Genomic DNA, 69,718 nt, shown 5'->3' on the forward strand with positions numbered 1-69,718 from the left:
ATATTTTTTGGGGGTCAATAATTTTGATTCTGAGTGAAATATTTGCATATATTACAGTATTAGTTGAAAAAATTTCATTTATGTCCATTTTAAATTTTTTGTTGTATCGCATTATAATATTTTTTGCCGCGTAAAAGAAAAATAATTTTTGTAATATATCATCTTATAAAATGTTTTGTAAAAAAATAAATATTTTTATTATCTTATAAATCAGACTCGTTATTTCTCCTTGCTCGCGTCATTTTTGTTTTTAGATTACGTAATTAATAGTTCATTGGTGCATAATAACGTAGAAAATGTTTTGGGTTCATTTGACCTGATGAAAACTTTTCATATGGTAAAGTTACTGGACTGAACTTTGACTTTTGAAAATTTTTCACTCAGAATCATCACATTAAATGGGAGCTACTCTGTATCGTAAAATTAAAAACTCAAGCAATTTTTTTCCCCAAATTCATTTTTAACTTATCTTAAAACACGCTTCCATAAGTCTGACTAGCTCTGTAGGTTAATAATAAAATAGCTAAATATTTTTTGGGAGTCAATAATTTTGATTCTGAGTGAAATATTTGCATATATTACAGTATTAGTTTGGCTAATTAATTTGTTTTCATCTGCTACCTTACTCAATGGGTGAACATAGAATAACAAAGGTAATTTTCCACTATATTTAAAGCCAACTTCCCTTACATTTCACTATGAAAACACTGAAGCTTCTTTCAATGCGATAACTTTATTACATGCATTTTTTTGCCCAGGATTACAATTATTGAATCGAAAAAAAATATGGTGTTCAATTTAAAAAAATATTTTTTTTTGGATCCACCCTATCAGTTATATAAAACCTGAAATTATGTATTTTTTTTAATTCTAATTTAACCATCACGTTAAAAACGGTAACTTCCCTTAAATTTCAAACTGAAAACACTAAAGTTTCATCTTTGACTTTTGAAAATTTTTCACTCAGAACCATCACATTAAATGTGATCCACTCTGTATCGTAAATTTAAAAGCTCAAGCAATTTTTTTTTCCAAATTCATTTTTAACTTAGCTTAAAACAAGCTTCCCTAAGTCTGACTAGCTCTGTAGGTTAATAATAAAATAGCTAAATATTATTTGGATTCAATAATTTTGATTCTGAGTGAAATATTTGCATATATTACAGTATTAGTTTGGCTTATTTAATTTTTTTTCATCTGCTACCACACTCAATGGGTGAACATAGAATAACAAAGGTAATTTTCCACTATATTTAAAGCCAACTTCCCTTACATTTCACTATGAAAACACTGAAGCTTCTTTCAATGCGATAGCTTAATTACAGGCAATTTTTTCCCCAGAATTACAATAATTGAATCGAAAAATTATCCAACTCAGCTTATCAGACTTGGGCAAAGTGGTTTTTAAGTGAGGGTGTTAAATAATAAAATATACTTCAGCTTTTGAATTAAATTTACTGTTAATATAACGGTTAATCGACGAACAGGACTTTTAACTGTTGCGTACAGCAGCTATCTAGTAATTCTAACTGTAAAAGTTGGTACTGGAATTTACCTGTTAAAATTTAACAGGAATTTAACAGGAAGCTACAGTAATTTTTCACAGTGTAGCATATGAAAGTATTAATTTTCAAAAAGTGCATTTAAATTGAAGTGAGTCCTATTTTTGGATTCTCCTTGTTCCTCCTTCTTTCATCCCAGCATGTATCCCCTTTTATCATGGTTTCTCTCCAAAAATCTTAAATCAGTAGGTCTCGCTCCTATTTATCTTCCACCATCCCAAATTGTCAGCTTTATTATGTAATAACAAAGAACCAACTAACCTCATCGACAAGGCCCTCATTTATAAAATCTCCTGTGATTGTGGTGATTATTACATTGGGGGGGGGGCAATGCCGTAGCCCATTTCTTCAAGGGCGTAAAAGCCCCAAAAATATAAACAACCCGTACAATAATTCTCCCCTTAACGAACACCTTCGTGTTTTTGGTGCCATAATGCAAGATGGGACTCAATAGACATACTAGCTCAACCCAAAATTACATAAAACTCATTTCAATGTACGCGAATCCATCGAAATTTAAAAAAATAAATCTGCGCAATGTTTAAACCATGACGATGGTCCCTTTAACTTATACACGTTTTCTCCACTTTTTATGGTCCTCACCCTCTCACACACACACACACAACAAACCAATTCATCCCCTCGCAGAACCCACCCATTCAGACAATAGTAGCCTCGAGCGCGAACGAAGATATCGAGTCCGTTGCTCATATAACACTTCGACGGGGTCGACTCACCTTTGAGAAAAAACGCCTCGCAGCTAAAGAACAGTAGCCCCACTATATGTATGCATAAATATTTTTTCGTCCCAAAGTTTTACCATCGTACTGTCAGACTTGTAAAAATCCCATGAAGAAGGAGGAACAGTTCCTCCGAAACGTTCGATTTTTTAAATAAATATATTGTGAATTTTAAAAACGGTTAAAGTCTCTTTTCACTAAGTATTTTATATAGTTGAATATCGGAATTGTATTTCGTTGCGTTAAAAGTAGAGTTTAGATGTATAGTCTTTTTAAGTAATACTCGTGATATAGGGTCAAGTACCAAGCATATTTAAGTACTACAATGATATTAAATTAAAGTTTAAAAATATTTCCATTCTACGTTACTTTAACAACGAATATTCTATGACGTCAAAACACTCAAATCCATGTTTCAAATTCAAATTAACCGCGCAAAACACTTAAATCTATGTTTTCATTTGATTTTTAAATTAACCGCGACGCGCCCCCAGACCGCGTCCCCCCGAGAAATCCGCGCCCCAGACCGCGCCCCCCAGGGGAAATCAGCGCACGCGCGCCGCCCCTGGCTACGGCGAGGTGGGGAGGGCTTCGTATATCAACATATTGTGTTCAGGCCAACTTGTTCACTATGTTATATTGTTTTACTAATTTACGCGCACTGTGATTTTCGCAACTTACCATTAATATATTAGCATCTCTGTATAATGTATATAAACAAGGTATTTAACAATGCGTCGGTTAACGCCATGCAGTTACATTAACATCGCTGCAAAATATCGCGTTAATCATTCAATCAATCAGCTAAAGCACATATCGTGATGACTACATGTAAGTCGTTCCGGCTTCGTAGGTATGTCTCTTAAATAAATAAATAACTAAATAAATAAATAAATCTAACCGTCATAAGAACATTTGTACCTACACATATTGCACTTTCATTACTTGAAACTTCAGATTAGTTAGATTGTATCGCTAATTAATCCACTGAATATTTTAGTATCCCGTTTTTGTGAATAATTCCAAACCGAGTTAGTTTTGTTTGAAGTTACGAGCAGACCTGTTTCAATAAAGTTTTAAAACGGAATTTATTTTTCCTGAGTGGCAGAGAAAAGATTCGTTCATACCAAAAAAAAGGTAACGTCGTCCATCGTAAGTTAATGCGAACTTGTCGTATTGTCGAAAACGTATACCGTTAAATTGTTAAAGCTCTCGTGGAGGTTTACGATAATAATATGTAATGACTAACGTAGCTAAACGATAATAGTAAGTTATGACTAACGTAGTTTATTGATAATAGTAAGTAATGACTAAACGCAAAATTTAACCATGGTTAATTTAAACTAGTAAATAGTAAGTAATATACTATAGAGACAGATACTTCATGGTTTAAAATACACTTTTATTAAAAATAATATTGGGGAAGCTTTTTCGAGCCCACTCGTTCCTTTTCAACCCTGATAGAAATGGCTAAAAAATCCAAATACAAACAGATAGAGCGCGTAAAAAGTCATAACCTGAGCGGTGCGCGTAATCGGATAATACAGAAATATAAATTACTTGATCAAAAAATTTTACGAATAATTTTGAGAGCGTTATCTAGTGAATAAAAGTTAACCATCCCCGACCTCAAGGGTGGTATCGACTTAGATAGAAGACCCTATATGTTCGCGAATTCCGACAACGACCCTAATTTCAACCTATGTTTTTTATATTTTTTATTTCTTTCTTTTATTTTGTTTAATTATATGTATTTAAAAATGAAGCTGAAACAAATTTTAAAATGACTTTGGTTTCCCATAAGACATGCTGAACACATATCAGTCGACTATAGCTATCTCAACAAGCTATACAGATGTTTCAACTCACACAGTTAACGTAACTTCAAGGCGGTGCGCGTGCGCTGATTTCCCCTGGGGGGCGCGGTCTGGGGCGCGGATTTCTCGGGGGGACGCGGTCTGGGGGCGCGTCGCGGTTAATTTAAAAATCAAATGAAAACATAGATTTAAGTGTTTTGCGCGGTTAATTTGAATTTGAAACATGGATTTGAGTGTTTTGACGTCATAGAATATTCGTTGTTAAAGTAACGTAGAATGGAAATATTTTTAAACTTTAATTTAATATCATTGTAGTACTTAAATATGCTTGGTACTTGACCCTATATCACGAGTATTACTTAAAAAGACTATACATCTAAACTCTACTTTTAACGCAACGAAATACAATTCCGATATTCAACTATATAAAATACTTAGTGAAAAGAGACTTTAACCGTTTTTAAAATTCACAATATATTTATTTAAAAAATCGAACGTTTCGGAGGAACTGTTCCTCCTTCTTCATGGGATTTTTACAAGTCTGACAGTACGATGGTAAAACTTTGGGACGAAAAAATATTTATGCATACATATAGTGGGGCTACTGTTCTTTAGCTGCGAGGCGTTTTTTCTCAAAGGTGAGTCGACCCCGTCGAAGTGTTATATGAGCAACGGACTCGATATCTTCGTTCGCGCTCGAGGCTACTATTGTCTGAATGGGTGGGTTCTGCGAGGGGATGAATTGGTTTGTTGTGTGTGTGTGTGTGAGAGGGTGAGGACCATAAAAAGTGGAGAAAACGTGTATAAGTTAAAGGGACCATCGTCATGGTTTAAACATTGCGCAGATTTATTTTTTTAAATTTCGATGGATTCGCGTACATTGAAATGAGTTTTATGTAATTTTGGGTTGAGCTAGTATGTCTATTGAGTCCCATCTTGCATTATGGCACCAAAAACACGAAGGTGTTCGTTAAGGGGAGAATTATTGTACGGGTTGTTTATATTTTTGGGGCTTTTACGCCCTTGAAGAAATGGGCTACGGCATTGCCCCCCCCCCCCCAATGTAATAATCACCACAATCACAGGAGATTTTATAAATGAGGGCCTTGTCGATGAGGTTAGTTGGTTCTTTGTTATTACATAATAAAGCTGACAATTTGGGATGGTGGAAGATAAATAGGAGCGAGACCTACTGATTTAAGATTTTTGGAGAGAAACCATGATAAAAGGGGAAACATGCTGAGATGAAAGAAGGAGGAACAAGGAGAATCCCAAAATAGGACTCACTTCATTTTAAATGCACTTTTTGAAACTTAATACTTTCATATGCTACACTGCCGAAACGTTGGATTTTTTAAATATATATATTAAGATTTTTAAAACCGTTTAAAGTCTCTTTTCATTTGGTTTTTCACAATGTGTTTTCTCTTCACTTCTAAAAATACTTAATTCATTTAGTTTGTATGAAATACTTACTAATACCCGAACGATGGACTTTAGATTGGATAAGATTTGAAAATATAATTTCGAAACTAATAATTTTCACGCTTTATTTAAATCAAGCAATTACATTTTTAAAAATGAAAGAAGTTAAACAATACACATGTAGTCAGAAAGATATTATAAAAACACTAAAATTAAAATTAAACGAAAAACTCTTTATTCAACTTTAATACGTTACGCTATTTAAGAAACGTAATTTTAGAAAACACACATAACGTAAAACCAATGTGATGAAAAAGTATCAAAAATAATCTTAAAACGACTTATATTTTTTTACACACGATTTTTCGGTACCACACATCGATTTTGTGAGATTTCACAACGGCGCAATTATTAGGGTCACGGTGAAAATGACAATGTTTAGGAGCACTTATACAAAGAATGGTAGATAATTTAGGACAGTCTAAATCCTCGACGTTCTTGACGTTAACTCCTATGAAATCCGATAAAACTTTGGCCTTTACTAAACCTTTCCAAAAAAAAAACTTTATGGCTCCTAGGCTGTTGTAGTCTTCCTGTCCGTCGTCCCAACGGAGATCGCAAATGTTCCAATAGAAACATCTACAATGCCATTTATCTTCTTCCGTAAGACTGGAATATGGATATGGTGGTTTAAAGGTCCAGACGTTATGCTTCTCCGTTTCCGTATCGTAAATAGCTAACTCTTTAATTATCATTTCTCCATTCACACGGAAAAAGTTTGCCCCCCCGATAAAACATGTCCTTTTCATTTTTAGAAATAAACTTGTTTTTAAAAAAAACTTAGAATGTGCAATTAAGACTTCCATCAGTCCAGTAACTTTATCATATGAAAATTTTTCATCAAGTCAATGGAACCCCCAAAAACATTTTCTACGTTATTAGTACTTTGCACAGCTATTCTGACTTGAACCGGGTTTTTTAATGCTTGTTGAATTGAATGGATAAATTACTTCAGCTTTTATATAAAGGATATCGGTTGGATAGAAAAAAATCTTATTCAAAAGCTGAAGTATATTTTATTATTTAACACCATCAATTAAAAACCACTTTGCCCAAATCTGATAAGCTGAGTTTACTCGCTTCTTCAAATGTATTGAAATCCATATCGTTATAAATAATAAAACATAATTAATATAAAAAGTTCAGAAATGCTTATTTTATTTCGTTTAACAGCTTTCATTTTTAAAAATGTTATTGCTTGACTTAAATAAAGCGTGAAAAAACAATTGCTAAGACTAAATTTCTAACTCTAATAACTTGTAAATCAATTATACAATTATCTATTCATAAGTGTTAGAGACTTTATTACAGTGAAATAAAAACATGTAGAAATGTATATGAAATAAATTTAAGAAAACTCAAACATTTGACCGACATACCTTTTCTGGTTTAAATCAACAATTTTATTATTCTTTCTTTTCATTTTTTTATACAACCATTTGTTTTTATATAGATAACCTGAGGACGGCTATAATATAAAAAAATCGGGAATTAAACACAAACAACCTTAAGTTTACTATTTTTATATTCACACGTCCTCAATTATGCAAATTTTATATTAACATTTCTACTATACATATTTCATAAATTATATTTACATAAATAATTATTTTTTCTATAACATCGTACAATTCTATCAGAACTTAAACCGGAAGATTCAGGCATATAATTTCCAAATTCACAAACTACATTTGGAGTACTAATATTTATACTCACACAATTATATTTCGTACTAACAATTTCACCATCTTTTAAACTTTCAAATACTGCCAAGTGTTCGTCGCATATTTTTGTACTTCTCAAGGTGTTAAAGAAAAAGTGGTTCGCACCAGAGCAAACTTTTTTCAATTGAAAAAGCATTTTACACCCCGAAACTGTCACTTGTGTAAAATTGGGCTTACGGGATTTCAAGTAATTTAACATCCACGATTTTCCTTCCTTTCCATCTTTTCCTATTACAAATATTATTTTGCGGTCTGAGAGAATTAAATGTTCCAATAAACTTTTCTAACATGGTCTAAGTTCAGATCGAGCAACGGCTTCTGCGCGGACTCGTTGTTTATCAATTTCCGCTTTTACTTTGCCTAAGTTTACTTTGTGAGGGTCTAATATGTCGACTCAGTTGTGATTTAAACGATTTATTGCACGTTGTACATGATGTACGTTTACATTTATGGGTTCTTAATCTATAGCTACGTATTCGTTTCTCGCAACTTGGACACTGAATATATTTGTTTCGACCAATTTGGAATATATTCAAAGGAGACAAACACGTACTTTTTACTCGAACCAAGTCTATTCATAAACTGTTCTCGATTTTTGGGGGATCTCCGTATATAAAGTTTAAAATGTGTGTTCTGAGGGTAGAAATAATATCAGCCCTATTTTGATTTTCTTCCAAGTTAAGTGTTTCAGATAACGTTTACTTATTCCGCACCTTCCACCCATTTTTTCACATTAATTTGATATATCCTTGTATCTTCCTACAATTCAGTTTTATGCTATGTACAATTCCCTTATTCATTACATCATTCCAAATTTAGTCTAATTCATTCACGGGCGTTGATCTTCTGAAATGGATATTCCAATAAAACCTTTTTCTTATATCATCGCTTCTGATTAATCTGAATGTTGTCAATATAAAAAACATCATATGCTATATTTAAATATAAAGGATAAACACTGCTTAGGTTAAGGATAGATTGAAATGGAATATTTAAGTAAATAAGCATAAATTTCTGAGGGCCTTTTCCTCCAAAATATCTAAAAGGGCAAGTACATTCTCGATAATTATACAAGTTCTTTGGAATAAGAGACGTTTTTATCAAATATAAGCCAAGTTTTTACCTTATTGTCATTAGTTCCCATGACTACACTGACGGCATATCTTAAGTACCAGTGGAAAAAAATCCATTGCTCAAAGTTCAGTTATCTTATTAATCGGGTGCGCGCGCACAGAAAATGAAAGTCACGTGAGAATCGGTACGTCACTGAAAATAGGGGAAGTGTCATCACTAGAGTTCTTTTATCAATATATTTAATTAAGGATTATTTCAAAGTTTAGATGGCGCCATGGTACTAAATACAATAACCCCAAACTAAAATATGGTAATAGTATGCAATAAAGAACGCAAAACGTATTTAAAGACTTTATTATTTTCGATCGCGTTGGTTCTTTTTCCTCTGATCTCCTAGTTTCTGCCTCTGTCTTTAGTATTTATAAATATTTTCCTATCCATAAACCATTTCCTAACCGGTGGACTTTGATAACACTAAACTTTTACTTATAATAATACGCCGAAATACATTTTCCAATACGTAAAAAATTAAAGCTAGACCTAAAAACCCGTAAAGTGTAAATAGCTAAGACTAAATTTGTAAGCCTAACCCATGAAAGTACATTTTTCATAAATTATATCCAAGAAAAAACCTGAGGACGGCTATAATATGAACATATACCTAAAAAATCGAGAATTAAACAAAAACAACCTTAAGTTTACTATTTTTATATTCACACGTCCTCAATTATGCAAATTTTATATTAACATTTCTACTATACATATTTCATAATTAATATTTACATAAATAATTATTTTTTATATAAAATCGTACAATTCTATCAGAACTTAAACCGTAAGATTCAGGCATATAATTTCCAAAAACACAAACTACATTTGGAGTACTAATATTTATACTCACACAATTATATTTCGTACTAATAATTTCACCATCTTTTAAACTTTCAAATACTGCCAAGTGTTCGTCGCATATTTTTATACTTCTCAAGGTGTTAAAGAAAAAGTGGTTCACACCAGAGCAAATTTTTTTTCAATTGAAAAAGCATTTCACTCCCCGAAACTGTCACTTGCTGACAATGTACAAAGTCGGGCTTACGGGATTTCAAGTAAATTAAAATCCACGATTTTCCTTCGTTTCCATCTTTTCCTATTACAAATATTATTTTTCTGTCTGAGAGAATTAAATGTTCCAATAAACTTTTCTGCCATGGTCTCTATATCTTTGTTTTTTCGTTCAGGGGTTTTCATTTGTTCCACCCAAGCACTTGTCAAATTTCCAAAAAGATGCGATGGTAGTCCCGATCTAGCAACGGCTTCTGCGCGGGCTCGTTGTTTATCAATTTCCGCTTCTACTTTACCTAAGTTTACTTTGTGAGGGCTTAGACTGCACCGTCTAATATGCCGACTCAGTTGTGATTTAAACGATTTATTGCATGTTGTACACGATGTACGTTTACATTTATGGGTTCTTAATCTATAGCCACGTATTCGTTTCTCGCAACTTGGACACTGAATATATTTGTTTCGACCCATTTGGATTATATTCGAAGAAGACAAACACATACGTTTTACTCGAACCGAGTCTATTCATAAACTGTTTCGATTTTTGAGGGATCTCCGTATATAAAGTATAAAATGTGGGTTCTGAGGATAGAAATAATATCAGCCCTATTTTGATTTACTTCCAAGTTAAGTGTTTCAGATAACGTTTACTTATTCAGCACCTTCATTTGATATAACCCTGTATCTTCCAACAATTCAGTTTTATGTTATGTATAATTCCCTTATTCATTACATCATTCCAAATTTAGCCCAATTCATTCACTGAGGTTGGTCTTCTGAAATGGATATTCCAATAAAAACCTTTTCTTATATCTTCGCTTCTGTTTAATCTGAATGTTGTCAATATAAAAAACATCATATGCTTTATTTAAATATAAAGAATAAACACTGGTTGGGTTAAGGCTAGAGTGAAATGGAATAATTAAGTAAATAGACATACATTTTAGATCGCCTTTCCTCCAAAATATCTAATAGCGCTAGTACATTCTCGATAAAAATACAAGTTCTTGTGAATAAGAGACGTTTTTTATCAAATAATCATAGACCAAAAACTTTGCTCAACGAAAAACTAAATAACGATAAATAATGTACAATTAATTTATTAAATAACGAGAAAATGTCTTAAGGTAATAAAAAAATAAAACAAGCGATTAATTAATCATTAAAAATATAATATTATCAATTTGATGATTGTTTCAGGATATCGATTATGATCAATGTTTGTACTAGAGTGATCATACCCAAAATGAGGTTAAATGAAATAATTAAGTAAACAAGCATACATTTTAGATCGCCTTTCATCCAAAATATCTAATAGCTCTAGTACATTCTAGATAATTATACAAGTTCTTGGAAATAAGAGACTTTTTTTCAAAGATGAGCAAATTTTAAAGCTTATTGTCATTGGTTCCATAACAAAAACCGCATTGTAACGTAATAATGGTTACATCTATCTGTAAACTTATCAAGATAAGAAATGGTATATCACTATATAACGATCATTGATAATAAATTTCTAATCGTAAAACGCTAAACAAGGTTATTTTTTTTTTACTGTTTTGGTATTTATATTGTCAATACACACCCTCAAATTTGCTATATTATATTTATGGTATGTACTTGAGCCAATAATGGTATTTAAAATAGCTTAATATAGAAGTAAACACATTACGTAAAGCATATAAAGCATAATTATTTATATATCTTATTAATTAACTATTAGTAAGGTTATTTTTTTACTTTATAAAAATTAATTATGCAGAGAGTTCTTAGTTAAAGAAGATTCGAATGCGACTGTGGGGTGTGGTGGGGTGGGAAGTCGCTGTCCCTCGTATGTCAGACGATACTGCGGCTAGACACTACAAATACGTAAGTTAGAACTTTTAATTAAATTATTTATACAAGTTGCAGAAGGTAGTTCGTTTCAACCCTTTAAAATGTCGAATTAATTACAATTATATAGATAAATTACGATTTAAACGGATTATATATCATATCGGATTAGTCGTAATCATGTAAACAAAAGTTCTAAATTAAATTTAAATAACTTGTCCTTATTAATTATATTCTAGGGTTCGCCAGCGATAAATACATTATAGCAATAAATTTAAGGAGTTTCGGGATGGGTGGAACAAATTACGGCTCTTCGTTTTTCCAATTGCAATTCGGATGTACCCAAAAATGGACCCAAATGGACCAAATGTACCCTAAAAACGACCAAAGTCACCATTTTCGCCCCTATGTACCCCATTTCGGCCCAAATGTACCCCAAACTCGACCTTTTAGCTTTATTGTAATGTTAAACGCCCATAGAGATCCCCCTAAAAAGATTAATAAACTGGCGGTCCAATTTTGGGTACATTAATTATTTTGGAGAGATAAAACTAATTCTGGCAAACTGCTGCGATTTATAGTGAATGGGGGAAAAAAGCCAATTTCTAGCGATTGGGAGCAATAATAAAACCTTATAATTTGTATACACTCTGCTCTTTTTTTCCAAAACACTTTTACCGATGACCACCCGCTATTTTACGGTACCCTTTTACAACCCTTAGGGGCCCGAAAGTGTTTGAAAGTGTTTGTCGGCGAAAACCCATTGAACTATTTATTACCAACTCGAAAGACAGGGGCCCGACATTCACTATGACGGATAGGTTTTGACGGACCTATTTAACGGTTTATAGCTGTTTGCATAACATCGTGTCAGTCCACACCACCTGCCGAATAGCGACATCATCTAACCTATTGACCTCGTAAATCAGCTAACCTTTTGACCTGCCGAAAATGTACGCAAAATGGGGGGGATGCTTACCCCCACAGGGCCCCGTTTCACCCCCGTTTCCCCCGCCCGCAGGGGCCCCTGTCGGCATACACACTCACTTATCTCTGCGGTTAGTTAGCCCTGTTAGTTTTGTTTTGTAATTAATGTTTTGAAAAGTTTAAATAAACCCATTTTTGTAGTTATACACATCTAAAATATTTTGATGTGTACCAAATAGATAACTTCATATAAATCATGTTGAGGAAATTTTTAAAATAAACTTTTTATTTTTGGTCGAAGTTAAAGTTGTAATTTAGGCCAAATAGGAACTATTTAAATCCAGTAGAGTATTAATCAAGGCTGAGTTTACTTTATTCTAAGGCACGGTTACCAGAGGATCTGGAACGAGTCTTTAGCAAGGATCTATGGTATGGTTCTTTATGATGCTGAAATCTAGGTGCCCGGGTGAAGATAATTTGCCACTGGTTAGATCTAAAATTACTCTTAATTTGGCGTCTAAAATTATCCACAGGACATAGAATATCCCCGCTAGTACATTTCTTCTGTCATTCCTACTATCACGAAAGGTTTTTTCAAACTATTGGTAGGATCCTACTGTAATACATTTTCAAGATCAGTTTTGTTTAATTTGTTTTGAAGAGTTAATTCCCTTATTTATTAAATGTATATTTTCTAAAACAATGAGAAGGTCAAAAGTTAATTGACGTCATACCTGGGTGACTGTTTACAACATCATGGGTCCCTTTTTTAATTGATAACCGATGTACAGGGTGTCTCTATTTGCTTTCAAAGGGCATTTTTTTCAAAAACGATTTATTATAAATATTTGAAATCTGTAGCATTTTTGTTATACGTTAGGAATACTTCAATTTGAACATATTTATTAAAATTGGAATAAAAATCGTTGCTTCAAAAATGATTTTTTTCATCGGTAGGTGTTAGACAAAAAATTTCAATAATAAGGTTGTAGATCGTACTCAAAAAGGAAAAAATAAATTAGATTATTTACGAAATTTTCATTTGTCACCAAGAAATTAAGATGTTGGTTCAGTGAGGCAATAGCTTTTTTGTAGGCCATAACTGTAAGAATTAAAATAATAAGTTTCTAGTGTAGAATTTCACATAAAGATTATATTTATTTAAACATAATTAACGTTTGTTACGCTTTTTTCTAATAGAAAAATGACAAAGACACGAATTATTGCGTAAATAATAATAATTCGTGTTTTGTCGTTTTTAGTTCCACATCGAGATATATATATATATATCGAAGGGGGACTATTGCTATGGACGGAATGTCGTTAAGTGTTGTTTGTTTGGGGTCGGCGTCGGTGTCGGCGTCGTGGAAAAGCGACGACACGGTAGATGGAGCTGCGAAAAATAATTTATATAAATTATACTATTGGTGACACCGAGATTCGAACACAGATAGCTGCTAGCCGCGTAATCTCCAAAAACCGACGCCTTTACCAACCGTGTCGCAGCGTTCTCTTCAAACTTCACTCGGAACTTCTAGTCGTTTTTAGCGACGCGGGGGGATTTGGCTAGTTAAGTTGTTGCAATTGTCGTTCCTTTTTCCACGTTATTTTACGTATATTTACGGCGTTTAAGGGCAAGTGAACTTCAAACTTCGCCTCCCCCCAAACACAGTGGATTTTCACGAAGGGTGACTTGGGCTTGGCGGGAAGTTTCAATTACAGTGTGGGGCTACACAACTTTTACCGATGGCCAGTTTCAGGTATGTCAGGTAAACAGGGGGCGCAATTTCGACCCCCTTTGATAACAATACGCACTCTTCGCCGTCAACTCTTTAACTTAGGATGGTACTTTTTATATCAAACGATAGAACGCGCAGTGCCGTTAATTTTCGCCCCTTTCGACCAACCCCCTTAAAGGGAGAGTGACCGAAAAAACCCAGTTGGTCTCATTCGATAGAACTCTTTGACGCGCACGCAGTGCCGTTAATTTGCACCCCCTCCGACCAACCCCCTTAAAGGGAGAGTGATCGAAAAAAACTAGTTAATAAATTCATGGGTATTTTTTTTATGAATTTGCGAATTTACTTGACTTTTGGTGCCTAAACTACCCAAATGTTTGATATAAATTTCCTAAAATAAACCCATTTTAATCCCAGTTTAAGAATTTCTTTAAATCATATTTCCACTAATTTCAATAATTTAAAAGAATTATGTTCGTCGTGTTTTGCTTACCTATTTCACCTTTGATACTTTCCGTTCATCTATCGATAGGAAATCACATGGCCTCAACAGCTTTTGTATTGGTTAATTTGGTTTGCCCACCCAGGTATCCTGAGGGTGGGAGGTGGCCACACTGTTATTCCAAAAAGTTGACAACTGAACCATAAAAGGTACAAAGCAGTGAAACCTATACAGCACCTTTTTCGGTTCGAAATTGAACTTTTGAAACTTCAGATAAACTATTCAGATTTGAACTTTTGAAACTTGTTCAGATTTGAATCTAGTCAACTGGTTCGGATTGGAACCTAGTAATCTGGTTCGGATTTGAACTTAGTCAACTGGTTCGGATTGGAACCTAGTAATCTGGTTCAGATTTGAACCTTACTTTAGGGTTCTATTCTGCCACGGAAAATGGAACCATTTAAGTTCACATAACCACCCATAGTAAGAGCACCTCTAAACCTCTTCACCCACCTTCAGCAGGATCAATAACGTGCCTCCTGAAGTTCAATTACCCGCCTTTAGTACGTTCGATACTGAATCTTCCGAAGTTCAATTACCCGCCTTTAGTACGTTCGATACCGAACCTTCCGAAGTTCAATTACCAACTCTAAATAAGATCAACGCCGAACCTCATTCGGTGCAATTATCCACCTTCAGCAGGATCACTGCCGAGCCTCTTGAAGTTCAATTACCTGCCTTTAGTACGTTCCATACTGAACCTTGCTAAGTTCAATTACCCGCCTTTAGTACGTTCGATACCGAACCTTCCGAAGTTCAATTAGCAACTCTAAATAAGATCAACGCAGAACCACATTCGGTGCAATTATCCACCTTCAGCATAATAATAATGATAATAATAATAATAATAATAATAATAATTTATTGATGACATTATTTAATACATTTGTTTTTGTCTTAAATATTTACATCTCCCCCGATTCCACATAAGCCGTAGCTCGGGCGTGGAGGGGGACTACAATTTATAAACAAGTTGAAGCTATGAATCGACATTGTATGGAAAACAGTCACACTAATTTTATGAAAAACAAGTAAGCCATTAGAATTGATTTTCTAATCAGAACAAAAGGTAAAAAAAATAACAAAAAATAACAAAAAATAAAATGTGATTATACAACCAAAGAGAAAGATTTCTTAAGTATTTTAACTTTCTAAAAATCTAAAAATTTATATAAATTATAATAGCCAAAATCTAAAAGCCATTTAGATATCCTACTTTTAAATACATTTAGGTTGTTACAGTCCTTAATTTCATTCGCTAAGATATTATAAAGTTTAGGACCATAGTATGTTGGGTTTTTTTTGTCCAATAACTTTCGTTTGTCTTTCGATAGCTAAGTTCCCACATAAAGCGGACCGTGTATTATATGGATTTGTGTACCTTAGATTACTGCCGAGCCTCTTGAAGTTCAATTACCCGCCTTTAGTACGTTCCATACTGAACTTTTTGTAGTTCAATTACCAAGTTATAAATGCCTATACTTACCAGAAGCTTGACTTCACCCAGATTTCATTTACAAGAAAAACGGAAATGTTATATTTATCCAATTTATTTGATCAAAATACATGACTTTTAAGCAAACCAATACAAATATACCGTTAATATTTCTTACTCAAAAAATTAACAATTGATTGAAAAGCAGGTCGCAGCCTTTTTTCTGCGTCAATTTTCAAAATTACCATTTGAAAAAAGGTTAAAGTTTGTTTAATCGTTTTTTCATACTGCAAATTAAAAATGTAATAGCAAGAAAAGGATGCTGCAATGGCATTTAAAATACTAGTGCACTGTATTGTATTTGCACCGATGGTCACTTCCACAGGTTTGAAAAACAAAGAATCACCTTTCACTCTTACCAGTGGTTCAGCTTTAGGATCATCCTAAAATTTAATATAAACAAATATTTTTTATAAAGTTTTTATTTTATACTGTTTTTAAATTGGTTGGTAGTAAAAATAGGGTTTTTAAATAGATTATTAGTGTTTTTAAATAGGTAACCACGTTTTTAATTAAGTGAGCAAGAGTATGTAATTAAGTGTGCAAGAGTATGTAATTAAGTGAGCAAGAGTATGTCATTAAGTGAGCAAGAGTATGTCATTAAGTGAGCAAGAGTATGTAATTAAGTGATCAAGAGTATGTCATTAAGCGATCAAGAGTATTTCATTAAGCGATCAAGAGTATGTAATTAAGCGATCAAGAGTATGTAATTAAGCGATCAAGAGTATGTAATTAAGCGATCAAGAGTATGTAATTAAGTGATCAAGTGATTGTAATTAAGTGATAAAGTGATTATATTTAAGTGATCAAGTGATTATATTTAAGTGATGAGTTTTTAAATTGCTGATCAAGAGTTTATAAATTGGTGATCCTGAGTTTTTAAATTGGTGATCAAGCGTTTCTAAGGAAATGAAAAAAGGTTTATAAATTGTTGATTAAGCTTGTTTAAATAAGTGATCAAGTATTTTTAAATTGGTAATCATGTTTTATCATAAGTGAGGAAGTGTTTTTACATAGGAAAATGTTTATTTTTTGATAAACTTTTTATGAAGTACCTTTTTTGATATCCATGAATCTATTTTCTCATTAAACAAATAAGGCAATACCACTAATGCAGCAATAATTATAATTTCTGGAGATAAAAAATATAAATTTGAAATTAAAATTAACTTAGCATTTAGACATACCTTTTCTAAATTAATTTTATAAAAAAGAAGAAACTCACGGTACTATTAAAATAATTAAGTTTATTATTAAAATAATAAAACTTGTTTTAATAGTACCATGAGTTTCTTCTTTTTATAAAATTAATTTACTAATTACGATGGTTTTTAAAATTTTAACATTTTTACCTTTTCTTTTTTCATCATTCATAGCAACACAGTCAGTCTCCAGATTTTCAAGAATGGTTCTCGTTTTTTTCTTTTTGACCAAAGTGGATCTCAGCAAAAAGTTTCACCATTTTCTCAATATCTCTGGTTAAAGCGGTTCTTCTTTGCAATTTTAAACACGTCGATCAAGCACATTATCCAGCATAATTTACCCATACGGCGTGGCCCTAAAGCATGCTTTTTGATCATTGGGTATTCGTCATCACGTATAAGAAAATATTATTCGTAATTATGTGAAAATTTTGATTGTAAATTATCCCACATCTTCAAGATAGATTTAGTATTATTGTTACATTGCCAGTTCAACGATCGGCCAAAACCAAGTAGAGTATCACCTTCCCCTAAGGTGGGGGGATACAAAAATAGCCGTCACTACTCACTAGTACGCTTCAGAAAGTTAAGTTAGGTTCGTGATGATTAATTCGAACTTAAACAAAATAACAAGACTAACCATTTTATCATTCAAAACAAACCAAATTCCATATTACTAATTTTTCTTTTCAATGACGCTACTTTCTATCAATAGTAAACAGGTGTGGCCCACGTTAAATATTTCTTATGGATTCCATTTAAAAAAAAACCTCTGGCGGTTTATTTTGAACTAGCGTTCAACCTCTGGCGGTTTATTTTGAACTAGCGTTCAACATTTTAATTGGAGAATTAACCTATACTGGTATATTCTGGAATTCCCTTTGAACCTTCCTTGTAGACTGAACCTCATATGGTTCATTTTTGAACTTCTTGTGAATCTTAGAGTATGAACGTTCGATGATTCATTATTGAACTATAATTGCACCTCTTTTGAACAATGACCCTCAAATGGTTCATGTTTGAACTACTATTGAACCCTTTTCGTACAATGAACCTCCGATGATTCATTATTGAACTATAATTGCATCTTTTTTAAACAATGACCCTCAAATGGTTCATTTTTGAACAACTATTGAACCTTTCTTGTAGAATGAACCTCCGGTGGTTCATAGTTGAACTCTAATTGCACCTTTTTTGTACAATGATCCTCAAATGGTTCATTTTTGAACTACTATTCAACCTTTTTCGTAGAATGAACCTCCGATGATTCATTATTGAACTATAATTTCACCTTCTTTGAACAATGATACTCAAATGGTTCATTTTTGAACTACTACTGAACCTTTTTCGTACAATGAACCTCCGATGGTTCATTGTATGTACAATGAACCTTAATTGGCTCAATACTGAACCTTTTTTAAAAATTGATCCTTCGAATGAACCTTTTAGAATAACAGTGTAGTATTTAAAAGTGTTGCATTTTGTAATAAAAATTATTATCAAGTTTGCCTAAAAGTCGAATCATGCCTGTTTATTCCCGTGAACAGCATGGTGCATTTATTTTTCCGGGAAACTAATGGTAATGCTACTAGAGTTGGTCAGTTGTTACTTTAGTGTTAGGTATTCTAACAGCAATTTAAGTTACAACACCGTTATGTTAGCTGTTCGTGGCTTCAATAACACAGGAAATGTCAATAAAAGGTTCCGGGGATTAGGCCGTCAAAACATCGATATGGAGGTCGCAGTCTTAGCCTACTTCATGGCCCATTATCTTTCAAGCATTAGACACGCAAGTGACGAAATAGGATTGTCAAGGCACTATGCCTGGATAAAATTTCACCGCCACCGTTTTCATCCGTTTCGAGCGTGTCTACATCAAGGCGATTTGGAATAAATATATGAATTTTGTAACTGTCTTCGTATTATGTCTGATGAAAACGCCGATTTCCTCAACCTTCTCTTGATGTCCATTGGGTGCTCCTTTTATACGGTCAAAATTTACAAATGTGGAGTTAGATATATCCTCACTTGGGATTTCCTAATCTCCACCAACTTAAATTTGGTCTGAAGGTATGAGCAGGTCGCCTTGGAGAAGGAGTTATCAAGCCGTTGTTTTCTACCAACCCGTGGAAATGGACCAAATTACTTAGCTTCCATATAGAAGGAAGAAGCAAACGCGAAAGACGACCTTCCGTTAGCCACCTTAAATCGTCTATGGTTCCAACACGACGGAGTGCCACCACATCAACCTAGTGCTGTTGTTGAGTATCTTGACCACGAATTTCCTCGCCGTGAAATTGGAAGGAACGGTCCTCTTCGTTGACCTCGAAGGTCTCCAGATCTAACACCATTGGACGGTTTCCTATTTGGTTTCATAAAATCATTAGTTTACCAGACGCCAGTAACGAGCATTGACGAGTTACAGCAGCGTATCATTGAAGCCTTACGATCAATCATTCCATATATGGTGTAGCGACCATTTTCGTTTGTCCGGCTGATACTTGTATTGTAGCCAACGGAGGAATCATGAGCTTTACCTCTGCATTTAAATTTGTCTTTTGATTAATAAATGATTTTCATATGGTTGAAAAAGTTTTTTAATTTCTTATATTTATGGCTAACCAAAAACCTTTTGTCTTACGGTACCAGCTTGTTATATTTTATGACCTCATTTCTTGTAGATAAATGCCAATTTCTACCTTTTAGAGTGTGCTTCACAACTTTCTCATTGAAACTTTTTTCTAACAGTTACCGGTGAAAAATAAACATTTTCAAAACAGATATATTTATTTTAATTTTTATGAAATGCACAAATTAAAATATTCCTAAGGCATTACGCAAATCCTACAATTTTAAATTGTTTATATTGAACAGTTTTTGAGAAAAATGCATTTTCTGAGCAAATTCTGCAGGCCGGGCCTGGCCATAACGGCTGGTCGGTGATCGCCGAGGGCCCCGGGCTTAATGGGGCACTACATTGTTTAAAATAAATTTTAATAATAAATAGATTTATATTCCATACCCCACACCACCTAGTAATGGGTAAACATTTCAGTCTCTAGCCGAGGGCTCTCAAAGGAGCCAGTCCGGGCCTGAAATTCAGACACCCTTTATAGCGATTCAGTTATTTAATTTCACCTGATGAAATGTATGCCCTTTATCTATTTCCTTAGTTTCTTTGTGGGCTGGTGTTGTTTCTTTGCGCCGTAGCCTCATTTCAATTTCTACTTAAAAATAAACAAAAACCGAACCGGAATCGAAAAATCCGAGTAACTCGAAATAAAGTTTCTTATTTACAACTCATTTTATTAAAAAACCAAAGACAAACTAACAAATGCATCAATTCGTGGATTAAATGCTTTTGGGAAACATTCGGACTGCTTCTGAAACAGAGTAAGTTTTTCTTATTTCGTTACCATGGTTTAAATCTAATAATTAAAAAGAGTCTTAAAATCACGACTAGTACTTAATGTTTATTCTTATTTTAATTTAACAATTTAACCTCGAAAATGTTTAATAAAATAATAAAATCTAATTCGTTAAAATTTAACATAACTCTTAATCTATAGTGAACTATATTTTTGGTAGGTAGCTAGCAATTATTTCAAGTAGAGTTTCCAAACTCAAAAAAATGGGAACTATTTTTAATATGAGGTTTTTTCAGCTTACACAAAATTGCCAACCAACAATTCGTTTCGTCTTTTGTGCGCCTCGTGGCTCTTGGCGGCGTTTTTCTTATCCACCAACATCGGCTGTTACTTGAATTCGGAGTTTTCCGTTAAATCGTATGAAATAATAGACACGCCACAAGACCTGCTCAAATACCCGAACGTCAGACCAGCGCTGGTTCAATACTCTCCCGAAACAAAGTATTTCTGGACAGAGGTAACTATTGCTTATTTAACCAAGCAAATTTCTTGACCTCTTAATCAAAAGGACAAGTAATCATCGTTATTGTAAATGTAGTTAACAGTAACCAATTCATACATTTCCATTGAATATACAAATTTGCTGATAGTATACGATGACCCAGCTTGAATTGTTTTATTTCTTTTTTGACAAGAGATATTTGACATTGGAGTTTATCATGTTAGGTCAATATGATACAATTTTATCAATTACAATACAGTTTTAAATTTTTTATTGTAAAGTCGCATTTTTCCATGCGAAGTCAAAAGGAACAAAATGAAATTAAATTAAATAAGTCATATTTTATTTTTACCAAGAACGTATTAATATTAGTTACACTCAACGAATCACTTAGTTTTCAAAAGAAACGCCTTTCATCTTGGCTAGGGTACAAATCACAATTCAGTATACAGCAGCATCTCTATCTGTCTTGGGTATAATTTAATATAAAATAAATATTTAAGAATCTCCAAAAGTTGCTTTTCATGTTTTTTTAAATAAACAAAACTATGAATATTAGTATTTTAAACTTAGTACGTCAGTGCTATACAACTAAAAATGAACAGGTTTTCTTTTGAAAGATAAGTTTAGGGCAACAAGACTCGAATTTAGACTGTGACGTTATACAAAACCTAAATAATTTCTTTCTTATACAAATCGATATGATTAAAAAGCAACTTATGAAATTTTTATTTTTATTTTGCTTTAACAATTGTGAATCACTAATATACAGGGTCTTTTTTTTTGCTCGGAAAAGTGTTTTTTTTCCAAAAACTATTTATAGTACCGATTTCAAATTTGGAAGGTCAATTCTCTATACCGGGGGACATCAGTTTGAGAAATTTGAGCGTTTTCGGTAATGTTTTTAACCAATTTTGAAAAATTATTTTTCGACCACTAGGTGCGAGATAAAAAATTTCTATTATAAAGTTGTAGGCCGTCATCGAAAACCCTTAAAAATTGTTCACTCGACGAAAAACAACTTATTTATCAGTGAAAATTCGAGCTTGAAAAATTTACAAGTTGGTGAAGCCAAATTACGATTGTTTGAAACGATAATTGAAAAGGGAACAAGTCTAATACAAACGTAGTAGAGTTTTCACACTTGAAAAAATGTACACGTTTGGTTTTTAAATGCAGATATTTTATTCACATAAATTTTTACAAAACATTTTCAATAATATCACCATTGGCTGCAACACAGGTTTGTGCGCGGACAATTAAGTTCTCAACGCTTTCTCTACCATTTCTGGTGTGACGTCTCGGCAAGCACTGATTATTCGTCTAATGAGTTCCTCCCTAGTTTCAATGGGCGTGGCGTATACCTTTGCTTTAACGAATCCCCAGAGAAAATAATCCAGCGGTGTTAGGTCAGGTGACCTTGCTGGCCAATGCACTGGACCATTTCTCCCTATCCACCTTTCAGGAAACTCGTTGTTGAGATGCTCAGTTACTTGCCGGGAAAAATGCGGAGGGGCGCCATCTTGCTGAAACCACAACTGACGTCTTTCAGCCAATGGAAGGTCGTCGATTGCGTCACTCAGTTCGTTCTGTAGAAAATGTAAATACCTTTGGCCGTTGAGGTTCGTCGGCAGGAAAAAGGGACCAATCAAACGGTTTCCAACAAGTCCAACCCAAACATTGACCCGTTCAAATTGAACCTGGTGATGATATTCAAAACCCCAATGTGGGTTGATGTCAGACCAAAGATGGCTGTTTTGATGATTAAAGGGCCCATCTCTAGAAAATGACGCTTCGTCGGAGAACAAAACATGGCGCAAAAATTGTCTATCTTCTTGGACAGCATTTAGTAACCAGTTGCTAAATTCATAACGTCTTTGATGGTCTCCGTCAATTAGTCCTTGGTGGAGCGTAGCTCTGTATGGGTGATAGCGATTCTTACGAAGCATTTTCCACACACGATTTGCAGAACAACCCAAATCAGCAGCGGCGTTAGCGCAACTGTGACGAGGATATGCCACAAAGTACGGGAGTACATTGTTCTCGAAGTCTAAATCCGGTTGACCCAATCCGCGAAACCTAGGTTGCAAGTTACCAAATTGATTGAAATCGTGAATTGCTCGTCTTACTGTATTTACAGATGGTGCTCCATTTGGATGTCTTTCTGCGAAGATTTCAGTCACTCTTCTAAGGTTTTGCGCTGCTTCTCCATAGTAAATGGCAACTATCTCGGTACGCTCAGCTACTGAATAACGAGGCATTGTTCGAAATATTATCAAACACCCAATGCATGTTTAGGATTGACCTATAGCCTCGTGTTTTTTAAATCCGGTCGTTTTTTTAACCAAAGTTTCAACTGGATTAGGTAATTCGGTTTCAATTATCGTTTCAAACAATCGTAATTTGGCTTCACCAACTTGTAAATTTTTCAAGCTCGAATTTTCACTGATAAATAAATTGTTTTTCGTCGAGTGAACAATTTTTAAGGGTTTTCGATGACGGCCTACAACTTTATAATAGAAATTTTTTATCTCGCACCTAGTGGTCGAAAAATAATTTTTCAAAATTGGTGAAAAACATTACCGAAAACGCTCAAATTTCTCAAACTGATGTCCCCCGGTATAGAGAATTGACCTTCCAAATTTGAAATCGGTACTATAAATAGTTTTTGAAAAAAAAACACTTTTCCGAGCAAAAAAAAAGACCCTGTATATTTAATTAGCAAGTGTTGTACCTTTAATTTATTTTCGTTTAACCTAAAATGCGTTTATAATTTAATAATATTTAACTGAATATTCACTAGTTAAACACAGAAATTCTTAACACTGTCTAAATTTCAAGTTGGTTGTAGTGGCGCCTGAACACCATAAAAGAAGTAGTTATCGATTTCAAGCGATTCGCTTATTTACTAAGACCACTTAATAAGTATCCGTTAAAACCGATTTCCTTTTTAATTAAAAACATTTTATTCAGCATGGGATACCAGGAATATCCAAGGAAATGTTCTTAAGTTACCTTTTCGAAAAGAAAATTAAAGTGAAACAGTTTAAAAAAGACCAAGTTTTGGATGCTCTGGAACGAAACACCATAGCCTTGTTAACTCATTTGAGCGACATTAAACAGAGCGTCAACAAATTCGTAAGAGACGACAAGAGAAACAGAGATGTCAAAATTCGTCAATCGTCCAAAATAGTCCAAACATTTCTCGAGTTTGTTAAATTTGTATCGAAGGAAAACGATGTTGTTGTACAAGGGTAAGAATTAATCAAGCGTCTTACATACATATCTTAATTTTCCGTATATCGATTGCATTTATTTCAAAATAATTTCTTATATTTAGCTTTATTAAATTGATTACTGTTAGTGCGCATTTATCATTTTAGCGGTTATTAGAGTACATCGATTTCGACAAGTACACAATCTCGGGCAATTAATGAACTAGCCTCAAGGCACTCCCTTAACATTATCAGAAAAATATGTTATATATCCATCATCCTCTACTGTAAATGTTATCGGATTGATATTTAAAATTCGTTTCTAAAGATAAAATTGTGACCGCGCAATTGATCCATTGGATTTCGCGGTTCTTAGTTTTAAAGTTACTCTTTATTTTATAAGTCTTAGAAACATCGAAAAGTTTTTATGGATTAAGAACAATTATTTTTAACCGGTAGGGGTAGAAAAAACGTGCATTTACCAAAACTACGAAATTTTTACCGATTTTAAAAAATTACGAATTTAAAAGTTATTTTACCCGAAATGTTTAAATTTCAACATCCTGTAAAACGACAGGAACATTCTACATGTGTTATCAAATATTTGTTTAGAAAAATATTTTTACACTAAGCCAGAAGGAACACCTGTAAGAGCACGGACCGAATTTTACATTTGGCTTGGGCTTTTGCTTTACAAAAATGCTGTTACAATAAGCGTCGACCCCAAAATTATGTATTTCGATTAATAGTATTTTTTTTTGCGTCGACGCTCCCGTGTTTGCTCTATTAATAACAAACTCATAGTTTCTGGAAATAGAGGTTCGTAAAAAATTTTAAATAAAAAATATAAATAGCACTGCTATCGGCAAAAATATAAATGTCATTAATTTGACATCACACGTCATGCTATTCCCTTCCAATGGGAAATATTGTGGTAAAAACTGATTCTCTAGCTTCCCCTTTAAAACATGTTTCAATTTACTTTTAAGGGTCATGCGAATATTCGAAACGAAAGCTTTGGGCTACCTGAATTTGGACCAAGGCTACACTCTCAACTTGATGTTATGGAAAACACCTCCCGAAAAAGTCCAGTCTCTGAGCGTCACAAGTGTCAAGGCTATTTTCGTGGTGCTCACGTACAGTTTCGCCATCAGCTCCGCCGTGTTCGTTGCTGAAATAATGCATTTTATAATCAGCAATGCGAGAATAAACTTATGGAAAGTTTGAATATCTACTAACGAAACTAAATAACTTAAAAATCTAATTGCTTAAAATAAATGTATAATAGTGCTGTAAGTAGTCCCAGTTAGTCTCAGGTGACCCCAAAAGTTTCCAAATTATATATCGGCTAAATATTGCTTACACTAAATCTTTCACCTTTTACCTTGGCCACACAAAGTTAGCCTTACTTTTCGAAATTAAATGGTGTCTGACTGGCGCTTTTATAGTGCCTCGGACAAAGGGATAGTTTCATCCGTATATAGATGTTAAATGAGAACGTTTTCAGACGCCAGCACATAAAAACTGTTTAGAACTCATTTGCCAAAGTGGTTTCACACATAAACGGTATTTTGTATATAATAATAATAGTAATAAGTACAACAAATGATTATTTACTTGGCATTTCAATTGTTCAAGAATTAGCTTAAAATAGAATTTGTGTATTTCGACCGCCATTTTTAAATGAGTGGGCAAAGACACAACCGAATTTAAATGCTATCGCCCTCTAGTGCAAATAAAGTTATTCAGAATTATTTTAATTTCAATGCCTATAACTTTTTTTGAAGATCGTGAAAAATCGACGGGATATTTTTGCAAACTCGATATGAACTAACGAAAACGACTGGCAAATAACAAGAGAAAATAGGGGAGAGTGAAGCTTTTCGCCGAGCGCGCGCGTTGCCTTGATTGAGGGGCAAAAAAAATCCTCGAGAATAGCAGTCCCCCCCTCTCCCGCACAAGCCTCTTCACATTTTCGTAAGTATCTCGTTTTTTTGTTACCATGCGCTCAAAAAATAGTTCGTTTTTAATTTTAATTTAAAACCGAGCTAATGATTGTTTTATATGAAATATTAATGTTACATTATATTTATAAACAAAAGGCATGTTAATAGTAAATTCATATTTTCAATTACGAAATTGAGATGAAAGGGATATTTCGTCATGTGTCTGCTAAGCTTTGTAGTAGTCTGCCTGCCTGGAGTTTTACGGTTTATGTCAAGTCAAAATGGTAATGCGAGGTATCAAATTAAACCCAGTAATTTTTATTCATAGTTTGAGTAAGACGAAAGTGAAAGTTACAGGAGCATAATAGAAAAACTACAAAACAGTAATGAGTGGGGAAATTTGAAAAGATTGAGCTCCTCAAACAAGGTAGCAAGCGAAGGTAATTTTTGTTTTAAGAGCTACACACTCCCCTTTTTGCTCTTGCAAATAATAATAGGTCGATTATCTTTATTTTCATATCAAGGAATCGTTTTTGTTATGTTTAAAATAATTTTTCTCACCAAAGTATATTTGAGAAATAATTGTTCAAATTATTTGCTTTGGAAATAGTACAACGGTACAAAAAATATGCCACATATTGGTTCACAAGTAAGCCGTTTTGCATGAATTTATATTTGGCCCTCAAGACGATTTGACTTCCAGCAGCACAATTTTTAACCGTTTAGAAGTCCATCATCTTGAAAAATGGCCGCTTTGGAAAATAGCTAAATGAATTAAAATTAATTTAGTAGATAATTAATTAGTAAATATTATGTGGATACCTTCCCGAAAACTATTACGCATTTCTAGTTTAAGATAATACGATTTGTACCAAGTTAATATATTTGACTCTGATTATATTTTGCATTTCTTACATACGCCGCATAAGAGGAGTTTTCTTTTCTTCAACAAAAATTACGAATCTTGTATTTACGAGTAGAGGCGCAACTATCTGGTTTTAGTTTGGTATTCAGCGTGTCTTTGTCTAGTCATGTTCTTGTCATCGACACGTCTACGCGCTGGTCACGGTTATTCTAATCCCTAAAAGAATTTTAAAACAAATATAAAATATCGAAAAACGTAGACTTCAAAAAGGTACAAAACCTCAGTTAATTCATATTAATAAATGCAAACAGAACTCCCAAATTTTCAGAGTGAGCCGTTGGCCGGGTGTCCCTTCAATCATGTTGAAATATCTTTTTTTCTTGATTTTGGACTCTAAATCACGATTTAATTTAAACAATCCCAATCTTTTCGGTTTCTGTCTACATCAATGGACATCAGTAGAAAGGTTTAGAAAAATTTACTAACTTAGAGAAATTGTACGTGTTTTACGAAGCAGATTTTTATTATTACCCCTTCCTTTCTATAACTTGAGAGAACCACAATAGAATAAAGCTTATTATTTATCTATCATTGAAAACATTACTATTTCGTGCAGCAGCAAGTTTCCCTTAGCAGGAGAAACGGTGCCGGTGTTAGAAATTTCCAATTGAAATATGTTTCGACCCCATCGTCAAAAGCAATGAAATAAAAAAATTTAATTTCAACATTGCCCTATTTAATGTGCAGTATTTACCATAAGGCACTTTAAACACAGTGCCTAGGGCCTATGAATGAGATTTTAGGGCCTACGAAAAAGCTACCATGGTAGTGATATTCAAATGATCCAGTCTGTGAAATAGGAAGTAAATAAAGAAAATGATCCGGGTTTGTGGCATGAATTCTCTACTGATGACCTGATATATTAGATTTTTTGTGGACCCAGTCAATGACAGCATCACAATGGCTCATTGAAAAACTCTTACAGACAATTCAGTAGTGGCAAATATGTAAGATACTGCTCACATAAATATTTTATTGGGACAAAACCCAATGCTGAATATTACAAGAGAGAGAGTGGCTTTTATATTCACCAACAACAGGATCAGTTTATTGCTTTGTTTGTAAAGTGTTTGCTCCCAGAGGTTTATCACATTTAGTAATTAATTGAACATCATGAAAAAAGCATTGCTTTATGAGATTCTATGAATCGCAAACAAGGTCAAGGGTCTGCTGGGTTGAAACCCGAATTGGAAAAACAAATTCAAGATGAATGTGAATGCTGGGAAAACGTTTTGAGGCGTGTTGTAGCTGTTATTTGGACGTTAGCTGAACGTTGCTAGGCTTTGGAACATTTTATTATTTAATTTATTCAAAATACAAGTTTTATTTGAATTACAGAAAATTAATGAATTGACACATTAACTACGGGTTAAGTTAACTTTATTGATAACAGTCATTCCTCGTCAATTGTGCTTTTAATAAAATCCAGGAATTGTCTGGTGTCCGTAAACACTGCAGGTCCTCTTTCGGTGCCGCAAATTCTATGGCCCCAAGATACAATTCCAAATAAAGTCCATTTCTCATTGACGTATTTCACGAGAGGTCCACCACTGTCGCCCTGAAAATAAAATCAGGATATTAACAACAAACATCAAATCAGATATTTCCCAAATCCTTTAATTTAATAAATGTAGAAAATAAATTGCCAAAAAATATTTTATTTAAAGAACTAAGGTGTAAAATTCCCGAGTCATAACGTGGCCTTCTTCATTGAAAGTACTTAATTAACTCAATACAATGGTCTTAAGAAAATAATCGGGTTTCATGAGAAGCGAAACTGGTCGAGCCGACGTATAATTAATTCTTCTGGAAAATTATTACATTTAAAAAATACACATTTAAAGGTTTTGGTTTAGTTCACAAAAATCCTACCGAAATTGAACAATACCCAATACATTAAGTATGGGACAAAAGCTCTTAAGGTTGAAATGCCATATGACTATGAAACCTATGATGTTTTATATGTATTATTCCTATGATGTAATATATGTATTATTCCTATGATGTAATATATGTATTTTTCCTATGATGTAATATATGTATTTTTCCTGAAATGTAATATATGTATTTTCCTATGGTTTAACATGTATTTTTCCTAAGTTGTAAAAAATGTATTTTTCCAATGATGCTTTTTTTGAATTTTTCCTATAATGTAATTGGTTTTTCATTATATTTAATGTATGTTTTTCCTATGGTGTAATATGTGTATTTTTCCCATGATGTAATACATGTATTTTTCCAATGATGTTATATGTATTTTCCTTTAATGTAATATATTTATTTTTTATATGATGTAATATGTATTTTCATATGATATAATATATGTATCTTTCCCATGATGTAATATATGTATTTTTCCTATGACCTAATATATGTATTTTTTTCTATGATATAATATGTATTTTTCTATGATGTACTATATGTATGTTTTGTGAAGTTATATATTATTTCTGATGTTCCCATTAGAGGGCGTTACTCTTTCAATTTAAATCTTAAAGCTTTGGTAAACAGATAGATTTTCAGGTGATCAGTAAACTAAATTAGTAATTTTTTCTACAAATCAACATAAGTACTTGTCAAAAGAAACCAGTGAGAACTTTGATATGAAGTATTAATTTCCCGTTGAGTAATGTTTTCACATAAAGCATTATATTTCCCATGAAGTATTAAAATCCCACTATCATCTTATGTAGAAATAGTGCTAAAAAGTACAATTTTTTTAAATCATGAGTTATTCTTTATTTATTGATTTATTTATTATTATTAATTTAACTGTTTCCTGATCTTACCATGCAAGTACTCCTTCCTCCTCCAGGATTAAGAATGCAGAGTGTTTTCGCCGACACAGTTCCAAGGTACAACTCGTTGCACTTGGTCCAGTTTAGTAATGGTGCCGATGTTTGCCGGAGCACGTCCGTTTCCCTTTCAGCTAAAGATATTATCCGGTTCTTAAATGTCCATCTCAAATTCAATTTGTTAATTTTCATTAAATAAAAATGATTAATATTTAAAATAACCAAAGATTGAAATTTGTGAAATGTGCAATATCCAGTGTTTGTACCTTCATAATTGAACAAAGTATAAGATAATGGTCACAGGATTAATTTTCTTAATGGCTCCGAGGAACCTCAATAGATTCTTGTTTTATCCTAACTCATATCTTATAATACTTCCGACTATCACTTTATCAAGCAGAATATTTTTCTGCCTTAACATAAAATACCCTGCCTTCGGTTAAAATTATTTAGTGTTTAGTTGGATATGAAAAGCAAATTGAGGAAGAATGATATGGCCTTTTAAGGACCCACTATTTTTGTACAACATACTTATGAAGTCATTCAACTTATGAATTTTTGGCTCTATTTCCAGATTAAAGTCCAAACGTCTGGAATTGGAAAGAAAGTACGCCGAAGATAGTGCTCGCAATTTTGGTTCTAATGAAGTATCTTCAGTAAATACCGAATTGGAATTCATATAAGCTAGGAGCAACAAACACAAAGAGAACGCAGCTAGCCTTTAAACCCGCTAAGGCAGTGTTGTGTACAAATTTCATAGGACGAGCCTTTACGCTGAACGTTTAACGGGGGGGGGAGACCGTTTCCAATTTTTCCCCTTCCGACGGCAGCAGGCGCTAAAGCGTCTAACCAATGAAAATTGTACACCAGTAAATACACGACGGGTTGCGTTCTCCTTGTGTGGGGTGCTGTGTTTTTTGCTCCTATATTTAAGCAAGCTAACTTGTACCAGTCCAGACAAATGTGTTTAAATTAGAGAAAGTACTTACTCATAGTGTCTCCCCAACCGGTCATGAAGAGCGACTCTCCGTCTGGTAACGGTTGTTCGATTGATGGTAAACACACCGGTGATATATTCTCTTTGAAGTTAACTGGAGCGTTTAGTTTCAACAGCGCTATGTCGTTCTAAGGAATGTAACGTTTCAAAGGGACAATTGATAAAAATAATAATTATTAATTAATTAATTAACAATCTGTTTGTTCGAAAGGTTGTATAATCATTAGTGTACAATATACCTTTTACGGGAGAAATATTCAACTACACCATAAAACAAACACAAGCACCTACGCAGACCCGAGAAAGTTTTAAATGTTAACGATTTTTCCAATAAATCATCAAAACGTACACTGCATTACAGTAAAAAATCATCGAAAGCTTGACGATGTAAAATGTTAAACTAACTGAATTTTAACTATGAACAAAACATATTTTCCAGAAGTAAAAGTACCGAAACTTATTTGGTAAATTAGCCTCAACGCGCGATGTCGCACTTGTGTCAAAACAATAACGTAAGAAATATATAAACTTATAGTATTAATGTACATAAACGATTTGAAAATTACCTTTGGCTCTGGATCATAGCTTGGGTGCATAACTACTTTGTCGACATAACGAGTCAGTTCATTGCCTTCCGATTTGAATGTGTTGTGATCTCCCAGTTTAATCCTCACCATGGATCCTTTCCTACGCCTTTGGAAAAACAAAGATTTACACAAAGTTCAAACTTGAGGAAATACATTGAACGATTGAGTGTTTCGCTGGCGGGCTTCATGACTTTGCCCACTCCTCGCTACGACACTGGTTGCTAAAACTGTGAAAATGTTGGCTTGTGTTAATTATTCTAACTCGTCAAGAGTTCATCAAGTGAGAAGAAATAAATTTTTATTTAGGCCTCTCACAGGGTTAACAAAAACAGGTTTTTGCCAGGACATGTGGTAAATACTGGTAAAAACCGGAAAAAAGTGGAAAAAACTCTTTTCATGCTAAATTAATCATTGGTATATCTATTAAGTGACTAATTTGGCCATTGCAATTAGGAGATGAAAAGAAAGGCCAAAAGAAGAGTTAATAGAATAGAAGAATATACTGCTTTTATTAATTAATTTTTATTGAATTTTTCCACTAGAGGTGGAAAAACCATGGAAATACGATTTTCCACACGGTTTTTAACAGGAAAACAATAGGTAGAAAAAACCGCGGTTTTTTCCACCCTGGGCAAAATTGTGCCAACCCTGGGGCCCTCTCACAAAAGCTCAAACCAACCATCTTTAAAATTTTAAAATTAAGTCAGAATTGTTGAAGGCAAATTAGTCATTCTGTTTTATTTATTTTTTATTTATGTTTAATTTACACTAAATGCCATTCAGTTTCCGTACTCATATAGTTTCACCATTGTGAAGTGGGAAATTTTCATTTATATTATCGTTCACAGGAGTTGTAACAAATGGCGCTTTAAGCGAAACAATTTACAAGTTAGCTTGTTCAATTCCTAAATAAAGACCAATTGGAAGAGTTCGTACACCACTCTTACATAAAATGTCTAATGATACTTTAGGAAATCGTATAGAACTCTTATAGAGTTCTATAGAGGATCAAAGTGGTTCTAGAGCAAATAGAGTACATGTATTCTTTTAAAAATTCTAAAAAAGAAACTGTAATGGTTTCTCTAAATAACTTAAAAGAGTTTTATCGAAAAAGCGAATTGCCAACTATCATTGTGTAAAGAAATAAATAATGGAAAAAAGTTATAATTATTTTAAAGTACAACATAATTTTGTTTATAGACTTAATTTTGTAAAGTAATATATTCTTCTACCAATATTTCTAAAAAGAATCTAGATAATTTCTAGGAAGAACCTAGATAATTTTTAAGAAATATCTAGATAATTTCTAAGAATTATCTTATAATTTTTAAGAATTATCTAGATAATTTCTACGAATTATTTAAATAATTTTTAAGAATATTTTCCGAGAAAATAGGCTAATATATTCGTATCTAAATTTTTTTGGGTTCCTATGCAGACCATAAATTTTTTAAGTACGTTTTTACGACTAAAATTCTTAAAGTAAATATATAAAATAAATCTTACAAAATAGCGCAGACACCAAAAAAAGGAAAAAGAAATGTCAGATTATTCTGTCATTCTATTTTTGATTTTATCATCGTGATAAATATCTCAGAAATTAAGCTAGCCTGCAATAAAAAAGGCCTGGTAGACAAATTTTTATGAAATTAAATTAAACAATCAGACATTGTTGATAAGGTTCATTTTAGAAACGGTTTAACTATTGATATCTTAAGACATAAATCATTTTGCGCCAGCTATGCAACAGTTCTTTCATTTTACAAGATATTTTTCAGAATTTCAAACGATTATATGCCCATTGAACACCATTAACTAATAAATCACACATAAATTTGAAAGAGCTAAAATTTGAAACGAAATATTCTTACTCAAAGCAGTGGCCCGCAGTGACGATCCAATAGTTGTTTATTAAGCTACCCCCGCAAACATGACCACTCGGAAAAATGTCCCACTTCTGAATGGACACCTGCCACGGCCAGCTTCCGGCTATAGCTTCTTCTCCGCCGACGATGCGATCCTGCCCAAACATGTCCGGTTTTATTTTAGGCAAACCGCAAACTTTGGGACTCTCCGTTTTATATCCTGCAATTGATAAAAAAAAGTTTTAAAAAAGTTTTTAAAATTTTCCATAAATATTTTAACTCTTTAATTATTAGAAGATGTTGTTTGGATATCCATAATGAATAACCCAGAACTAGAAAATACTGGTAGACTAAGTTTCTCCCAAAAACATGGGTATGACATTCCGAAGTTATTTTTGGCGTGAAGCCAAAAATCATGGTCTCAAGTGAAAATGTTTTACGTTCTTTCGCGGGTCCTCATGTTTCACTTAAAAATTAAATTAGGGTTAAATTTCATGTTTTTCGTCCTTACTTTTTCTTCAATAACGTTAAAAGTTCTAATACAATTTGCAAAATGAAATTAGAGTTGGTTTCTGAGTGGGATCACGAGTCGAACAAGTGTAGGCACGATATATTTTTTAATATTTTCGTGACGTCATTTTGGAAAGATTTCCCTATTTCTCGCGCCCAAATGGTGCTAGCGCATTATTTTGTCTCTGCATATTATTTTCGTGAAGGTATAGCTTCTAAAAAGCCCCCACTCAGATCTCTACCTAAAATATAAACAAAATGGCCGCCAAGAGAAAACGGCCTGAAACCCTTGATCGGGACTTAACTTCATTTTTGCTGATATATAGTTGAAAATTAAACTGATGTTTTTGGAAAAGTTCCTTCTACATTTCCTAAGTTATCCTGCGGGCTTTCTACTCTTTTGATGAATAAAAGCGAAGGGTTTGCCAGTTTAAACTCACAATAATAGTATAAGTGGTTATAAACCGTTGTCCCTACGTTCAGTTTCAAATTTATAGTGGAAACCTCATTTAAAAAAATGTTCAGTAGTTCTGTTGAAACTAGTATTTTAATTGAAGCCCTGGGGTTTTATGCAGCCCCATTTGGGAATCACTGATCTTAACCAAGAAAATATTCCGCACAAAATAGTCATAGAAATGGGCTTCCGAATTCCGTGGACCCTGGAAAGAATCAAGATGCCGTTTTCGGTAGCCAATGAAATTTGAAAGCGTTTTGATGCATCGTCGCGTCTTAAGAAAAGGAGATGGGTTTTGAAACCGCAATGAATTCGCTGAAATTTCTTTACCAGACAAATCTCTTAGGAAAGTTAAGACTTGGGACGAACAAAAATTAATGAAAATGCGAAACACGTAACTGAAAGCATTAAATAGTCAAAGTAGCCCTGAGCTGCACCTTAAAATAACTTAACACCACATTTTATACGCTACACATGGTAATCGATCCAAAAATCTAAACCAATTTATTTATATAAATGTCTTCTAGTTTAAAGAATACTTTAGTTTATTGGCTAAGGTGGAAAACCCAGATCATTCAATGTAACCAAGAAAATCCAAGACGGCAACATTTGTTTTAAGATGGCTTTAAGAAAACCAACAAGTATACTGTATAACCGCTAACGTACGTATGAAGTCTCAAATTGAAAAAATTATGCCCATAAGTTTGCATTTTATTAATAATTAATAGACTAAATTGTTACATAAATTGATAAACTTAGGGCTTACACGCTTCGTCGTACCATAAAATTAATAGATAAATTAATAGACTAAATTGTTACATAAATTGATAAACTTAGGGCTTACAAGCTTAGCCGTACCATAAAAAAATTACAACACTGGCTTAGGCTTTTCAGTCGTAGATAGGTTGATTGAAATTTTTTGTAATAGATGTATATTCGCTGCACCCGGCACCTATTCACAACTAAGCCTTGGTTTTATTAGAACTTCACTTACCTCATTAACTCTTTATTTTACGATATAAATACGTGAGTTTATGCATGATTACACACATTTTGATAAATAAGTTTAACTAAGTTTAGAATAGGGATTTTTTATTCATTTCGATTTCCAGATTTTGATGTCAATGCATGAATTACTATGTATACATGTGTCAGAATTTATAGCCCGGTGTACTGGTTAGATTAAACCCACACCACTGGAGGTCTATCATCATAGTGCCAGCGCGTCCACAGCACAGACAGGTGACAAATCCAGCACTGGGTAGTAGTACCCTACTACTGACGGTCTCACCTTTGACGCTAGCCACTCAACCCAGCAGAAGATTCAACAATGGGACGACCAACCTAAACTTCGCACACAACAGTGGGAATAAGTGTGGATGCTCTAGTATTTCCAGCCGAAACCCTACCTACCTAGGTAGAGAGTCATTCACTTCAGAAATAATCTCTAAAGGGGAACGACAGGTACACAGCGGTTCACATAACCCGTCACAGCTGGCACCGGAGATCCCGGTGTGCACCAAAAAGCCGGGAAACAGGACCACCATGCCTTTATACGGAGGCCTGCCGCCCCACAGCAGGCTACACAATCCTCCGAGGTGGCCAGTTTGCCTGGACCCTTTCCGTTAGCCTGAGCCGAAGCTCAGTTTCCAGCTCATACCTGACCGAAGTCGGAGGTGGATATAGGACCTTTTGATCAGAGCTACCGTCTCCCAGTGCGGCACCGCCCTTATGGGTTACAAGAGGCGGACCCTGACTCCCCAATAAAGCCACCAGTTATTGCCAATTACTATGTATACCGTGAATGGGCTCCTAATGATAGAAGCCTTTGGTTATCAACACACTTTCTTTATTATATTTAATGAACTACTTGAGCCACCCTCCCCCACTACCTTTGTCGATGACCACATGCGTCTCTCGTTAATATTTTATACGTCACTTTAATATTACACCTCATTATTTCAATTACTACCGGCAAAAACTAATTGGCACCACAAATAATTTAAATTACAATATTCACCAGTAACGAAAGATAATTTTAACTGTATTTTTCACCAACTTCTCTTTTGTTCGATATCTTTGGAATTGAACAAAAATTGTACTATTGTAATAGGGTCAACTAATCTTGAGAAAATTTCAGAATGTTTCGACGATATTATTGTACATTTTATAATTTTAGCACTGACTGATATTTTGTTATTACTTCATATCTCGTTCAAAATCTTCTGGAATTAGCGATAATTTTAAAGTTATGCCCAATATTTTATTAAGAAAAGATATAAAGTTATAAAAGACTAACTTAATGGAACTAAGTTATTAATATTGTAACTGCTTGGAGCTGATATCATCTCGGAATCTAATTAACCTTACGGAAGCGCAATCATAGCAGTAAAGAAAAATGACGAGAAACGACTCTGTATAGACTTGCGCTCGCTGAATAAGATAAGAAAAGGGAACGCATACCCAATTTCAGCATGGAAGATCAAATAGAACGGATACAAGGCCAAAAGTTTTTTATCAGCCTTGATTTAGCAGATCCCATTAAGTAAGGACTCAAGGGAAAAAAAGATTTGTTACCCCAGATGGTACCTTTCGGACTCACAATCCAACCAGCTGTATTCCAAAGAAGGATAAACTGAGTATTATTACATTTATTAAATACGATCGTTATGGCTTATATGGATGATATAATATCTCGATGTTCAACTGTGGAGATTGGTATGGGCCGCATTAGAAGCATTTTAGACGTTGTCAGAGAAGCAAAGCTCACGCTTAATTCGAAAGAGTGCAATTTCTTCAGGGACACGGTAGAGTACCTAGTGATAAAAGTACTCACCACATTTTTCTTCGTCTGTTCCATCCAGACAGTCATCAACGCCATCGCAAGCTTTTTCCTTTCTCACGCACCGCCCATTTCTGCAAGACAGTCCACTAGCTTCGCATCTCTCTATAAATTGAAAAATATGAAGTTAACATTTATCTAAGATATATATCCATTTCCCTCTACTGCTATAATGTCAAAAACACCGGGTAAAATACTTAATATTACAATAAAATGTTTTATAAATGAGTAAAAATCCCTGGGCTTTGTTTTCACGTTTAAAGCCGTTAGACGTAGTTAAACTCGCGGTTTATTTTGGACTTGGATTCAATGTATCGTTCCGCAAATATAGCGACAATAACTGGCCTATGCATAAAGCTAATATTGAATACTTCATAGTTAACAGAATGCCTTCGTACTTATGAAAGTCTTGGGTTAAACTCGATTAGTCACCAATCAAAAAACAAATATTATTCTCCAAGTTAATTATAATCTTCTAGGCTTTATTACTTTTTTTTATTTTGTTAACACTTCCATTCAATAAGTATTACAATTCTTTAACTTAACCAGGAATTTTTTTAACCAACGTCAACGTCAATGATATAGCATTGTTCTTTTCCCGAGCGTGGTTATTAATCCAACTACTTTAACATTTATTTATTTTTATAATTAGGCGCTGTGTCAATATTTACCAACTTGCGAATCGTCAATTTGTTGAAATTTTATCGTAATTCCCGCACCATCTGCTTCACCGCGAACTCTTCCGAGGCTGTGGTAAATGATGACAGATTGAGGACCGTCATAAAGCTGGGGAGCTGGCGCTTCCTTTCCACAGTAACGAGTAGTGATACCTTGGCTAGTAATATCCACATTCGAATTCGGACACAATTGTTGCTCTTTCAGATCGAATTCTGTAAATTCCAGTTTAAGATGCTAAAACGAAATCACAAATGCAGAAGTTATAACCACATTTTAACAATTGGAAAGCGGAGTTACACACATCGTGAAATCAATAATATTTTTATTTAAACTTAGGGAAAAGAGTAGACGTTCTTCAGTAATTGTCTATTTCTTCATCATTAGAGATTGCAATCCAGCAGGGTTTTCAATCCAGCTGGATTTTTGCTGGACCGACATCAATCCAGCTGGATCCAACGCGGATCCAGCAATTTATATATTTTTCAAAAAACAAAAGAATTTTATCAAAAATGCCCAACAAGTTAGAAAGCCAAAATATACATCTTCTCGGAGGTTTTCCATGGAGAACTAACCGGAGTTTTTTTTTGAAAGGCGATGCTAGCGTTACCTGGCTGTCGTACTGTACTAATTTTAATTTTATCTATAAATAACAAAAATCTTCCTTAATAAATAATATATATAATAAATAATATAGAATAAATGACGTTAATGAGTTCATGAAAACGTAAAGGAAGACGGACTTTTCCCAAAGTTGTTTGTATAAATATCGTTGCAACATAATTTACCGTAACCCTAAGCACTCGACCCGTCCCAAAAGTAAAAAAAATAGAAGAAGCCCCATACATACAGAACACACAACATTCGCCCATGTTTGAACACAAACACACAGTAAACAAAACATTGCAAAAACATGAATTCGAATACGAGGAGTTTAGCCGTTACACCGGTTTTGCCCTGGTGAACCTTTTCCAAAGTTCATGAAACTGCCAACGCGGTGAATACACTTTGCCAACAGTCACACCAAAAAAAATGGTAAAACCCCTCCTCTGGAACTCGGTTATGGTAAAGTTATATTAGAATTAGGACTTATAAAATATAAGTCTTGAAGTATTTTAATGGATTAAATCAATCACGTTTGTATAATTTGTAACGCACGTGGGTTGGGGGTATCTATCTACACCAACTAGTTAAGGAGATTCTTGTTCACATCTTGGAAGAATAAGGCAGACAATTACAAAAAAACCAGACTATTGTAAATACTGGCAACTAGCAACATTTTATTAAATATTAAACCACATACATTAATACAAGAGGCCTTTTTTTAAACTTTTCTGGAAGTACAATCTCAAGAAACAAATGGTATCGATGGACTCTTGTCTCACGCAGGACCGTAGCCCACCTATCGAAGCGGCAACGTTCACTTTTGTGCCATTCGCGCCGCGCGAATCGCGATTCACGTGCTGGATCCAGCAGGCCGAAAAATGCGCTTGATCCAGCTGGATTGCTGGATGAGGGATCCAGCAATTGCAATCCCTATTCATCATGCTCAAACAGGGTTGCCACGAAATTTTCAGATTCAAATTCCCTGACTATTCCCTGTTTTCCCTGACCATTTTAAGAGATTTTCCCAGACTTATTAAAGCCAAATTTTTTCTTTTATATTTTACTTTTATCAGAAGTTAATAAATTTAGATGGCCTTATATTTCAGTAAAAAGGTTATTGCAATGTTGAAAAAATTAGCCAAACTTTCAAGGAAATAAATGATAATCGTGGAATTTGTCATACATCTAGAGTTAAATTACCTTCAAAAAGTGCCCAGATAAAATTAAATTCCCTGACTTTTCCCTGGATTTTCACCAATTCTTAAAATTCCCCGACATTTCCCTGACTTTTTAGGCCCATTTTTAAATTCCCTGACTTTTCCCTGATTTCCCTGTTTTCCCTGACGCGTGGCAACCCTGTCAAAGAGTAAGATCCTTAATTCTCAAAAAAACGAAAGAGCCCACTATCTCATTGTTTCCCTAACACACAAGTGGCTGACGATTTCGATTCCCTTTTTTTTTGCTAGAGATAAATGTGACCATGATGCCCGCTTGAGGTATTTGGAACGTGAGGTACTCTTAGGCAAGCTGCATTTCATCGCTTGAGTCTTGCCAGATATAACCTCACGTGAGAAAACGTCCTCAACGAAATATTTATTAAGAAATGGTTTATTTTCTATTTGGCCTTACTGAACGCAGATATTGTTTCGTTGTTTACCTTGTTTTCTGGAATCCTGATACTCCACAAGCAACTTTTCTCTGAGGACGATGTCGGCGGACTACTGAGAACTCCTGATGTTACATCTCCTCGAATACTCTTACCTCCAGTTAAACAGTTATCCGTTAGGTAGCTATTATTTCCTTAATAATAAATAAATAACAGAAGTCATCAAGGGAAAGTATAATAACAAATAGTAATAAACAGATAGGCTAATACCCCAGGCACCACCTTTGGCCCAAGTCATAAAGCGACTTTTAAAGCCATTAATTCAGGTGGCCGGATTACAATCCTAGTCCTATACGCCTCAGTGTCTTAGCCCGGATCTTGTTTCTAGGGGAGGGGGGGCACACCATTGGAAAAAAGTAAAAAAATAAAAATATGTGCCCCTGTGATAGGCTAAATGCAGCACATAATATCAATAAGGGACGTTCAAAATACCTAGAAAATTTGTGGGACTGATGATAAAAACTATTAAATAGTGTGAAATTTGCAATTTTGGAAAATATGCAAGTACAAAATTTTGGAAATAAGGAAGAGGGCGTGATTTAAAAAAAAACAAAATCGACCAGTAGAGGGGCTGCAACCAGCAAACCATCGTGCCAATAGTCACTATTTGCAAATCTAATGAAGAACATGCTTTGGCCGATACTATGCTCGTGGCTTCAAACCCGGGCTTTAATTAGACAAAAAGTTTAAAGAAAATTATTTCTTGTAAAGCCCGCATTTGCAACCGCAAATGTAGGCTTTGTCCCTAGCCGCTTTTCCCTTTACTTCGGAGAAACATCTCATTGTTTTGGGCGAACGCTGCTAGGGAGGGCCAAGACGACTCATCCTCGCTCGCGTCGTCTCTCTCTTGGAATAATCCGAAAGGGGGCTACATCTGACCCAAAAGGTTATGAGCGGGGTGAAGTCGCCGGTGACGCTTTTTTGCACCTCAGAAGGTCCATCAAGATTTATTGGCGGGCTTTTTCCCCTAGCCAATCGGTTTAGAGGACGGTGGCGTCATCCGAGGGGACCCCTATAAATAGGGGTGCCGCGGCAAGGAAGTGCATCTTTTTTTTCTGGAGCCAACAACGTAAAGACCTACGATTTTCCTTCCTCTCTTAAAGGGGTTTGTTTCTTTTATCATTTTTTCTCTTTCCAACTATGCGTAACTGGTAATTATATATTTTATTATCAATAAAGAGTTTTATATTTTATATTGGTCTCTCGTACATGGGTTCACATTCTTTAAAATTCTATTTTTGGATGAAAGTATGATAAGAATTATTTTTCAGTACGTTATTTCCTTTTTAGAACTTCTTTTCGGATTTTTCCAGTTAGAATTTTTTATATAATTTAAATGATTAGTGCTGATGATACGATTGCAAAGGTACTGTTTTTTTAGCCAGTTAGTCTAGAAATTAGAGGAAAATACTCGAAAAATCTAGGATGGTATGCTCTAGTGTACGGCGTGAGCTATCTTTACTGCCTACAAAAACACCTGCTTGATGACAATTCGCTTCATATTTTATAAACCGTCCATTTTAGAGATAAATTACAAGATTATTTTATTTTAAATTATAAGTACTTACGCAATAATTTCGTGTTTCGTTTAATTTTAAAATGCATTCGCGTAAGGGTAAAACTACTGCCTTTCATATGTAAGATTATTTATTAATTAATATATATTCGTATAAATACCAACAATTTATGATTTTTCAAAGTTTCAAATATTTCGTAAATAATTATAGGTGACCGTTTTTTGGCAACATTTTATTATAGAAATTGCTGATCGCTACATTTTAAATAAATTTTACTAGTGAACCATAGGGATTGCGCAAATTTTCAAATGCTGAAAGCATAACAAAAAAAAATAATTAAATATTCTACGGTATAATCCTCTGTAAATGAGTGAATTGTGATACGAGCTAAGCTAATTTGAAGGCTTCTCTTTTAAGAGTTTATATAATGGTATCTCATATTTCAATTAATAGGTTGCAGGGTAATTAACAGTTTAAACAAAAGATGTAAAGGACATACATTTTATCTTCATCTGGTCATCATAAAGGAGCAGACCTTTTATTGTATTCCCACGCTTAAAACAATACACAAAGGAATATGAACACCAAATATATCATGTAATATTCTACTAACTTAAAGAATACAAATTTAATTAATTATATCACCATTTGTTATATAATATCCACAATACTATAGTCTTAAATGTAAATTTAAATTACAGTATTTTTTATTATCTGTTATTATCAAAAATGAATTGACCCAAGGTAGAAAGCCAATAAGGATTCATAAATGTTTTTGCTAATAAATAGCAAACTACTAAAATTGAATCGATATGTTTACTAAACAAAGTAACATTTAAGTTATTAACGTTAAGAGAGATTGACAATTAAGGAACAACATAGCTCCAGCTAAGTAATTGTAAAGACCAAAATATTATGTTTTTTTTTCTAACATAACGTGTATTTCAGTTGATTTAAACCAGTGGACTTGAATATCCCTTGATTTATAGGTGAAATGAGTCTGTTGAGTCTGTTCTTATAATGCTAGCTTTTGTGTGCTTACACATTTATGTATGGGACGGACCATGGTTAAAAGTTATGACCCAAGAGGTCAAACCAAAAAAAAATGGTTTATTTTAAGTTAATCAATTTCATCTGTGAATTCTGCTGATATAGCTTCCGAAGACTGCCCATACTTTGGCCTATTGAAGAAAGCTTTAGTTACGCTTCACTCCTACCTCGCTTCACTTCAGTTACCAAAGATTCAATTGTGATATACTCAGATTTCTTTTACTATTGATCACATAAAATATAAACTTTCTCTACCCCATTATGCACTTGTAAAATACTAATAAATTTTGCTTATCAGTCATTTTTAATGCATTCTTAGCAAGAAATGTTGGTAAAAACAGACATAGGTATAAAAATTAATGAAACCAGTAAAATGTTATGGAAAATCATAACTTGTAGGTTTTTACGGCATCAAATATATATCTACATGTAAATATCATGTTTTTCAAACACGTATCGCTCTAATCATTAAAACTGAATCGTGCTTCTACGACAAACTATTGGTAAAAGATCAAGCGAAACGTCATAAAACCGGTGATTTTGTAGAACATTTTCTAAGATGGCTTCGAACGCTCAAGGTAAAAAGAAGGGCAATTCACCCTTAATTATAAAGGAAGGTCAAGCCAACATTTTTTTTTCTTCAAATCTTATACATACCTTTGGACCCTGATACTATTCAATTTTACATACAATCTCCGTTCGAGTTGATTAAAGACTTCTGACGGAATTTAAAATAAGAAAAATATTTTCCGAGATAATGAATGGGTTTTCTGTAGTTTGATTGAATTTGAAGTACCAAAAATTAAACTGTCTTCCTTATGATTTAATTACTATATTTCGTTTTAAAATTATAACCAAACTTATCGGTATTCTTTCTAGTTTTGATTTTAATAAATACTTTGATTTATACTAAAAGATGTAAACTATGCGAAATTAAGTTAAACCTTCTAACATAATTTTAATAGAAATCAGCCAAATTTTTCTATTAATCCAAGACCTGAAAAACAGGGCACGACGCAACGTTTTATCTCTTATTAGGCAATGAAAAAAAAGAACCTGTAATTTGGCTACTACTTTCAGACCCGGCCAATGCAAGCTGCTCTATTTATTCGAAAGTTAATTGCAAAACGTAACTTACCCAAAACTAGGACAATAACATTTTCCAGAAAGAATACACATATGAGTAAGGTTTTCATTTTTTTACGACCGGAAATCTACAATTTAATCGACTGGCACGTGGAAAATTAAACCAGTTTCTAACAATATATCTTAATATAATAATTATCAGTTTGGTTAAACAGCTGTGTAACCTGAAGTTGGATTCTCATCAATAAATTATGCACATTTGTCATGGTTAGATTAAAAGATAAAAAGAACTTACAAAACATGTGTTCATTTTCCCATAACCTTCAGAGCGTAAAAGGTAAGCGTGTATATGCTATTAAGAACATCTAGACTCCAGGCCCGTTAACATGACCACTAAACAAAACTATTATCTTAAACCAAAACTATATTTTTTCATGAAAGTTAGTAGGTTAATATATTTCTTCTATATTAAGAGAGAAACCCTGCCTAGAAATGGTCAGCTTATGCTTTAACCATGTACGAGAGGTAAACTGTAAAACACTCTTTTTTTACTAAAACTTACATACATTAACCGACTTTGGGGTGGCATAAATGAAAGAACAAAACAAACTTCTCTAGAAGAGAGAAGGCTGAAAAATGTTAAGGCGACTTGGTCGCACTCCGGAACTAAAAGAGATTCTTCTCTAGTGTCCCGACGTCCCTCATATAGTGGGCCTCCTTGAACGACGCAATATTTCACGTCACCGGTGACTTAACCCAGATCTTAGCCATTCGGGTTAGTGGTCTCCAAAGGTGGATTACGCGTGGGAGGATAAGGCATCTTGTAGTCCAAGAGCCCATGACAAAATAAGCATGTGATAAGGTACACGACGGGTCAAGATATTTTTTAATTAGGTTAGTGATTTTTAACCAAGAACTGTTTGTCTTACGGGTCAAAGTGGGGGCTTTCCGGAAATACGAACCACGTGACGTCACTTCCGGTGACCTTGAAAATTGGTATGACCCGATATTGGTGTCATTCGATTGGTCTCAACGTGCTCTTACCAAATATTGCTAAATTAACCTTCAAATCTGAACCAAACGGCGTATAAGACTAAAAAACTAATTTTGTCTTATACATGTAAATTTGGGAGGGGCTCAAAATTAGTTTTTTAGTCTTATACGCCGTTTTGTTCAGATTTGAAGGTTAATTTAGCAATATTTGGTAAGAGCACGTTGAGACCAATCGAATGATACCAATATCGGGTCATACCAATTTTCAAGGTCACCGGAAGTGACGTCACGTGGTTCGTATTTCCGGAAAGCCCCCACTTTGACCCGTAAGACAAACAGTTCTTTGTTACAAATCACTAACCTAATTAAAAAATATCTTGACCCATCGTGTACCTTATCACATGCTTATTTTGTCATGGGTTCTTGGACTATTGGTCTTCCGCAGCAGCGATGCCCCAAAACGCCGAGATAACTCTCTGAAGCCGTGGGTATGGCTGTTATGGACAAAGTTTACATTGGCGATTGCACATGTGAAATAACACAACTCCACCCAAAAATTAGGCGTCGGGTGCAAGGCTATGTTGGTCAATAGAGTCAAGCGTACTCGTCACTACTATCGAGGGGGAGGCATCGTTATCCCCCAATAGGAGAGACTCCAAATTCGTCGGGTTGATTGATCCCGACGCTTTCGGGGGAAAGATTGGGATGAGGGCCGAGACTGGCATAGCGACCGGAATCAGCTCGACTGACCCTTCAACGCCGAGATGACTACTAGGGAAGATGCCCTTGGAGCCACTGTCACCACCGTGCACCTCTAGAAGACATGGGTAAGAGCATTTGCTGCTTGGACCACCTGCTTAAGCTGAAATATGTCAGCCAACACTCTAAAAAAATAGCATTCAATTTCTTTCAAAATTGAATAACCTCTACCATTCAATTTTAAAAAAGCTTTCAAATTGACGTTCTAATTTTACTAATTCCTTTCAATTTTGAATAAACAGTCACCTTGGCGTTCAAATTTAATAAAAAAACCTTTCAAGTTCGATTCACCAGTCATCCTGGCGTTCAATTTTGACTACAAGTTCTACATCCATTCTATTTAACAGTTGTTTCCACGAAAGATCGTTGGTCACATGATCTCGTGAAGTACGGCCAAAATAAAATCTCAAGGTTGGCCAAATTTCGAGTGAGCTCTCGGCTGCTGTGTCGTCTGCTATAAAAAAGTGACGACGCTTACGTGAACTTACAATGTTATAGTGTATCCAAGCGACTTTGTAAGCAGCCGAATTTTAGCAGACGACGGTTTGCTGAAACAAAACGAAATCCCATAAGCCTCTGCATGCAAAAATCTTTCGCGATGCTTTGGACGTCTAAACGTTCATACGGCAAGGTTTCCATCAAATGTTCATGGTCTAGGTTTTTTTTTCGGATCGCATTGGGCGGGTTTCGAATCCGAGTCTTCCTGCATGACAGGCGGGCGTTCTACCAAAGAACCATCGATTCTTAATTCACCTCGTTGAAAATTAGAAATTCAGTTTCATCAAAAGCGTACATTAAGAGTGTTTTATTTTTCGCTTCTTATGTAAAAATTACGAGATTTTGGGTTCGATTTAAATTATTGCGCAGAAGAAATTGAAATTTTGTGACTCGTGTATTATTAATTAAATAACAAATCCACCGACCGAGAATAGAACTCATGGCGCTCTGCACTCCGAGCGAGTGCTTTATCGTTGAGCCACCGACACTTACTGCACCGGACACTTTCTTTTAAACATAAAGCTTTGACGTTTCTCTGCAGGGGCGTAGGAACGTTTTAGAAGTTGTAGGGGGGAGAAACGAAAATTTGGTTAGAGAAGGGTTTTGAATTTTTAATGGAGTGTAGTTTCTTCGAATGCATATGTACTTTTTACTACTATGCAAATTAGCGGGAAAATTTAAACACAGTTGAGGTTCTATAAGCTTTACATGCTTTTAAAATGAGAATTTGAGCCTTTTGAAGATTTCAACTGACCAAAAAGTTGGAGGGTGCAATAACAAATTAGTTGCCTCTCCCAGCAAAATTCTAGGGAGGGCCATTGCCCCCTGTCACCCCGGTTCCTACGCCCCTGTTTCTCTGCCATTCTTTATGCTTTTTAATTGTGGTAGTGGTAATTGTTTCTTTAATAGTTTTTTTATACATTATTTATATTTAAATAATTAATAATAAAATTTGAGCTGAGCTTTTTTAAAGAAAATTAAGTGCAATTTTTTTTATTTTAATTAGCAATATTTGAACGGTCTGGAATCGCACCCGGATCACTGGATTTAGGCGGATAATGCCTAAAGAATTAAAAAACTCTGACTCTTGGCTAAGATCCATGTGTAGTAACTTGTATATAGCGGATATACCTTATTTTTAAATTAATCCAATTAAACAAACTTGTTTTACCGACCGACGGCGCCCTTAACCGTCGAAAACCACAGTCAGGGTACCTTAATATTGTATACCAAAAGTGATCGACCTGAGCTATTTAAAATACGAAACGATTAATTAATCTAAAATGGATATTACTTTAACCCTATAGTAGCACAAATTTACAAAATTTTGAAATTCATTTTATAATTTAAAACCATTTTTCGGAAGAAGGCGCTGACCAACGGGTAGAGGATAAGAGATTCAAAAGAAGAAGGCAAGGTATTCTCCCCCTTCTGTTCTCGAGACTTACTCCGAACTACGGCCTTCGGTCCGGATGCCGAAATTTTTTTGAGGGGCAGTCGTCGCTACAGTGCTGCCAGACCTACCATAATTATGATACAAATCAATAATTTTAGGAAGAAATTTGGGCTGCACCATAATTGGTGCAATGTGAGCTTATTTACAATAATTTTCGATCTTCAGCCCAGCTTTCTCGTAACGGCTGCGGTAGCGCTCCGGCCTGGCATCATTTGCGTTTTAAAACCTGGCAGCGATGCGTCGCTACCCACTCCAAAAAGACCCTGCTTTTACTTTAAAGCATGCCATCGTGGGACTTGGCCATTTTTTCCCCAGTCGTATTAAGCCTTGGCCTACTTTGTTATTCAACTAGTAACTACCACGACTCCACGAGGGGACCTTTTAACAAGCTGGTAAATATCAATTTGTTTTGCTATTCTAATTTTATATTATTCTTGGCTTAGAATTAAGCAATGAAATTATTTGTTCTTAAAGAAAATATAGGGTTCCCCGCTTCCGGCACACAATGGCTACGTTAGGCTTATGGAACCAGATTTTTTAAACACTAGTAAACGTTTAGTGTTGAAATAAAAACTATTGACTCTACAGATTTTAAACAGAAATATACTTGATATAAATTGGGAATTTAAGTTTCATTTTATTTCGCTACCTGTTATCCAAAACCTGGTAACTCGAAATTAATTGTTGGCGTTTTTAGAAAAAGCTTTTCAGCCTTCACTAAATAAAAATCAAGATAATTAACCACTTCGGTAACACGATCTGCGCAAATGCAGTGACTGACGCGCCATCTACTATTAAAGAAGAGAACTGCTTAGTATGCAATTTCCTTCTTCCGTTTCTACAAACTTTAGATAGTATGTGCTCTCGGAAAACTGCCGTAAATGGCACAATAAATACTGAAGTGGTGAGTTACCACATAGTTTCATGGTTCACGTTTAAAGTGAGAATAATTTTTTAAAGCATGCGGTTTTATATTTTATAAAATTTATATTTTTATATTTCATACAGGTTCCAATTGTGAATACACCGACAATAGTATTCCAAAATGAAAACATTAGAGAAATATTCAATTCTCCCTGGAGGTTAAAATTGACGGGGTTTCATTTGACGTTAACTCTATAAGAATGGCAGTCGCATCCTAGTTTTCTGGATACTATACGTTTCAACTTGGGTATCCGACTTCTTTGAGAAAAACAATGGAGGAGAATTTCCAGAAAGTGGGTTTTAAAATTGTAACAACGGATGTTTCGTCGCCAGTAGTAAACATTTTCGATAGACTTACAGAATAACCATAAGTTTATTGATCATGCTTTAGAATACACTTCAATTTACTTTAAAGAATAAAGTTTAAATTTCAATAAAAACGTATTTTCTAAACTATGAACTTATTAATGCTGTAAGCTTACTTTTTTCCTTTCTAAATACCTAAATTTGAACACCCAAAGATTTACACTTGAATGATAAATCAAGCACATTTAAACGCCATTTTAGGTAAATATGATCGACCCAAGACTTAAATATGAACGCCAAAAGACTTATATTTGAACGTTGGAAAGCTTAAAATCGAGCGCCTAAATACTTACATTTGAATGATAAATCACGCATATTTGAACGCCATTTCAGGTAAATATGATCGACCCAAGACTTAAATTTGAACGCCAAAAGACTTATATTTGAACACCGGAACGCTTAAATGTGAACGCCTAAAGACTTACATTTGAATAATAAATCACGCACATTTGAACGCCATCTCAGGTAAATATGATCGACCCAAGACTTAAATTTGAACGCCAAAAGACTTATATTTGAACACCGGAACGCTTAAATGTGAACGCCTAAAGACTTACATTTGAATAATAAATCACGCACATTTGAACGCCATCTCAGGTAAATATGATCGACCCAAGACTTAAATTTGAACGCCAAAAGACTTATATTTGAACACCGGAACGCTTAAATGTGAACGCCTAAAGACTTACATTTGAATAATAAATCACGCACATTTGAACGCCATCTCAGGTAAATATGATCGACCCAAGACTTAAATATGAATTTTAAAACCTATATTTGAACACCGGAACACTTAAATTTGAACGTCAAAAGACTTAAATTTTAATATTAAATCACGCACATTTGAACGCCATTTCAGGTAAATATGATTGCCAAAAGAGTTAAATTTGAAAGCCAGATCACTTAAATTGGAACTTCAGCAATCAAAGATGAACTGTGCGACTATCGGGTTTGAATGCTTTACCCATTCAGGATTGAATCGTCGCTTTCAATATTGAATGTTAACCTAGCAGTCAAAGTTGAACGCCCCCGCACTATGTTCCGAAACGCCCAAAAAACGGCTAAAATTCACCATATAATATTTAAAAAAACTTTTTGCATATTATGAATCAGTGTAAAATCAGATTTAACCCACAGAAATTTCTATTCTCTGCGACCCCTGGCGGCGAAACCAGCCCCCCCTGGCGGAATATCGTAACAACACTTATCACAATCTGTAGTTTGCCATCGGGCTAGTAATTTTTAAAATTTTCAGAATTTTTCCACTGCCCAATTTGTTGCCGCCACCGTAAGAAAAGTGAAAAACCCCATTTTCGTCCATGTTCGTAGAGGTTTTTCTCAAAAACCCGCAGGTACCTTTTCAAAAGTTTAACGACGTCTCCTAGTACAATACCCCAACATTTCGTTGTAATTACTTTCACGCGTTGATCTCCGCGCATTTTAAAGAAAAATTCGTTTGAAATTTAAAAAGAATATTTCTAAAATAGCCCAAAAACCGCCAAAGTTTTGGGCTAGCTTTGGCTGAAAAAAAATAAGTTAGTTTTTTGAAACCAAATGTTTCATTCGTGTACCTGGCTTTATTCAGTTTTATTTTTCCATGTTACAATACAAAGAGTAAGACTAACGCCTTATTTGCATATATATTCTTAATTATCGAGTTCCATTTCATCTTCTATTTCTAATAGAATATTATTCAATGTGTTTCTAGTGAAGTCTTCTAGGAATTGGTCCTCGTCAGAGATATCAGTTGATTCGTTTGAAGAAAATACATTGTTTGGAACTGTAACTGGCAAATAATACCATGGCCATGGTATTATTTGCCAGTTACAGTTCATAAAATTCTTTTTCATGGTCAAGAAATAATTCAAAGTTCGACTTTGCCTATGGGCATGTTAACCGAACATGCAGGAGAGTCCCGAAACAAATTATATCGCAAGGATCGAGAGTTACACGCTCGAAAAAGTTCAAGAATTGACAATTTAACAGATATATTCAATAGAGCTATGGACTCTTCTGATCCAATTGTCTCCAACTATTCATTACAAACGAGGCTAGAAAAACGAAGTGCCATTCAACTTCCGAAAGCCGCGCTAGAATTACTTAAAGAACCCGACGAACCGCCATTTCCAAACAATGTATTTTCTTCAAACGAATCAACTGATATCTCTGACGAGGACCAATTCCTTGAAGACTTCACTAGAAACACATTGAATAATATTCTATTAGAAATAGAAGATGAAATGGAACTCGATAATTAAGAATATATATGCAAATAAGGCGTTAGTCTTACTCTTTACATTGTAACATGGAAAAATAAAACTGAATAAAGCCAGGTACACGAATGAAACATTTGGTTTCAAAAAACTAACTTATTTTTTTTCAGCTAAGCTAGCCCAAAACTTTGGCGGTTTTTGGGCTATTTTAGAAATATTCTTTTTAAATTTCAAACGAATTTTTCTTTAAAATGCGCGGAGATCAACGCGTGAAAGTAATTACAACGAAATGTTGGGGTATTGTACTAGGAGACGTCGTTAAACTTTTGAAAAGGTACCTGCGGGTTTTTGAGAAAAACCTCTACCAACATGGACGAAAATGGGGTTTTTCACTTTTCTTACGGTGGCGGCAACAAATTGGGCAGTGGAAAAATTCTGAAAATTTTAAAAATTACTAGCCCGATGGCAAACTACAGATTGTGATAAGTGTTGTTGCGATATTCCGCCAGGGGGGCTAGTTTCGCCGCCAGGGGTCGCAGAGAATAGAAATTTCTGTGGGTGAAATCTGATTTTACACTGATTCATTATATGCAAAAAGTTTTTTTAAATATTCTATGGGGAATTTTAGCCGTTTTTTGGGCGTTTCGGAACATAGTGCCCCGTGAGCATTTACATTTGAATGGTAAAGCATTCCACCACAGTGGCAAGGCATTGAATGCTGATGCATTCAATTTCAAGTGTTGTGTTTTTAGAGTGAACATCCATGTGCACTGACCAAGTAGCCGCTGTCCTTGTTAGCCTTTGAGGGAGCGCATGCCTCGCCTCAGCAGACCCCGGTTACGCGGCCGCGGAGTAGGGAGACTGTCTCCTTTACTCTTGGACAGTCTGCCTCAAGGATCGTACTTGACTCGTCTGCCCGTTGCTTAGGCTGGTTGTCCTCCTCTAGAAAGGGGGCGTTTGCCTCTGTGCTCTTTGAGCCCTCCGCTCACGTTAACGTCCCCTGGCCGCACTGCTTCTGGTAGAAACCGCTGTCTCCCTACTCAATTGGTGATATGGGAATCGTTCCTCCCGATCTTGGTCGCAATTGCTGAGAGGTGTCACGAATGCACATGGAGAGTCTCCTCCTTGACACGGTGGAATGAGCGACTTCAGCTAGCACATGTGCGTCAATTATACAGTTCTTCCTCTTTGTAAAATTATCTACTATGACAAGAAGGCACTTTGAGTGTAGGGGGCCATTTAATCAGCGCTTACCAATTCAAAATGTATCTCACTGGGGACGCTAGAAGTAACCCGAAGGCTTAGTTCTCTGGCACACGCATCAGCTTCTCACATACTTGAAAACGTCTCGCTTTATCCCCGACGACGTGACTCAGATTTTTGAAACTTTTAAACGTCTTATAACACCCTGGTGGCCGGCATGAAAATACTTAATGTTAAGTACTCTAAGGCTCTTAGGTACCACCACTTTCCAAGCCTGATTTCATCCTCCTCGTCCCAAGGGGTGAAGTACCTTAGCCATAGGCTATCTTCGTCCATTATATACTGATCAAGTACTGTCCCGGATTCTAATCAACCTTACGAAGCTTCTACCCCGCTCTTACTTAGTGAAAATCAACTTGATCAGTAATTCGCTATCATGGAGCGATATTATTTTAAATACTTCTTTAACGCTTGCTTTGTTAGGGTTAATTTTCATGTTTTCCGTTATCACTATTACTTTAATAACTTTACCACCAAATATCCGATTTGAAAAATGAAACCAGTTTATGTTTCTTAATATTATGACGCTTCGAACAAGCGTAGGCACGACATATTTTATTTATTTTGTCACAACGTCATTTGGGAGGGGTTTGGCTATTTCCGGCTTTGCTCGCGCCCTAATTTTCGGGGGGGTTTTCTTTCATAAAAGCCCTCATTCGGCTCTCTACCTAAATTAAAAAAAAATAGCGGCAAAGAGAAAATGGCCAGAAACTTTTGATCGAGACTGTACTACCATTTAATTGAAAGGCCTACCTCGCCAGTTTCCCTGCCCGCGGCCGTGATTTTTGATATTTCCGGGTGTCCTACAACCATAACAAACTCAATTCTGGTGAACCTGTCTAGAAATTTCGCAGAATTCTGCTGGAAATTTTCTGCATTGGTAGAGGTGCGACCAATTTGCAGATTGCTTCTGAATCCTATAATATCCTAGCACTCAATGCACGCAGAGATACCGGGCTAGAAGTAGCTTTGCACTCCGGTGGCTGCTTTACTCACCGCACCACCAGTAACAGGGGGCGCTTGCCCAACATATCTTAAAGTTCTTCCAAAAGCCAGAATTGGCTCTAGGGATTCTAAAGTGGTGGGTGATAAATATGATGCACGAGAAGGTCAGATTGAATAATATTGGCCACCTGTGACAACTTTTAAGTGATGACGGTATTTTGGGTGACATTGCCGTAGCATTCGAGCTTCCTAAACTGTCTTGGTGGCGTTTCCCCCAATGCGACGGTAATATACAGCTCTAACTAAGCTATACAGTGAATATACTGCGTCAGGGGTTCATCTGCACCTTAATTTCCGATATGAAACTCAATTTCGATACGCCTGGCGTAATCAGTGGCTAGAAATTCAACATGAAAGGCATGACGAAACATTTTCAAAGAGGCAATATTCCTTGAAACGACCACCAAAGTGCAGCGGGTCCCGCATGCACGATGGTTACCCCTACGAGAGGATATTCCCTTCGTTGTCTACCATAACCACCTAATACCGGTTGAGAGCCTTAAGGAGTTCCAATGGTTATTTTTCGTCGGCAGGACTCATGAAGATCGGCGCTTCTACATTTAACTTAACCCTCGGGATGTGGGCAACGCTTTCTAAAAAAAACTTAAAAAAACTTACTCTCGTTCATACAACAACGCAGGCCCTACGTTGGCACCAATTGTGAAGCCTGGAAAATGTTGGCTTATGTTTTAACCATGTGAGATAGTCAAACTGTAAAACCCTTTTTTATTATTAAACTTATATTTAAGAACTTATAGGTGTCAAAAGTCAAAATTTTGGCAACAGATTCACAAAGTATTCTGATTTCGCCCTTCTGGGGCTCTCCAGTAATGTGTAGGAACTCTGGCTATACTCGGAAAACTACCGATATCAGTAAACTAATATACATCCAGGGTGCCATATATGTGAGCAGTGGACTGCTCACATATATGGCACCCTGGATGTATATTAACCTTGAGGTGGAATAATTGAAATTCGCAATCACCTTGTACGTAATAAGCCCACTATTATATCTTATGGGGATTTTTGAAAATAATCTCAATTACCCTGTTATTAAACAAATTTAACACACTAAGTATTAAGATACTAAAATAATATATTTATAATTATACATGTATATAATTAATATAAATCACCTTTATTATGAAAAATATTTAATTTTAACTTTAAAATAACATATTATATTAAATTGGTAAGTGCACTATAACAATCTGTTTTGAATTTCACAAAAATGAGCGCTATCTGAAACTTCCTTTGCAATAACTAAATAACCCTGTCTTTTTACATAATTTATAAACATTAATTAATAGTTAGGTTAGCAGTGCTATATACGTAGTTAAATTGTAGGTTAAAATAAAAACTTCGTTATATTTGCATATATTTAAAACTTTTTTTAAGGCTTAAGCCTTAGTCTGACTAGTTTCGGCTAGCTTAGCTGGCCATCTTCAGAGACAATGAGCGTCTTCAAATTTCGAACAACAAAGCATCCGTACAACCATAGATAATAAACAGAAGGATCAGAAGGTTGTACGAGAGCCGGCCGCGCTTTGTACAAACTCGGTAGAGTCAACTTCCGGAAAAAAAGCGCATGCGTAGAGCGAAGAGCGAAGAGCTTATTTAAATCACGATTTTTTTTTGTCGTTTCTGCTATAGCATAGATAATTTCAATCAAAAAATGGTACTAACAGACTTAACGAAAAATTCGGAGAACTCAATTAATTTTGATAAATTTGGTAGTGTTATTTCGCATATCGAAACAGTTCGTATATTTTCAAACAACGAAAATGGTCTGGTGTCCTTCAAAACCAAAGAAATCAAAGGTAAATAACTGAATAATGATACACTACTACTAAGCCTTTGTAAAAACATTTGCGCATGTGTTTCAACTTAATATGAAATATATTTTGAATTTTCCTAGAACTCGTAGAAGAAGCATTTGCGAAAACAATGTCCAAAATGGGAGATGGTAGTAATGATTTTATTATTCATCGGGCTTTGGTGACCAACTTAGTGAGTGATTTAAATTCATTGAACAAGGTAGAGTTACGGAAGAACTTTACCGAACAACTTTTAAAGGTAGTAAGCTTCTCAAACCTGCATAAATATCAAACCCAAGTAGACTACTGGGCTGCAGTGAACAAATTAATGTTGGAAGAAAGGAAAAATGAGAAATTAGCTAGACACTTAGAGACCTGCGCACAATTCTTGGTACTACCAATCCCAGTCCGCAAAACTGTCTTGCAAACTATTTTACAAATTTTTTGGGCTGCTGATGTCTATGTTTGAAATTGGAATTAAAAAAGCTTTGGAGAAACTAGAGGAGTTAAAGAAAAAGGAGGTTCAAATTAATAATGATGAAAATGTTCTTGTATTTGCTGTGCAGAAAAGGACTAATAATGAGGTTTTGCGATATGTTGGTGGGTTCATTGTAAGAAGTTTGATTAGGAAAAACGTTCCAAAAGCAACTGTAGAGAAACTAACTAAAGAAGGTAACCAAACGGATGAGACGGAGTCATGGATATCAAAGCTCTCACGGGGGGGGGGGGGCTTGATAAATATATCAGATGAATTTTTTGAGTTGCTAATTAAAATCAAACATATTTCTGACAAGCATTACTGCTTGAACTACGAATTGATTAGAAATCAACAATTAAAATTAAATGCTACCAAAGAAGTATTAGAAGACGCCCAGATTTCTGTGGAATGGGCGAATCTCTGCATGGGAGAGGATTCTGGCCAATGGCTTAAGAAGGCACTAGATAATTTTTAAACACCAGAGGAAAGTGCCTAACGAAAGATATAACGGAATCATTCCAACACATTACAAACTCTAGCATAAGGGCCAAAAAGGCACTTAGGAAAACACTTAAAGAAATGGCGGAACATAACAAACTAGAACCCAAAAGCATAAGTGTAAAAACCCCTAAAAAGAAAAAAGGTGGTGAATTAAAGCAAAATGAGAACGAAAGCCCTATCAAGTTATTAGGCGATTTACCAGAAAAGCTTGCTGCCACTAAATCATAAGCTCCAACTCAATCACCACCTAAAAAAGTCGCGAAGGTTAGCAATAAAAAAAAAACAAATAAATCTAGTCTTAATATAAGTTTGTTCAGCCATGAATTAAAGTCAAAAGAAACCGCAACAAATTTTCAAGGGGGATCCATTCCCATTTTTGTTCCTACGCCGCTTGTCGGACCTTCACAAACTAGGAAAATATGTAGCATTTTGAAAAACCATACTAATGTATCCTTCCTCAATGATAGAAATGAAGATAGCATAAAAATTCAAACCCCTAAAATTAATGTTGCAAACAAAAGGTTAGTCATAGACGAAGATGTAGATTTGAGTTTCTTGGAAGGTGATCCTGATGCAGATCTTTTTTTGCAATATCTATAAGTGATATTTTAAATCGTGATACTTTGTGATTTACGTACCTGAAATGAAGTTCCGTAATAAATGCAATTTGTTATTTTTAATATAATGGTTTTAATGATTTGGATAATTCAAAGTTTGAAGGTTTTTGCTAAAGATTTAATAGATCTTGTTCGTTGCTACTATTGCAGTCTGTCTGTTCGTTGCTACTATTGCAGTCTGTCTGTTCATTACCACTTCCAATATCCAACCTACTAATATCTTTAATAGTTTTCGTCAACGGATATTGAGTATTCCCACCAACTGCGTCCAAAACCAGACCTTTTAAAGTTTTAAAAGTGTCCTTGTTAGCACCATAGTGCCAAGCGGTAGGATTGTTATTTCTGCCACCAGCTGCCCTTTGCCTTCCAAAGTATTGTTACAAAGCGTCTTGGTTGAGATGTTGCGTGAGTACATACTTTGCCCCTTTATTAAGCATGAATTTAACGACTTTCACGGTTGAAAGAGCTAAAAAACAGTAAGTTTTACTTTCGTATTCGTGACATTTTTATTACCTAAAATTACCTGTTATTTTGAGTCCTTCGATCGTCTGCCTGCTAAGAAGCATGGAATCCCTTTGGGTTTTTGTGAATTTACCAGGCCTATTGTAAACTTGACCTTCCCAATTCTCAAGGTAGTTTATAAAATCACACTGCAACCACTAAAATAAAACAAATATATAAATCAAAGGCATGAAATAAACTAGGATGCTTAGTCTTACTTTAAGTCGCTCGTCAGCTACATTAGTATAAGGAAGTTTGTGTTTGTTGCGATAATGTATGCCTTCAACTCTGTTCTTCACGTTACAAAGGTCAAAAAACTTATTGAATACTCTAATGAATTCGATTGTTTCCTTGTAAGTATTTTTTTCTGTTGCTAAAAGGTGTTCAATTGCACTCGCCACAGTTTCACTCAACACTTGGGCTGCTAGGTTCACTTTCATTTTTGAATAACTATGCAAAAATACGTGGGAATAAGTAAGTTTATTTAGATGTTTAAATTGTCCTTGCGATCTGAGTTGTAGGTAATATAACTGAATTATAGCTTTCCACGTAATTTTTTCTCCATTTTTCCACAGAGAACGGGCTTTAGAGTTAGTTCCGCTGTCTGCAAATCCATTTCGAACCGTTTTAATTAAATGCGGAGCGTCTGATATGAAATAAAGAGGTCGTTCTTCATCCATAGCAAACAGATTTTCTGTTTTGTATGGAATTTCTTTAGCTTCATTTGCATCATACGTTTGTGAAAGGCGAAAGAATTTCCGATTAGTGGCAGCTCCGTCCCCAACAACAGTTAAGATGCGAAAGCCACTAGTTTCCAGTCTTCTGATTGCTTCCCAAACAATGCTATTTAACTCTGCCGAAGAAGCGCCTTTAGTTGGGAAATGTGCAAATGGGATTTTAATTTTGCTTGTTACTCCCCTGATCATTAATTGCAAAATATGCGAGGCCAGAGGTGGTTTCTCCGAATTGGTAACATTTCGTTCTAAGTCATCAAGATGGTTGTGGTTTTATTAGTATCAATTAATCCTGTGACGATACCAGTACTCCTGTTTAGTAGTAGATCCTCCTTTATACTGACTTCATCTAGCGAAAGAACAAATTACTTTTGATGATTTGGAAGGTTTTCAAGTTCACATTCCTTAGCCATTTCCTCAAACATTTCTGTCGTAAAACCTGATTGGCTGATTACAGAATGGTCATATTGGTAAAGAGTTCTCGTAGTTGGAACTGCAATTAACTTTGATTTCTAAGGGCTTCATATGATGATTTGGACTTATTTTTCATGTAGATGCACCATTTGATAAACAGGGGGTCCCACCGCATGCCATATTTTGACTTTTGCATGGCCCGCAGCTGCTGCCGTAAAAATACTGCCATAAGTGAGCCTGTTGGTTCATTTTGAAGTCTCGTCTTTAATAATAATTCGAAGCTGCTTATTTCTTTTTTATCCCTTTCCGTTTGAAGAACACATTTCTTATTTTTCTTATTTATCTTCGTGTAGGTCTTTGGTTTAGCAGTCTTTTTCAAATTATTTCTGTACCTAAGTTTCCTTAAACTAGAGCGGTACTTAGTGCAACGGTAACACCTTTTCTGAGTTATTTTGACAAAGCCTTCACAGTTGGTGCTAAATACTCCATTTAGTTTATTGCAATAGTAACTTCGTCTCTTTTCTCTTTGGCAACTTTCTGATTGGCTCTTGTACATATTTACGAGCTCAGTGTCTTGATTTCCTAGGCAACATGTGAATTGCTTTGCCTTTTCCAATAGCTTATAAACATCAGTACTATTCTTCAATGTTGAGGATTCCCCTATTTCAAGGTCAAATTTTACTGGCTCTACCATAATATTGAGAATTGAACGAATTTCTTTGCTTTCGTTTTCTTCAAAGATGCATTCCATGAATTTGTAATTATTCTTCAATTTATAAAACAAGGCTTTGCTTTTCATTATTTCCATAGACCAGCCAGGCGGTGGGCTTAGGGTTTTCAAATTTATAGGTTTAGTTGCCTGTTCAATCATTGTTGGGTTTTCAAAAGATGTAGTTTCAGTTGTAATCTTGTGACACTCGCTAAATGATAATGCTTTTTGTGAAATAATCTTCTTCGGACTTAATTTTGGTGTTTTTATCTATGAGTAGTAATAACATGAAAATAAATTGAATTGGTATTGTGGAATAGTACTAGATATTTCATTAGCAATGGTAGGGCAATATACTAACATATTCATAATCAGATTTCAACTTTCGTTTCGGAGTTTTCAATACAGATGTACACGGATAACTGGTTGCAATCTGAAAACACCAAATATTTTTAAATTTCCCCAAATGGGATTGAATTAATTTAGAAGTTTTGGCTAAAAATAATGTACATGTACATTTAGAAGTGATGTGTTTGCAATCGGATCAGGATTCAGTAGAGTTGGTCCTGAAAAGCCTTCAAAATGTCTCGAACAAATATACGTGGATCGTTTTACTTCACTTTTGGTGAAATCCATCCGGCCACAAGCATTCACCCAACGTGAGCACTTTTCAGTTTCAGTTATTGGTGATGGAAATTTAATGAAGAATATTCCTGGAGCTCCTGGAACACTTTTAGTTCTAGCATTTTGTTTTGATGCGCAAGATCCATAAACACAGCTCTTTGGTGAATAAACCATTCCCTAAGATGATAATTAAAAGCTTATCTAAACAAATATGATAAAGTAAAACATATTTTGTTACTACTTACTAGAAACAAAGGGATACCCCCTAAGGCGGCAGGCCAGGTTACTTTAGACTTTAGCATCCAATGATAATTGGTAACTAAATAAATAAAACATGCCATTGTTTTTACATAGCGTTGAAACACTGATTAATGTTTACAGATATGTGTTACTTGCTTATGTAATGAAATCAAAATCGTTACCTAAAATGACATCGGACTTTTATTTTGTAAGAAACGTTCGTAAATTGTTTATTATCTACGTAACAACTTAAGCCTCGGTGTGATCACAGCGCGATCATAACGATTAAGGAGCAGACTATTTGCAGCGAACCGTCCGTTACGCGCAAAGCCGAAGTCAGATGCAAAAGTTTGGAGTGCGGCCCCCTCACAGAAGCGCGGCGAAGAAAAATGCTCTACGGAAGACAGACCTTTTAATCCTTTTGTTTATTATCTATGGTACAACGGTCAAAAAACAGAGGACAAGACGTCTCCGCGCCATCTATCATTCAAACATTTTAATATTTTTATTTTATAATATCATTTTAAAGAATTTATTTATTTTGAAATACCAAGGGATTTAAATTAGATTAACATTACGAATAGAATTGAGAAACATTTATATATATAAATCTTATTTTTAAGTTTTATCTTTCAGGAAGGTATCCCAGATGGCGTTTTCGTAGCTTTAGTCCCATTCGACCGAAATCCCATTCGACCGAAGGCGGTTTTTGAGGTGTCCCATTCGACCGAATTCCGCCGAAACGTGCGGTTTTTATGTGTCCCATTCGACCGAATTCCGCCGAAACGTGCGGTTTTTATGTGTCCCATTCGACCGAACGCTTTTATGTGTCCCATTCGACCGAACGCTTTTATGTGTCCCATTCGACCGAACGCTGCTATATAAATTGGCTATTGCTATGTTTTCAATTTAGTTACTGAAGTCGTTTGCAATGGAGCGGAAAATAAAATGGAATGAGCATGAATTATATTTTTATCTTCACCTAGTCAAGAAAAGTAACTGAACCAAAACTGAAATAGTAAACTTAACCAACTCTAACCTAACCTAACCTAAACATGGATCTTCGATAGTACATACCTTATAAATAAAATACCAAATCACCCCGCCAATTGGGCTACATTTTAAAATTCTTTCAGTCGAATGGGATTTCGGTCGAATGGGAATAAACGGTTGTAGTAATGACCAGGCGTTATTTTTGAAAATATGTTTTTTAATTTCGATTGCTTCCCTGACTTCTCTTTTAAAACCATTAGATGGCTGGGCTATTAATGTAACATTATCCCAGTCTATTGCATGTTTAGAGTGGAAAGCATGTTTAGATATGGCAGAGTTTTCACAATTAGTATAAGTTTTAGAGTTCCGTTTATGATCATTTAGTCTAATTTTTAAGTTCCTTTTAGTCTGCCCGATATAGGTCTTTTTACAAGAGCAAGTTATTTTATAAACACCTTTCTTTTTCATTTTATCAACTTTATCTTTGCCTTTTTTTTTAAATTTCCTAACTTGTTTCTGGGTTGCCACCCTATCTTCAATTTATATTTATTAAAAATGTTGTTTAGTTTATCAGAGGTGCCATGTACGTACGTTATACCGATAAATTTAAATTTATCTACGTTGGAGACGTCTTGTCCTCTGTTTTTTGACCGTTGTACGGATGCTTTGTTGTACGAAATTTGAAGACGTTCATTGTCTCTGAAGATGGCCAGCTAAGCTAGCCGAAACTAGTCAGACTAAGGCTTAAGCCTTAATAAAAGTTTTAAATATATGCAAATATAACGAAGTTTTTATTTTAACCTACAATATAATTTATAAAGGCACTAAGCCTTAACAAAACGAAGCGTTATTTGATCAAAGAAAAAATAAATACAAGGCTTTGTCAATCATCCTGTGAATAAGGAATACTCTTTAATCACCCTGTATTTTAATTTTATAAGCAAAATGGTGCATTAAGAACAATTTTATCACCCTGCCATTCATCATATGATATACAATTTAATAAACAAACACCTCTTTTAAGCTACCTAAGAGCTATTTCTTACTAATAGAAATATACAGGGTGTTTTTTTGTGCTCGAAAAAGTGGATTTGTTTCAAAACCTATGTTTTCTAGAAAGTTGAAATTTGTACTGAACATTAAACGTGCCGGGGGACACTTTCTACCAAAATTGCATCTAAATCGAAATATATTTTCACGTTTTTTGAAAATTTAAATTTTAACCAGTAGGTGCTATAAGAAAATTGTCAAAGTGATAAGACGCGGTTGGAGTGGGAGTAGTCGCCATTTTGGCACTTTGAACTGACCGTGATAGCCTTCCGAAAGTGGAATAGAACACCACTTTGTTGTGGAGACTAAGCCTCGGCAAACCACTCGACCAGCCAAAGTTTATGGACAAAACACTCGACTTTTAAATTATTACCACGTCACGAGGCTAGATTCGAACGACTTCTGACACCATGTTATATTTTCTTGAACAATCTTAAGTAAATACTACATAATAAACTATAGCAAAACATATACAGGTTTTGTTTCTAGCTCGAAGAAGTGATTTTTTTCAAAAACTATGTTTTCTAGAAAGTTGAAATTTGTACTGTAAATATACGTGCCGGGGGACACGTTCTACCAAAATTGCATCTTAATCGAAAAATATTTTCAAGTTTTTTGAAAATTAAAATTTTAACCGGTAGGTGCTATAAGAAAATTGTCAATGAGAAAATTGTAGAGCGTCACCGAAAACGTACAAATAGCTTTGGCGCGAAAAAATAGACATCTTTTTTACTGAAAAAATACGACTTGAAAAAGTGACAAGTTGGGCAAGCTAAATTTTTTTTTTTAATTCCTTTGGGAGAGTCGTGTAACTTTATGAAAGTCAGAAATTTGTTAATCTGGTTTTTAATACCATGAACACCGCTGAAAAATCGAGGAGACAATGGCGAAAAAGGTATTACACGATTTAATTTCGTAGGATGAAAAATGCGAATTTTTGGAAAAAACAAAGAGACATTTTATTTATCTACTTACAAACGTTTCGAAAATACCACCTTGGGCTGGGATGCAGGATTGGGCGCGAACAATCATATTGTCGAAGGCGACATGAATCATTTCCGGGGTTACTTCCCGGCAAGCGCTTACAATTCGTTGACGCAGCTTTTCAAAGGTCTCAACCGGAGTGGCGTACACCTTGTCCTTGACGAAGCCTCAAAGAAAGAAATCTAACGGAGTCAGATCGGGCGACCTTGCTGGCCAGTGTACGGGACCGTTTCTCCCTATCCATCGTTGTGGAAATTCGTTGTTTAGGTAATCTCTCAAGGCTCTGTGGTAATGAGGCGGGGCACCGTCTTGCTGAAACCACAGTCTTGCTCGTTGCGCCAACGGCAGTTCGTCAAGTTGTGGTTCTAGCTCTTTTCTCAAGAAATCTAAATAACTCTGGCCATTTAGATTTTGCGGTACGAATACTGGACCAATTAACCGGTTTCCAACAAGACCAATCCAATCATTCAAGCGCCCAAATTGAAATTGGTGACGGTGTTCATATCCCCAGTGTAGATTTGTGTCTTCCCAAACATGATTATTTTGGTGATTGTAAGGGCCGTTTCTTGCAAACGAGGATTCATCCGAGAATAGCATGTTGCGGAGGAATTGTGGGTCGCCGTGCACGGAATTTAGCAGCCAGTTGCAAAAATCCCGCCGTTGTTGAGCGTCTCCATCTCGTAAACCGTGGTGAAGCGTTGCTCTGTAAGGATGGTACTTATGCTTATGTAAAATTTCCCAAATGCGAGTTTTACTGCAAGCCAAATTGCATTAAACACCAGACTAACAAAATTTCTGACTTTCATAAAGTTACACTACTCTCCCAATGGAATTCAATGTAAGTTATTTTAGCTTGCCCAACTTGTCACTTTTTCAAGTCGTATTTTGTCAGTGAAAAAGACGTCTATTTTTTTCGCGCCAACGCTCTTTGTACGTTTTCGGTGACGCTCTACAATTTTATAAGAGGGTTAATTAAACTAAATTAAACTACAATTTTCTTATAGCATCTAGCGGTTAAAATTTAAATTTTAAAAAAACGTGAAAATATTTTTTGATTTAGATGCAATTTTGGTACAAAGTGTCCCCGGCACGTATAATGTAGAGTACAAATTTCAACTTTCTAGAAAACATAGTATTTGAAAAAAATTACTTTCTCAAACTTGCTGTTAATCATAATTATTTATTTCAACAATGTTTAATGACCCAGCATGCAATAGATCTCCTATTTTTCAGTCCTAGTTATTGGATGGACTTTCTCATCCTAGAGCTGACTATTGTACCCAATTATTACTGCATTTCGTTCCTTATAAACTTCGCCTGAAAACTAATCATTTTGATGAATTACTTGATATATGCAATAAGTATCATTTTAAAACTTATCATGAATTTTAATATAAGTAAAAGTCTTTAACAAGTCTTTAACTACTAATATTTGCGAAAATATTAACATCCGTGCTGTTACCATGCATGCCTTTCGCTTTCAAATATGTAAATATAAATTTTTTTATTGTGCACGAAACAGTTACGGGTGTTTTGTTTCTAACCTACGTACTGCCATTGCCAGTGTAGCAGTTGCCCGTTTTCGTACTCTCTGGTGGAGGTAGCGCTAGAGAAAGTAACGGTTTTATCGAGCTTCACTGATTAAATTAATACATGACTGGAACATCGGACATTGCCACACGTATTGTCATCAAAGGCAAAATAGTAAGTAGAATTTCGTATTTCATTATAATTAAGAAATTAAAGACAGTATTGAGGCCATTGATATTATGTAGATATATTTTTGACGAGCGGCTAATTCTCCGACCGGTTCGAAGAGTTTATTGGTTGCAGAGACGAGCATGCGCAGCTTTTATTTTCGATTTTTACTGGCGCCTAGCACCTTTTTTACGAACATACTATTAACCCAACGTATGTATGTGTGTGTAGAATTGTTTATCTTTTTCTCGTCCTAATTATTCTTTCGAGCGCCAACTCATCATCTATCAGTGGCGTACCCGGGAGGGGATGGGAGGATATATATTGTTTTTAGCACGCACCTTTCAAGTTTGAACGCCCAAATTTTCCACATTCGTTCTCATGTCCGTAAGAAAGCGACTCACGTTATTTCATCAATGGCGCACCTGGGAGGTTGGTGCACAATATTCTAGAGACCCCAAATTTTGGAATAAATTCCTCGAAAGATAATATGAAAATATTTTTACATCCATTTCCGTCGGTGGCTTTTTGAAATTCCTTCACGGAAGCTACTCCCACCACCAGGAGTCACAGCGCTTCCGTGTTACATTATAATAATTCGTGTAGTGAAGTGTAGTGAAGCATAATATGTAAAAATATTTCCATATTATCTTTAATGGATTTTCTACCCAAATTTGGGGTCTCTGTAACACTGTGGGGTGGGTGTTAAAATTATTTTATTGATTTTTATCTCGCACCTTTGAGTAAAAAAAAATATTGGTTGCAGAGCTGACAAACAGTGAGAATGCGCTATGATTCTATGAAGCGTTTGCGTTGAGGGAAAAACAGACGAGAAGAGTCTCCCTTGCACCGTTGCGTTTTTCGCGCCGTTTACTCAGAAAAGGCGCGAAAACACATCTGTAACTGCACAACAGTCACATTACTAAGACTTAAGTTTAATAACGAAGTCAAAACTTTCAAGAAATATTCAGGTAATTTCGTTTAACTTACTAAACGTAAATTTATAAAAAGGATGTTGAACCTTAAAGGGTCTATGACCTTTTTAGTTTGGTAGAGTGCACTAACACTTGTAAGCTTATTAAAAAATCCACACGGATTACTACGAACAAATAGTAAAATAAATTATCCATTAAACCTCTACTATCAGGCAACTATAGGGGTTTTAGTTCAAAAATATTCTGATTCAACTGATAAATTTTTAAACAAAACCATTCTAACTAGTGAAATAACTATATATCAGTGATTATATATTTATTAGCTTTATATTAAAAATCGACTTTGACCAAATATGGTAAGAATATGCTGTGTGGAAAAATCCTATTATATTTTTTCTTTTTCGCGCCTGGGGTAATGAAAGACTTTCACCCATAAATTATAAAAAAAATTATACTCCCTTTTTAGGGGGAACCCTATGAATGTTTAGTACCGAATAAAAGCACTAGATGGCAACAGCGTTTCAATTTTGAAATTAATTCCCTTAGCTTCACGTTGTATTGACCAGTGTTGGAAATAAGCTTTTTAAAAGTACTGGTCAATATGACCACAATACCCCCTACTTAAACAATAATTTACTGGTCATGACCACTCTTTTCTACCCCACTTATCTCCCTCCCTCTTTTATTTTACTTTTGAAAGCGAATTGTTAATAGCGATTAGGAACTATAATGAGTTTTATTTATTACAAACCAAAGAGCTTTGATATTTATCACATTTCTTAAGGAACTTTAAAAAATATTTCATCATCTTCTTGTTCTTCGAATTAAAACTTATCCGTATTTACAGTTTTACATCATCTTCTAGTCCTTCGAATAAAAACAGTTTTACTCCTTACTGACTTTCTTTTTGTTTCTAAAAGCCATAAAGAAATTGCCGGATAAGCATCAATGTCTTCTATGCTTATGTTTCTTAAACATATTATTAATGATTGATTGATCTAGATGTTTCGCATTTAGCTCGACCCAGGAATATGAAGACTAACCGTACCCTGGAATAGAAAAGTGTATTCCCCCACTTCGCTTTCTCCGTTTTGTCTTAGGTCATGCTCTGGTAACACTGCGCAAGGCAAAACGGTCCGACATAAGATCTACGCGCCATCTACGTTTATTTCTTAATTTATTTGGCTAGATCACGGCCAATTTAGATGATCTCATACACTCGCTGTGTGCATAAAAGCTGACCGAGGCCAAGGATGGTTTATTCCTCGTTTCGGTTTGTCTCTCCGTCAGAACATCGAGAGCTCCTCTAGTCGCAGTCGCGTGTGACGTAGTTGGATCCCTTCTTCGAAGCGCCTACGATCTAGACACAATAATAAGGCGTCTTACAATCTCAAAACCATGTATAAACTATGTCTATCATTTTAAAAACTTCAATCGTTTTTATAAGAATTTAGGACTATAAAGGAACTTATGGCACACCGTTCAGGACAAAATTCAAACAAAAATATTTATATATTTTTTGTAAATATAAAGGTGTTTTTAAAATATAAAGGTGTTTTTGAAATATAAAGGCGTTTTTGAAATATAAATTACTTTTCAAAATATAAGGCGAATTCGCCTAAACATCGAGGCCAGTTTAAGAAATGTACTACCTACCTGGAAGGTACAAACGCACTATAGTAACACATACCTCACAGGCAGTGGCGTAGACAAGGGGGATTTCCGTGTCACCGCCCCCATTAGGCCTACGTTTGACTGTACTAAATTGTCACCCCTCCTCGACCCCCTTTGACGAATTTCTGACTACGCCACTGCTTACAGCCTACAAATTTTAAATTTGTTCATATTTAAACTTTAAATAACACGCTACTAATACTTAATCACTTTCTTTATACTATATTTCATTTCTTGTTCTTTTTTGAAGGAATGGCAGTGGCTATTCAGAGCCTCTTTGTATTGGGTTCATCAATTCTACTCTCAGATCTCTTGGATAATCTTCTTCATAGAAATGTTCTGAGCAAATCCTTAATTTAATATTTATTTTGTCTTGGGAACCTCCGCAAGCGGTTATCCATTTTTTGTCCGAACACGTAAGCTATTCTAAATTATAAATTGGATCAATGATACATTATTTAAAGCCCCCTTCCTCTTCAGGTGCGCCACTGATTAAATAGCGCGAATCACTTACCTACGGGCATGAGAACAAACATAGAAACGTTGGGAGTTAATTTTTAAATTTAATAACGTTAAAATTCCACATAACCCCGCCCCCCGGTACGCCACTGGGAATCGCTTACTGACGGTCATGATATCAAAGGGCTGGGGCGCTCGAAAGCATAATTAGGCATGAGAAAAAGAGAAACATCCCAAATCACACAAACACACGTTGGGTTAATAGTACGTTCGTGAAAAAAGCTGCTAGGCGCAATTAAAAATCGAAAATAAATGCAGCGCATGCTCGCCTTCGCAACCAATAAACTCTTCGAACCTGTCGGAGAATTAGCCGCTCGTTATTTTTGGCATGAACAAATGACCTAGGCTTAATGTATGGCGCAATTTTAAAATTTTAGCACTACATCTGATGTAGTGCTAAAATTTTAAACCACGGCTGATGTAGTACATCAGCCATGGTTTAAGATTTATATTTAGTCTTATAAATCCAAGGGCAAGGTTAAACTATTTAAAAAACTTTGATTTTTTCTTTCACTTTTTATTTATCATAATATCTTATTTTTCAAATATGACCTTCAATCTACTTAAAACCAAGCCAATTTTTGGGCAATTCTAAGTTTACCATAACTTTGAAATAACCTTACCCAAGTCTTAATGGCAGTGTTATGTAATAATAATGTGGTTATATATTGTTTCGGTTCCATTCTGGGCAAAAAAAAAAATGTATATTTCTGAGTTATCACATTGAAGGAATCTTCAGTGTTTGCAGAGTAAATATAAAGGAAGTGTTATCTAAATATATTTTAAAAGTATCTTAATTAGTCTGTGTTCACTTGTTGAGTATGGAAATATGTGAAAATTTTCAATTTAGCCAAGTTTTTCTAATTTGAGTTTTAAATTTTTGTTTCCACTCCATTTATTTATAAACTAGGGCTAATTTTTTGCAATTCCAATTTTATCATCGCTTAAAAAAAACCTCGCCCAAGTCTGAATGGCTGTGTAGGGTAATAAATATAGGTCTGGTTAAAGAATTTTCATATTCTTTAGTGTTTGCAGAGTGAAATCTAAAGGAAATTTTATCTAAATATATTTTAAAAGTATCTTTATTAGACTATGTTCACTCGTTAAGTACAGAAATTGGTGAAACATTTCAATATAGCCAATTTTAAAACATTTTGTTTGAAATTTTAGTATAGTTATTTAATTTCCAATACCAATTGTATTCTGCATTTACTAAAGTAATTATGTTATTTAGCTAACGTATTCTGAATGAAGACTTTCAAATAAAAATGTTCTGGCTAAATTAATTAAAATCAAGATTAAGGAACAAGAAACATGTAACAAGTTTCATGAAGTGGATAATTTTGAAGAATATGAACTGCATGAAGCAGCAGAAAAGTTTACAATTTTATTTCTTTTTAATTTGCCGAAATATAAATGGTAGCTAAATGATTTTAAATTATTATCTTTAATAAATGTAAAAATTGTAGAAGGTTTTTTTAACATTATATTACTTGTTAAGCGAATAGTAAATTTGTTATAAAGGTATTTGCTCATTAACGCGTTCTTGTTAACTCTATTTATTTCACGCATTGTACACCATTTTTTTAAATAAATCAGTAATTAATCCAACTTTTTAATTAAAGTTTTCAATTACTGTTAACACAGCATTTTTATTTTATTACCCCATAGTAATTAACTGATATTTAAACAGGATTTCAACCAAGAATTTTTATGAACAAATCGTTTAATTTAAATTTATAACTTAATCAAATTGATTCTAATTTAGGTAACCCTTATTTATTTTTGGATAGACCTATAGCAACAGCATAATTTCTTACAAGGCTGAATAAACACTTTACCGATGTTCAACGTTGCTTAGAACGTTTTAAATGAGTTGAATTAACGTTTTCTATACATTGTACTAATAACGTTTGGTTTGCGTTAAAATTAACGTAGTTGAGCGGAGCAAGCGAGTGAAGCGAGTTAGTGGAGCTCTCACTGTC

General features: G+C 34.7%; 1 protein-coding gene across 1 annotated transcript; it reads right to left on the minus strand.

Moving 5' to 3' along the window:
- Window positions 1–28,395: 28,395 nt before the first annotated feature.
- Window positions 28,396–43,931, minus strand: LOC149954418 (chymotrypsinogen A-like). The gene is made up of 9 exons (XM_090170334.1): window positions 43,821–43,931; window positions 40,107–40,249; window positions 37,840–38,080; window positions 37,163–37,273; window positions 33,369–33,582; window positions 31,477–31,603; window positions 30,903–31,038; window positions 29,908–30,047; window positions 28,396–28,676 (listed from the first exon to the last, which is right to left on the minus strand). The coding sequence occupies exons 1-9, from the start codon at window positions 43,876–43,878 to the stop codon at window positions 28,512–28,514; spliced, it is 1,335 nt and encodes a 444-aa protein (XP_090026460.1). The 5' UTR covers window positions 43,879–43,931; the 3' UTR covers window positions 28,396–28,511.
- Between the last annotated feature and the right edge of the window lie 25,787 nt (window positions 43,932–69,718).

The sequence above is a fragment of the Leiobunum rupestre genome, chromosome 3, assembly GCF_980474605.1.
Source record: "Leiobunum rupestre chromosome 3, qqLeiRupe1.1.hap1, whole genome shotgun sequence".
NCBI lineage: Eukaryota > Metazoa > Arthropoda > Arachnida > Opiliones > Sclerosomatidae > Leiobunum > Leiobunum rupestre.

What these genes read in the sequence shown, in the direction of transcription:
- LOC149954418 (XM_090170334.1), bottom strand. Translation starts at nt 43,878, where the DNA reads ATGAAAACCTTACTCATATGTGTATTCTTTCTGGAAAATGTTATTGTC. An exon ending in GCTATGATCCAGAGCCAAAG is followed by an intron (nt 31,039 to 31,476) that starts GTAATTTTCAAA and finishes TACATTCCTTAG; the next exon opens with AACGACATAGCGCTGTTGAA. An exon ending in GAGGAAGGAGTACTTGCATG is followed by an intron (nt 28,677 to 29,907) that starts GTAAGATCAGGA and finishes TTTTATTTTCAG; the next exon opens with GGCGACAGTGGTGGACCTCT.